The sequence below is a fragment of the Triticum aestivum genome, chromosome 1B, assembly GCF_018294505.1.
Source record: "Triticum aestivum cultivar Chinese Spring chromosome 1B, IWGSC CS RefSeq v2.1, whole genome shotgun sequence".
In the NCBI taxonomy this organism is placed as follows: domain Eukaryota; kingdom Viridiplantae; phylum Streptophyta; class Magnoliopsida; order Poales; family Poaceae; genus Triticum; species Triticum aestivum.
Genome location: NC_057795.1, coordinates 686,128,342 through 686,200,430, shown reverse-complemented (window position 1 = coordinate 686,200,430; position 72,089 = coordinate 686,128,342). Strand labels below are relative to the sequence as shown.

The 72,089-nt window shown below is 46.6% G+C and overlaps 1 protein-coding gene across 2 annotated transcripts; it reads right to left on the bottom strand.

The window, feature by feature from the left end:
- Window positions 1–40,487: 40,487 nt before the first annotated feature.
- LOC123149287 (uncharacterized) lies at window positions 40,488–58,609 on the bottom strand. 2 transcript variants are annotated; one of them, XM_044568927.1, is made up of 3 exons: window positions 58,197–58,609; window positions 41,189–44,775; window positions 40,488–41,034 (listed from the first exon to the last, which is right to left on the bottom strand). In XM_044568927.1, the coding sequence occupies exons 2-3, from the start codon at window positions 44,734–44,736 to the stop codon at window positions 40,746–40,748; spliced, it is 3,837 nt and encodes a 1,278-aa protein (XP_044424862.1). In that variant the 5' UTR covers window positions 44,737–44,775; window positions 58,197–58,609; the 3' UTR covers window positions 40,488–40,745. The 2 variants fall into 2 exon arrangements, with proteins under 2 accessions (XP_044424862.1, XP_044424864.1); XM_044568929.1 differs by lacking the exon at window positions 58,197–58,609 and adding an exon at window positions 51,322–51,426.
- Window positions 58,610–72,089: the final 13,480 nt, after the last annotated feature.

The window sequence follows — 72,089 nt, the reverse complement described above, 5'->3', positions numbered from 1 at the left end:
ATTTTCCATTTAATTCTTTTTTGTTTGCTGGTATTTCACGATACAACAAATTGTACACGTTATGCATATATATAATTAAATAGATTTTCTCGTACGTAGAACCGCATATATATATATATATATATATATATATATATATATATATATATATATATATATATATGGGACACCTAGGTGCCTGGGCACCTAGATGCCCGTTATAGTAAGTGATATTCATGGTGCATGATGTACAATCCACGACATATGACTTTCCAAATTTTGTTTGCATGCACTATCAGTTCTAATAGGCAATTATTGCTTTCCAAAAATAACATTCTAGTACTTTCCTAGCAATGATTCCTTTCCAAAATAAAAGGGTATGTATATACACTCTGGTTTTTTAAGGTATCAAATATGACAAAAAAATACGAAATATCGTCGCAAATGTTTGTATGTATAATTACGACGTATATTATGCATTCTTCTGGTGTTTTACTTTTCAAGGTATCTAGTATTAAAAAATTTAGGGCCGGGTCACACTTTTTGGCGACTAATATTTTTTTTCAAAAATAAAGTCACCAAATAATATTAAATGTAATCCTAATTATTTTTTACTTTTACAAATATATATGATGCATGCTAATACCCACACGTGATTTTTAGTACGTACATGGACCTAACATATCATACCCGCATACCCTTTTTCAATACATGCATGCTTTGAAGATACACGCAAAACTAATATACTTTGAACGATACATAACCCAAAAAATGATACACCATTTTTTAATACACGTAAAAGTATTTTGAGACATACTCGTAAATGATATTAGAGATATACCCAGAAATAGTACAATTTACATATACGGCAGATATTGATTAGGTATATGAAAAAGTTAGTACGTGACTAGGTATATGATTTTTATAGGTATATAAATTAGTACGTGACTAGGTATATGAATTAGTATGCGACTAGGTATATGATTTTTATAGGTATATAAATTAGTACGTGACTAGGTATATGATTTTTATAGATATATAAATTAGTACGTGATGAAGTATATGAGTTTTTATAAGTATATGAATTAGTACGTGAATTTTTATAGGTATTGAATTAGTCCGTGACAAGGTATGTAAAAAAAAGTATAACTATCAATTAAATATGCGTAGCATGCATGAACCATTAAATGCTGATTTTCTCTTTCTTGTTTAATGAAGGTATTAAGTGTCCAGATCAAGCAATAATTCTTTCCTAATTAGAGAGTCAAAGTTTAACCAATTTGTTCTAGTACTAATACAATTGCACACATCTTAATGTAATCCGACGGTTTCTAGGCAGGGTGCCTGGGCACCTAGGTGTCCCAAATGGCCATCCTATATATAATCATCGAAAGTCTCACAGCCAACACCATTAACTATTCACACATACACATGTATATACATATACAATTTCTCCTACATGTTGCCTTGGTGCCTTCGGAGCACGATGACAAGTGGTTCATGGGGGCGGTAGCGGGTAATAGTATTCTCCTTTGGGATCTATGACCTGGTCGAGCAAAAATCCGGCTATTTCCTCTTGAAGTGCTTGTATGCGGTCCAATGGTAGGAGCTTATCCCGCACCGATATGAACTGTTAAGAAGGAGATCAATATGCATGTGTGTTAGTTGTGTGACTAGATATCGATAATGGTGTGAATAGTGTTCTGACAAAAACGTACCCAGTCCTGTCTATCAGATCTGCTCCTTTCACACGTCATCATGCGAATGTTCTCGCAAACGTAGAATGCACATAGATTATTCCCCGCTGCCTGCCTCAGGGCCTTTACGAGAATGGAATTGAATCAGATAATGATTAATCAAGCATGATAATTAATTAATGATATTGAAACAAGACTTAAAGAGATGGTAGCTAGCTAGTACTACTTAATTACTTACCTTTGGTCGATGCCAAAACAACTTTTTTGGCCACGTGCCTGGAGTCACCTTGATGAACTTTGCCCATGCCCTGCCCGCCGGCAAAGAAAATTAATAAAGGGGTTATTAAATAGTTCATATCAGGAAATGACGAACTAATAATTAATAGGCCGAGATATAGTTAATAATGATTGAAATTACCTGTTGACTATCCCCATCACGATGGTGTAGTCTTTATCTTCTTTAGTTAGTGAGTCCAGTAATTCAACTTTTCCTTCCTCAACTTTAATGTCTAACAAGACCCAGTGCCAACTGCATACGCACACGTTTGCATGTCTTAATTAAGCGGGCATGTCTTAATTATTAACATCTAGCTAGCTAGTAAGCAAAAACAGAATTTGTAGTACAAGACAGTGTGACTCACGGGAAGTTGTAAGGAAGTAGTATATCTTCATTGCTATTGAGGCGCTTCAAGAACTCTAGCATGCTTTCCTCTACAGCAGCTTGACAATGTTCAATCTCCCATATGTCCTGATTAATGGTATTTGGGTCAATGAACCCAACGCCATAGCGTCCAGCTTTTTTCATTTCATACATCTTCATCCTCATATAATACCACAGAAAAAGAATATAGTGAGGATAATTACATGTACTGATTGATCAAAATTATCACTACATAACTAGCTTGAGACTTAAATTATAGAAAGAAATCACTTACAGACAATAGCAACTGACGATAGACTTGTCGAGTGCGTCTTGATTAAATAACTGAAATAGTTCTGGATACTCAATGGTCAGAGCTTTCTCATGGTAATAATGCTCATGCTTGACATTCACCATGAGGGACTCTCGATTGGAAATCTTGGTAATGTTCATGTACCATTGATGCAATTGATACATTCTCGTTGGGAGGTCCTTGACCTTGTCTGGATGGACCAAAGGTTTGCCCCGGACATATTGCCATGCTATTTCCGATTCTTTAAGCGTAGGCATCGACCGTTCCTTAGATATTTATGAATCCTTGAAGGTCACGAAATCGTCCCAGTGCTCTCTTTGCTTCTCGAGTGTTCCCGTGAAATCTGGAGTCTTCCTTTCATTAGCGACTTAGTTGGCCCATACAGTTTTCTTGTGGGTGTTGAATGCAATTGCCATCTTCTTAAGAGCAGCGGCCTTGACTTTCTCCACATCTGCTTTAGTGAAATGATCTGGTAGGGTGAAATGTTCCATCAGAGATTTCACAAGGTCTTTTTTGGATCTATCGTCGACCCAAGTAACACCTGGACATTTAGTCTTTGGCTCTTTCCATTCTTGAATTGAGATCGGGAGTTTGTCCTTCACAAGAACTCCGCACTGACGAGTCCACTTGTCCGCAATGTTCTTAGGCGTGAGGGGTTCGCCACTAAGTTTTGTGGATTCGATGTGGTACTTTACACCATCCTTCAACAATCTGCCCAGGCCTCGCTTTGTCTTGCTGTCTGTAGAAGCAGATTTGCTCGATCCGGAGGGCTGAAAGCAGAAAGATCGATTCGTTAATATATCTTCAATAAAAAAACATGTGATGATCACCATGATGCATGCTTAATTATATAAATATACCTCGCCGGTAGTCTTTGTTATTTGAAGATCAGCATTGTCTGTGTCATCACAAACATTGTCTGTGTCATAATCATAATCATAGTTCATGACTTCATCAGCCCGGTCGTCGAGATCGAATATCTTTTCATCACCCTCTCCGGTATTGTTCAGATATTGGGAGCCATCATCTGCTTCATTCAGATCATCTAGCCTGTGAGGGCTGCGTATGATGTCGAACAATTCCTCTTCTCTCTCTCTACCGGTATTGTCCGTTATAGCTTTTACTTTACTAATACAGAAGAAATATAAAACAATTTAGTATTCAAATTACAATGCATGGATGCAATTAATCAATAAGGAAAAACTGAATCTTGAATACATCGTCTCGAATATATAATCTCGAATACATCATCGATCGTCTTAATATATATAATCTCGAATACATCGTCTTGAATATTATATATCGAATACATCACTGGCTAGGTACCTAATAAAGATCGAGTACTACAGAAGAATCTAGGGCGCCACTCGCGGTTCCTGGGGCGCGGGCGGTGCACACCCAAAGAGAAGGAATCATCACAGGATCATATCTCCGGTCATCTGCCCAAAGAACCCGCCAAGTAGTGGAGAACCTGGCGTCATCCATAGCAGCCATGTAGCGATGGACGTGCTCATCTTCCTCCCTAATACGACGACGCACCACCTCCAGCAGGGTCGGCTGCCTCTGCATCGAATGTGGCCCACGCGAACGCCACCAAAGAAGATCAGGGTCGACGACGGGACCCGAGGTCGGGTTCCTCACCAAGCGGCGCGCCCCTCCAGGTAGCACCTCCCAGTGCCAGCCCGACGAAGCCCAGTCCCGGACATGGGTCCCCTCAAGCAGGACGTCATCGCGAACGGGTCGACGGCGAGGATGCGGGCTGGGCATATCGTCGAGAACAAATACTATATGCCCGCAAAAAGTAACTGAGAGCAGGCCAATCATTGATGGTCACGAACAGCAACACCTTTAGGTCAAATTCTTCCTGTCCGTGCTCATCCCACACACGTACACCTGTTCCATTCCACAGCTGTAAAAGTTCTTCAACTAATGGCCTTAGGTACACATCAATGTCGTTGCCGGGTTGCTTAGGGCCTTGGATGAGCACTAGCATCATAATGAACTTCCGCTTCATGCACAACCAAGGAGGAAGGTTATACAAACATAGAGTCGCAGGCCACGTGCTATGGTTGCTGCTCTGCTCCCCAAAAGGATTAATGCCATCTGCACTTAGACCAAACCATACGTTCCTTGGGTCACCTGCAAACTCCTCCCAGTACTTTCTCTCGATTTTTCTCCACTGTGAACCGTCAGCGGGTACTCTCAACTTTCTGTCTTTCTTACGGTCTTCTGCGTGCCACCGCGTCGCCTTCGCATGCTCTTTGTTTTGGAACAAACGTTTCAACCGTGGTATTATAGGAGCATACCACATCACCTTGGCAGGAATCTTCTTCCTGGGGCGCTCGCCCTCGACATCACCAGGGTCATCGCGACTGATCTTATAACGCAATGCATCGCATACCGGGCAAGCTATTAGGACCCCGACTCAATGCCACATCGATCTAGCATGTAACACCTCATATCACTTTGCAGCCTCACGCACGGTATTCCCATGGGTGTCGCCTTACCTTTGCCCGGGACCGTTTGCGCCTTTTGGCACACGTATATGATAGTGTCGCTAGCATCCATATGATAAGGAGCCCGGGCTGACATGGCTAGTCGTAAACCCAAAGTGGCACAAACTTACAGCGACAAGCATCCATGACCCAGCATCGAACGTGTCAGTCATAAGCGAGTGAATCCAGGCTGTAGCACTGGGCTAGCAGGACTCTGGTGAACCGGGCTGTAGCGGGCTAACAGGACTCCGGTATTCATCGTGTGACATTTCCCCAAAGGGACAGAACAGGAATGAAGAAGGACACATGCCGGCCAGCCTAAGTGTTCCGGAGCAGTAGCAAGCTACCATGGCTTAGTGGAAGCACTAGGAGACATTTCCCAGTAAGAGAGGCTACTAAGGATAAACAACTAGATAGTCAGATCCCACACATACCAAGCATTTCAATAACATACACACAATATGCTCGATATGTGCAAATACAACATGGCATCACAACATGACTCTACAACTCAAGTATTTTATTTAATAGGCTCCGAGGAGCGAGATATTACAAACATGGGTCTCTTGACCCAGCATTCAGAGCATACAAGTCAAAGCACAAGCGGAAGCTTAACATGTCTGAGTACAGACATCTACAAATGAAAATGGCTGAGAAGCCTGACTATCTACAAGATCCTGCCGAGGGCACAAGATCGTAGCTGAGGTAACAAGCTAAACGTCGAAGTCCACGTGGAACTACTAGTGAGACAGAAGTCTCTCTGCAAAAACATAAAATAGGCAAACGTGAGTACAAATGTACCCAGCAAGACTTACATCAGAACTAACTACATATGCATCATTATCAACAAAGGGGATGGTGGGGTTTAACTGCAGCAACCCAGCTTTGACTCAGTGGCTATCCTGAACAACGACTGCAATGTAACTCTTTGAGGTGGCGCACACGAGTCCACATATTCACCATGTCAATACACCACTATGGATCCGCTCCCGTCTCCCTACGAGAACGCCATCCATAGCACTCACGCTTATCTTGCACATTTTAGAGTATCCAATTTTACTTTTCTATGAACTGTACAGGCAACCCAGAAGTCCTTTTCCGCGGACACGGCTATTCGAATAGATCATATTAACCCTGCAGGGGTGTACTTCTTCACACACGCTCTCGCCACTTACCACCATGTACACGTCGTGTATCTCGGCAACCTTCAAGCGGAAGCCTGGCGAGGGAGTCGGCCACGACCTGACTAACCACACAAGTCTCTCGTCCAGGTTTATCACCTATTCGGGTTCCATCCGCAAGGAGATCCGGCCGGGGTGTTGCTCACGGCCCCAAACAATGTGTGCAGGGTTCCCAAGCCCACCTCGACGGGTGGATCTACGCTTGGTACATCGTGCCACGGTGCCTAGTCTGTCCCAAGCCCACCTGTACCGGGTACCACTTGGTAGACTACTAACACTACCTACAAACACCAGAAACTAGTTGCGACTCCTGGACAGAGATCGAGTTGATTAATAAGTCGAGAGGGGCACTTAAGCATTCCAATGTGTGGTAGTAGTTGTTCATGGATCACAAACACAGAACTCAGTTCCTGAGGACGGTTTCAATGAGACAACCCACCATGTACTCCTACATGGCCTCTCACCGCTACCTTTGCCAAATCGTGTTCACACACTTAGCCCACACACAGTAGGACATGTTCACACACCTCCAATTCATCCCTGATGAATCAGACCTGACACAACTCTAAGGAATAGCAGGCATGACAAATAAGCATGAATGTGTAGGCACAACAGGGCTCAAACAACTCCTACTCATGCTAGTGGGTTTCATCTATTTACTGTGGCAATGACAGGTCATGCAGAGGAAAGAAGTTCAACTACCGTAGCAAGTAACAGTTGAATCGTTGTTGTCCTAATGCAGTAAAAGAGAGCAGGAGCGAGAGAGTGGGATTGTATTGGAATGAACAAGGGGGTTTTGCTTGCCTGGCACTTCTGAAGATAATATAGTTCTTCATCGGTGTCATCGAACTCATCGTCGGTAAATCGTCTACTAAGAGGGGACAATCACCAGCAACACAGAAGGAAACACCATCAATGCAATGCACAATATGATGCATGATCATGACATGGCAATATGCTGTGGTTTGAGCTAATGCAACTAGCAGCAGGTTAAATGAAGTTGGTTTGAACACTAGGTTGAAATTCAAACTCCATATGTGAAGGTTTAAATGCCATTATAAGATTTGGCCTAAACAGCAACCCTAAGTTGCTCTATCAAGCATGAAATGGTACAGATGGATAGATTGGATTTTTCTGATCATTTTTCATATATAAATTATTTCATTTGGAGTTACGGTTGATTTTCTATGACTTTTAGAAGTTTGCAACATTTTCTGGAATTTCCTATATAAGAATAAATCCAGAAAATAAATTACTGTGTCAGCATGATGTAGGTGTGACGTCAGCAGGTCAACTGGGTCGGCCAGGTCAAACCTAACCTATGGGACCCATACGTCAGTGTCTCAGGCTGGTTTGGGTGTATGACAGGTGGGACCGGTCAACGTTGACTTGACCAAGGTCAAAGCTGACACGTGGGGTCCACACAGATTAGTACTAATCTTAACAAAAAATTAGACTAACCTAATTATGCTCGGGGACCCGCATGTCGGTGGCTCATCTAATTAATTAAGTTATTTTAGCACTAGTTAAATCTAATACTAGAATAAGCAGGGCCTGGAGAGGTCAAACCTCTAGTCAAAGGGTCAAACCTGCCGGCGGCTCGACACCGGCGATGCCAGAGATGGCGGAGGCATTCTGGTTTCGTCCCACGGCGACCAAATCGAAGGCCGAGGCCATCTACGGAACGAGGAGACTCGTCTGCATCGAATGGTGCAAGCGGGAGGAGCTAGGGTGGAGCAAGCTCGCCGGAGTCGAGCTCGTGGCGGCGCCGGCGTTCGGGTGTGACCCGAGTGAGAGCTAGGGGGCACGGGAAGGCGAGCTGGGGTGTGCTACAGGCTCGTGGGGAGGCACTCAGTGCAGTAGTGTGGTCTATTGCGAGCTTCAGCAGTCGTAGCCACGGCGGCGACATGACCGGCGGCGAAGAGCTCTCGGGCTCGTTGCGAACGGTGGCTAGAGAGGGAGGTAGGGCACGGGGAGCGGGGGAAACGATGGCGGAGCTCACAGTGGGTGCAGCGGTGGCCTCGGCGAGCTCGGGAAAGCTCGGGAGGTGGCGAATCATCGGAGGCCGTCCTCGGTGGCCGAGGAGGGGAACGGCGGAGTTGGCGGCGTTGCAGTGCGTCCGGGACCTCGTGGCTCGGTGGAGAGGAAGAGGGGGTCGAGGCGGAGCCTCTGGGCGCAACGACGAGGCGAGGCAGTGGATGTGGCCACGGCGGTGCTCCTCGGCGGCGACGGACAGGTTCGGTCCGGGTGAGAGAGAGGGAGCAGAGGAGAGAGGGCCGTGGGGAGAGTGAGCGAAGTGGTCAGCGGGATCGGGACAGCACGCGGGAGTCGTCCACGCGTCCAGGGGCTCATCGGCAAGCAGGAGGTGGCCGCGTGTGCGTAGGGCACACGCCCGCGTCCTCCTGGCGCGGTGGAGAAGACGACAGGAGGCGCCAGGTGGGCTGGGCCAGCGAACTGGGCCGGCTACAGGTAGGTGGGCCAGGTGGGCTGCACAATAGGTAAGTCCAGGTATCTTTCTCTCCCTTCTCTTTCTATTTAGTTTCCTGTTTTTCTATTTTGTTATTTTGTTTTGGGCTTTATTAAAAATACTTAGGCACACTCAAAAATCTCCAAACTGCTCATGGCCACTGTTTGGAATATATCCAGCATGGAACATTTCAGTTTAGAATTATTTGGACATTTTAAATATTTTATAGTATTTAAATGCCCAAATTCAAATAGAGTATGATTTAATTCAGAGCCCAAATATGTCATGGAAAAATGTGCGACACCTCTGGTTATTGTTTCCAGCATTATCCAGAAATGATGAACATTTTTGTAAGCCATTTGGACTTACTGAAAATATTTTAGGTGATCCTAGTGAATTCCTTTAATGCTAGGGTTTAGGCAATCCCCATTCCAACTTTCTGTAAAAAGTAAACATGATGCATCACCAAAGGCTAACACTAGTGCATTGCCAGAAGCTGGGGATGTGACAACTCACCCCCACTAAACAAAAATCTCGTCCCGAGATTCAAGACGTGAGGTAAGAGGACAAAGGGGACACAAACTAACACAATCTTCATGATCCAATTGCTCTTCTCGAAGATGTTGATTCATTGCTTCAAATTGATCTTGACGTCTTTCCTTTCTAAAACTTCATCCAACACGACGATGACAGAAAGAAACTATACAGGAATCGATCTTCTCGAAGATCGAGCAACTCACGATCAATTCATGGAATGAGGCATAGAACACCTCTTGAGCTGAGATGTTCAAACACACTTCGGGAGGGATGGAAGAATAGATGATGGGGGTTCAATTTGGTAGGCAACAATTCCACGCTTGAGGAGATGGTGGACGGTTGTCAACGTAGCGAGGAGTTGAGTTGCCATGGTACCATAACGGGGCACCTTAGGGAAGGTGACTCGTAGAATTATTCCCTTAAGTGGCAAAAGAATTACTTTTGATACAGAGATCATTGAAATTCTCTATACCAGCCTAGGGAAAATCACAATTGATCGTTCGAAGGAGTTCGAAGGAATGGCATTCTCAGATTAGAATGGATGATGTGTATTACCTTGTTGAAAACAACACAAGGGATGATTTTAGTAACTGGGGAAAAGCTCAACAGTAGAGAGTGAGTCCACTGTTTGAAAAGTTATAGCATAACCGAGGAAACTGAGAGCAATCCCAGTTAGTTCCGATGATAATATCTAGCGCTTGTGCGTCCTCTCAAGAACTTGAGCATTTCCATATTCATCAAGGTTTTACCAATGTCCGTGTCAAGGATCCTGGCAACACAACGTACTACCATGATGAACATCGATGGACGATGCAGATGCAAAGAATGATAACCTTCTCAGATTTCACCTTAGCGGGGCCAAGGGGAACAATATCTGGACGATCGACCGAGAGACATTTAGCGCTCCGCTTCTAATATTCTCCTTGATGTGCTAGTGCAACCCATTAATTAAAATGGTTTGGTACCCAGAACATCAAGTAAGAGGTCGGACTTCGGGAGCTCAAGAATCCATAAGGAATAACTACAGAGGTAAATCCTGCAAAATCCTTATGGGGATGTGGCCAACTTCTTCAATCAAGATACTACAATAACAGGTCTTCTGGCTGGGTGTGTCAGCCACGACATCCACTTTACCGGGTTACACATAGACCAATATTATAGTTCTTGGGAAATGTTCCATCCATCATATCTGCCTGAGATTCAGATCTGGTTGGTGTCAGGTTATTCCAGACTCATCAAGTCTAGAAGAAAAATGAAAGTTTGCAACACAAGTCGACGAGATGACGATGCGAGATTCTCGGGTAATGAACTATGATAGCAAACTCCAAAACATGAGCGGGTTTTGCTACAACATGTGAACACGTTGTTCCAGACAAGCATGACCACATAGTAGTCTTATAATAAAAATACTACCGAGTTCTGGTTGGGAACCATCATTGAGGATATCGAAGTCTTGTGCACTTAAATTAGACTTCTTTACCTAGAACAAGTCAATCAGTGGCTTCGTGTGCTACGGAATTCATATGGAGTGGAGGTAATTAATCTACCAAACCATAGTATACTTTGCACATGCATGACTAACTTGGGACGATTCCAAAGGAAGCAAAACTAACTTTCTCAAATTCACCTGCAGCAACTTGCATCGAATGCACATGAATGAGAGGAAGTCACTTCTTTCATCCAAACATATACTTCACGAACGGGGCATGAAGAAAATGCTTACAAAAGTTTCCAACACCAGCTGGATGTTCAACACGAATCATGGAGGAGACAAAATGTTGTTGTTGGGCTCAACAGCAACTCATCAGAATTTCCATATCACTGGACTTCCACCATTATGTGAAAAATGTGATAGTATTGGTCAGACCAAAAGATGTAATGGTGTATGCTCGAGGAATCAACCACGAGTAAGACAACATTACGAATATCGTTGGTTCTAACTTGATTTGACAATGGCCCACACACAAATCAAGGTTTGGGCAAGATGATAGGTTCAACAACTGATCACGGGGACCAATCGATGAAGAAATCATCTTTCTACAACAAACACACAAACACAAGATACCCCTTTGGAAATGAACTAAGTTAGGCAAGCTTTTATCTTCCAACTCTCCAAGTTGTTGTTCAGCTTAACCAACTAGCTCAGGGGTACCCAACACAGATTCTTGGAGAAAAGGTGGTCCATAGGGACAAACCAACTTGATCCTGAACTCAACATAGCAGTCAGGTGACAACCTGGTGATACCTCCGAGAAGACATTCGGAAAATCACGAACCACCAGTATGTTACTAAACTCGAGAACAATCTTGCTTTTCAGGGCAAGACGATATGATCAAAAGAGCGAGGGATTGACACAATCCTAACTCATTGATCGGAGAGTGCACCATAAATAAGGACTAGGTAGCACGATCAACCTTAGGGTGATGATTCAATAATCAACACGCTAAGGGTGAGATTATTGTCCATTTAACTACCAAGCAACAGAGTTGCTAGGAGTATAGATTTCACACATCACGATTCACTTGTCGGCACTCTGGTTGCGACAACACAGAACCGAGGAATGAATAATAATGGCGGGAAGTACCACTATGTCAATAATCCATAAGAGAAGGTGTAATCCTCATGACATTCTTGACATAAGATGGGTAATACTTCAGGGTAGAACAGAACAAAAGCTGGGTTGGCATTTTGATCTGCGAGGTACAGCTACTTTGACCCAATCCTGGATATGGATGAGGTACTGGAGTTTGTTTCTCCTAGTCATTCCAAAATAGAATGGCTTGACGGACCACAAGAGTAATAGGTATCGATGAAAGAATGCACGCATACTCTTGACTATCAATTGATAGACGAGGGTCGGAATACAACTAAAGAGGGATAACTCAAAGGAGCATATAACTTTCTGAGTTGTGGATGCATAGATTAGTATGTCAAACCAAGTTCAACATGTTTCTTCCAGATAACCCATGCAGAAAGGTTGAACTGGCAGAGTCACAATATAGAGAGAAGAACTCATTAAGAGCACTCTGGTTGAGATCTTTTGGTTCAACGAGGAACTGCTGCCATAAGTAGTTCATGGTATTTGGAAGAACGATATACCACGAACCTCGAGGCTATCACAAGGTTACTAATATCCTGAAGGGACTAGCAAACACTATCAACATGGAGTAGGTGGAGTGAATCTCGGGTTCAAAACCCAGGACTAGAATACCTACTAGCTAAATTGCATCACGGGATGCTTTCGAGAATGATGGCCAGAATCATTACACTGGGAACACAAAGCATGGCTAAATTACTAGGTGGTACTCTAAGACACCTAGGGTCATAATACTAGCTCCAACATATATACTGAGGCAATGAAGTACCTCAACACACTAGTTGGTGTGGTTAATCTGGCCAAAGGAACATCGGAACGGTAAAAAGGTATTTGCAAATGCATCGGACTATTTAGAAACCTGGGATGACTCGGACAGCATAACGGCTGTAAATGCTCAAAAGAATTTAGACATGCTACAAAAATGGTGGCATCGCCACTCAGAAGCACAATATCAAGGTTTCGAGATCAAGAATTAACATACGGAAGTAGTAGGAACTTAACTGAGGCTTGAAACCAACAATCCTATAAGTCTACAGATTAGTAACACGTGATCCTGATAGAAAGAAGAGAATTCCTAGTTCTTAACCCCGTAGAGAAGAAGAGGGTGACTCAGATCAGAAGGACATAAGGTAAAGGAGTAAAAGAGCCTTACGTTCCATCCCACAATCAATTCCCTTATATAACTAAAGAATTTCTAGACTCAACTTCGACCAGTTTGGCTTGGTAATCCTACAGGCAGTCAGGCTTTGATACCAAAGCTGTCAGGACCCCGACTCAATGCCACATCGATCTAGCATGTAACACCTCATATCACTTTGCAGCCTCACGCACGGTATTCCCACGGGTGTTGCCTTACCTTTGCCTGGGACCGTTTGCGCCTTTTGGCACACGTATATGATAGTGTTGCTAGCATCCATATGATAAGGAGCCCGGGCTGACATGGCTAGTCATAAACCCAAAGTGGCACAAAGTTACAGGGACAGGCATCCATGACCCAGCATCGAACGTGTCGGTCATCAGCGAGTGAATCCAGGCTGTAGCATTGGGCTAGCAGGACTCCGGTGAACCGGGCTGTAGCAGGCTAACAGGACTCCGGTATTCATCGCGTGATATTTCCCCAAAGGGACAGACACAGGAACGAAGAAGGACACATGCCGGCCAGCCTAAGTGTTCCGGAGCAGTAGCAAGCTACCATGGCTCAGTGGAAGCACTAGGAGACATTTCCCGATAAGAGAGACTACTAAGGATAAACAACTAGATAGTCAGATCCCACACATACCAAGCATTTCAATAACATACACACAATATGCTCGATATGTGCAAATACAACATGGCATCACAACATGACTCTACAACACAAGTATTTTATTCAATAGGCTCCGAGGAGCGAGATATTACAAACATGGGTCTCTCGACCCAGCATTCAGAGCATACAAGTCAAAGCACAAGCGGAAGCTTAACATGTCTGAGTACAGACATCTACAAATGAAAAAGGCTGAGAAGCCTGACTATCTACAAGATCCTGCCGAGGGCACAAGATCGTAGCTGAGGTAACAAGCTAAACGTCGAAGTCCACGTGGAACTACTAGTGAGACAGAAGTCTCTCTGCAAAATAATAAAATAGGCAAACGTGAGTACAAATGTACCCAGCAAGACTTACATCAGAACTAACTACGTATGCATCATTATCAACAAAGGGGATGGTGGGGTTTAACTGCAGCAAGCCAGCTTTGACTCAGTGGCTATCCTGAACTACGACTGCAATGTAACTCTTTGAGGTGGCGCACACGAGTCCACATATTCACCATGTCAATACACTCCCGTCTCCCTACGAGAACGCCATCCATAGCACTCACGCTTATCTTGCGCATTTTAGAGTATCCAATTTCACTTGTCTATGAACTGTACAGGCAACCCAGAAGTCCTTTTCCGCGGACACGGCTATTTGAATAGATCATATTAACCCTGCAGGGGTGTACTTCTTCACACATGCTCTCGCCACTTACCACCATGTACACGTCGTGTATCTCGGCAACTTTCAAGCGGAAGCCTGGCGAGGGAGTCGGCCACGACCTAACTAACCACACAAGTCTCTCGTCCAGGTTTATCGCCTATTCGGGTTCCAACCGCAAGGAGATCCAGCCGGGGTGTCGCTCACGGCCCCAAACGATGTGTGCAGGGTTCCCAAGCCCACCTCGACGGGTGTATCTATGCTTGGTACACCGTGCCACGGTGCCTAGTCTGTCCCAAGCCCACCTGTACCGGGTACCACTTGGTAGACTACTAACACTACCTACAAACACCAGAAACTAGTTGAGGCTCCTAGACAGAGATCGAGTTGATTAATAAGTCGAGTGGGGCACTTAAGCATTACAATGTGTGGTAGTAGCTGTTCATGGATCACAAACACAGAACTCAGTTCCTGAGGACGGTTTCAATGAGACAACCCACCATGTACTCCTACATAGCCTCTCACCGCTACCTTTGCCAAATCGTGTTCACACACTTAGCTCACACACAGTAGGACATGTTCACACACCGCAAATTCATCCCTGATGAATCAGACCTGACACAACTCTAAGCAATAGCAGGCATGACAAATAAGCAGGAATGAGTAGGCACAACAGGGCTCAAACAACTCCTACTCATGCTAGTGGGTTTCATCTATTTACTGTGGCAATGACAGGTCATGCAGAGGAAAGGGGTTCAACTACCGCAGCAAGTAACAGTTGAATCGTTGTTGTCCTAATGCAGTAAAAGAGAGCAGGAGCGAGAGAGTGGGATTGTATCGGAATGAACAAGGGGGTTTTGCTTGCCTGGCACTTCTGAAGATAATATAGTTCTTCATCGGTGTCATCGAACTCATCGTCGGTACGTCGTCTACTGAGAGAGGACAAACACCCGCAACACAGAAGGAAACACCATCAATGCAATGCACAATATGATGCATGATCATGACATGGAAATATGCTGTGGTTTGAGCTAATGCAACTAGCAGCAGGTTAAATGAAGTTGGTTTGAACCCTAGGTTCAAATTCAAACTCCATATGTGAAGGTTTAAATGCCATTATAAGATTTGTCCTAAAAAGCAGCCCTAAGTTGTTCTATCATGCATGAAAATAGTACAGACAGATAGATTGGATTTTTCTGATCATTTTTCATATGTAAATTATTTCATTTGGAGTTACGGTTGATTTTCTATGACTTTTAGAAGTTTGCAACATCTTCTGGAATTTCCTATATAAGAATAAATCCAGAAAATAAATTACTATGTCAGCATTCGTAGGTGTGACGTCAGCAGGTCAACTGGGTCGGCCAGGTCAAACATGACCTGTGGGACCCATACGTCAGTGTCTTAGGCTGGTTTGGGTGTATGACAGGTGGGACCGGTCAACGTTGACTTGACCAAGGTCAAAGCTGACACGTGGGGTCCACACAGATTAGTACTAATCTTAACAGAAAATTAGACTAACCTAATTATGCTCGGGGACCCGCATGTCGGTGGCTCATCTAATTAACTAAGTTAATTTAACACTAGTTAAATCTAATACTAGAATAAGTAGGGCCTGGGGAGGTCAAACCTCTGGTCAGCGGGTCAAACCTGCCGGCGGCTCGACGCCGGCGAGGCCAGAGACGATGGAGGCATTCAGGTTTGGTCCCACGGCGACCAAATTGAAGGCCGAGGCCATCTACAGAACAAGGAGACTCGTTCGCATCGAATGGTGCGAGCGGGAGGAGCTAGGGTGGAGCGAGCTCGCCGGAGTCGAGCTCGTGACGGCGCCAGCGTTCGTGTGTGACGCAAGCGAGAGCTAGGGTGCACGGGAAGGCGAGCTGGGGCGTGCTACGGGCTCGTGGGGAGGCACTCAGTGAAGTGGTGTGGTCTGCGAGCTTCAGCAGCCGTAGCCATGGCGGCGACATGGCCGGCGGCGAAGAGCTCTCGGGCTCGTTGCGAACGGCGGCTAGAGAGGGAGGTAGGGCACGGGGAGAGGGGGAAACAATGGCGGAGCTCACAGTGGGTGCAGCGGTGGCCTCGGCGAGCTCGGGGAAGCTCGGGAGGCGGCGAATCAACGGAGGTCGTCCTCGGTGGCCGAGGAGGGGAACGGCGAAGCTGGCGGTGTTGCAGCGCGTCCGGGACCTCGTGGCTCGGTGGAGAGGAAGAGGGGGTCGAGGCAGAGCCTCTGGGCGCAACGACGAGGCGAGGCAGTGGCTGTGGCCACGGTGGTGCTCGTCGGCGGCGACGGACACGTTCGGTCCGGGCGAGAGAGAGGGAGCAGAGGAGAGAGGGCCGTGGGGAGAGTGAGCGAAGCGGTCAGCGGGATCGGGACGGCACGCGGGAGTCGTCCACGCGTCTAGGGGCTCGTCAGCAAGCAGGAGGTGGCCGCGCGTGCGTCGGGCACACGCCCGCATCCTCCTGGAGCGGTGGAGAAGACGACAGGAGGCGCCAGGTGGACTGGGCCAGCGAACTGGGCCGGCTACAGGTAGGTGGGCCAGGTGGGCTGCACAGTAGGTAAGTCCAGGTATCTTTCTCTCCCTTCTCTTTCTATTTAGTTTCCTGTTTTTCTATTTTGTTATTTTGTTCTGGGCTTTATTAAAAATACTTAGGCACACTCAAAAATCTCCAAACTGCTCATGGCCACTGTTTGGAATATATCCAGCATGGAACATTTCAGTTTAGGATTATTTGGACATTTTAAATATTTTATAGTATTTAAATGCCCAAATTCAAATAGAGTATGATTTAATTCAGAGCCCAAATATGTCATGGAAAATGTGCGACACCTCTGGTTATTGTTTCCAGCATTATCCAAAAATGATGAACATTTTTGTAAGCCATTTGGACTTACTAAAAATATCTTAGGTGATCCTAGTGAATTCCTTTAATGCTAGGGTTTAGGCAATCCCCATTTCAACTTTCTGTAAAAAGTAAACATGATGCATCACCAAAGGCTAACACTAGTGCATTGCCAGAAGCTGGGGATGTGACACAAGCGTTCAAATCCTCGTACTCACCGCGGTAGAGGATGCAGTCATTAGGGCATGCATGTATATTTTGCACCTCTAACCCTAGAGGGCAAACAGCCTTCTTTGCTTCATACGTACTCTCGGGCAATTCGTTGTCCTTTGGAAGCATATTCTTTATCATTACCAGCAACTTTCCAAATCCCTTGTCAGATACACCATTCTCTGCCTTCCATTGCAGCAATTCAGGTGTGGTGCCCAACTTTTTTTTGTCAGCTTCGCAATTCGGGTACAACAATTTCTTGTGATCCTCTAACATGCGCGGCAACTTCGTCCTCTCTAGATCACTTGCGCAGTTTCTCTTTGCATCGGCAATGGCCCGACCTAGATCATCAGCCGGCTCATCTGATGCCTCTTCTTCAGCTTCTTCCCGCATTGCCGGCTCAGCTTCTTCCCCCATTGTTGTATCATCGTATTCAGGGAACCCATGGCCACGATAGCAGTCGTCGTCCTCTTCTTCTTCATTGTCTTCCATCATAACCCCTATTTCTCCGTGCTTGGTCCAAATATTATAGTGGGGCATGAAACCGGACTTAAATAGGTGGACGTGAATGATTTTTTCTGTAGAGTAACTGTGACCATTCTTACAGCCAGCACATGGACAAGGCATAAAACCATCCGCCCGCTTGTTTGCCTCAGCGGCCCGCAGAAAAGTATGCATGCCATTAATGAACTCGGGAGAGCATGGGTCATCATACATCCATTGTCGGCTCATCTTCATTACACAACACCAAATAGACCAAATTAATACAAGTTCATACGTAAAGTTCATATACAGCACTTAATTAAATGCAACATAGAAAGAACTCTCTAGCTAAAGAATTTAAATGCAACATCAAATGCGATGAAGATCGCAACTAAGGTAACAATTGATCCAACAGCATAATGATACCAAGCCACACTATCAATGGCATATTTTCTAATCTTTCTAATATTCAACCTCATTTTCTCCATCTTGATCTTGTGATCATCGACGACATCGGCAACATGCAACTTCAATTCCATCTTCTCCCCCTCAATTCTTTTCAATTTTTCTTTCAAATACTCGTTTTCTCTTTCAACTAAATTTAACCTCTCGACAATAGGGTCGGTTGGAATTTCCGGTTCACATACCTCCTAGATAAAAATATCTATGTCAACCTTATGGGCATAATTTGTCATAAACACGAAATGCAACAACTAGTTTTAAAAGAGAATATACCACATCCGAATCATAACAAGGACGAGTGCCGATGGGGACGGATATCAAAACCATGGCACTATGTATAACAAACAACGTACGGGTAAGATAATTATACGAGTAACTATATATCCAAATCACACAAACATCAATTTGGTAATGTAAAACATTCATGAACAAGAGCCTGACCACAAGGTGGTGCCGGCGACGGGACGGTGCGGGCGATCGACGGAGGTTACGACGGAGATTTAGAAGGCACTAAGTAAACCACACATACATATGCAAACTAAGTGTTATTTTTGACCTCAAATTGCATATAAATCAAATACTAGCAAATATAATTCCTCCCAAATTAATCACTATACAAAGCATTGCAAGAGCTAATCTAGCAATGAGAGTTGAAAGGACAAAGTTGCTAACCTTTGTGATCATTTGAATGGATGGGGGCCTTCAAATCTTGACAAATTTTGGGCAAAATTTTTGAGGAGCTCGAGAGGAAAGGGGAAAAACAGAGGAGAAGTGAGGGGAAAGGGGAAGAACAGAGTGGCTCGGGTGGACGAAGGGTTTATGTATGTCGACCTTTAGTACCGGTTCATACCACGAACCGATACTAAAGGTGCTGGACGGGCCCCAGACTGACAACACCCTGCCACCACCCTCTTTAGTACCGGTTCGTGGCACGAACCAGTACTAAAGGTTCGCCACGAACCGGTACTAATGAGAACGGCCGGCTAGCCGTTGGAACCGGCACTAATGGACACATTAGTGCCGGCTCAAAACCAAACCGGCACTAATGTGTCTCATATTAGGTCCGTTTTCTATTAGTGCATGCACTTTTTACTAGAAGATCTTTTGGTGTGCCATTGAGAATAATTAGCCATAATATTATCAAGAAGTTTTGTAGCATCTCCTAACGTGATTTCCATAAACGTGCCTCCCGCGGCCGAATCTAAAAGATTTCTAGAAGCAAAGTTCAAACGGGCATAAAATTTTTGTATGAGCATCCATAAATTCAAACCATGAGTAGGGCAATTGCGAATCATCAATTTCATTCATTCCCAAGATTGGGCAACATGCTCATGATCAAGTTGTTTAAAATTCATAATATCATTCCTAAGAGTGATAATCTTAGCGGGAGGAAAATACTTAGAGATAAAAGCATCTGTGCACTTGTTCCAAGAATCAATACTATTTTTAGGAAAAGATGAAAACCAAACTTTAGCACGATCTCTAAGTGAAAACGGAAATAACTTAAATTTAACAATATCATTATCTGTATCTTTCTTCTTTTGCATATCACACAAATTAACAAAGTTGTTTAGATGAGTAGCGGCATCTTCACTAGGAAGGCCGGTGAATTGATCTTTCATAACAAGATTTAGCAAAGCAGTATTGATTTCACAAGACTCAACATCATTAAGAGGAGCAATCGGAGTACTAAGGAAATCATTATTATTGGTATTGGAGAAATCACACAATTTGGTATTATCTTGCACCATGGCAACAAGTAATCCAACACACAAGCAAACAGAAAAAGGCAAGCGAAAAAGAGAGGAGAAGATTGGGAAAGAGAGGGCAAATAAAACGGCAAGGGTGAAGTGAGGGAGAGGAAAACGAGAGGCAAATGGCAAATAATGTAAATGCGAGGGAGATGAGTTTGTGATGGGTACTTGGTATGTCTTGACTTGAGCGAAGACCTCCCCAGCAACGGTGCCAGAAATCCTTCTTGCTACGTCTTGAGCTTGCGTTGGTTTTCCTTGAAGAGGAAAGGGTGATGCAGCAATAGTAGCGTAAGTATTTCCCTCAGTTTTTGAGAACCAAGGTATCAATCCAGTAGAAGGCTCCTCAAAAGTCCCACGCACCTACACAAACAAACAAAAAACTCGCAACCAATGCAGTAAAGGGGTTGTCAATCCCTTCACGGCCACTTGCGAAAGTGAGATCTGAAAGAGATAGTATGATAAGATAAATACATTTTTGGTATTTTATGATATAGATTGGAAAAGTAAAGATGAAAATAAAAGTAGATTGAAAGCTTATATGATAAAAGATAGACCCGGGGGCCATAGGTTTCACTAGTGGTTTCTCTCAAGATAGCATAAGTATTACGGTGGGTGAACAAATTACTGTCGAGCAATTTATAGAAAAGCGAATAATTATGAGATTATCTAGGCATGATCATGTATATAGGCATCACGTCCGCAACAAGTAGACCGACTCCTGTCTGCATCTACTACTATTACTCCACACATCGACCGACTCCTACCTGGATCTAGAGTATTAAGTTCATACGAACAGAGTACCGCATTAAGAAAGATGACATGATGTAGAGGGATAAACTCAAGCAATATGATATAAGCCCCATCTTTTTATCCTCGATGGCAACACTACAATACGTGCCTTGCTGCCCCTGCTGTCACTGGGTAAGGACACCGCAAGATTGAACCCAAAGCTAAGCACTTCTCCCATTGCAAGAAAGATCAATCTAGTAGGCCAAACCAAACTGATAATTCGAAGAGACTTGCAAAGATAACTCAATCATACATAAAAGAATTCAGAAAAGATTCAAATCTTTCTCATAGATAAACTTGATCATAAACCCACAATTCATCGAATCTCGACAAACACACCGCAAAAAGAGTTTACATCGAATAGATCTCCACAAGAGAGGGGGACAACATTGTATTGAGATCCAAAAAGAGAGAAGAAGCCATCTGGCTAATAACTATGGACCCGAAGGTCTGTGGTAAACTACTCACAAATCATCGGATGGGCTATGGTGTTGATGTAGAAGCCCTCCATGGTCGATTCCCCCTCCGGCAGAGCGCCGGCGAAGGCTCCAAGATGGGATCTCGTGGATACAGAAGGTTACGGTGGTGGAAATTGTGTTTCATTGGCTCCCTGGATGCTTTCGTGGTACGTAGGTATATATAGGAGGAAGAAGTACGTCGGTGGCCGCCTATGGGGCCCAGGAGATAGGGGCGCCCAGAGGGCACTCCAAGTTCTCCGGATCACGTTCGTTCCAAAAATCACGCTCCCGAAGGTTTCATTCCGTTTGGACTCCGTTTGATATTCCTTTTCTTCGAAATACTGAAATAGGCAAAAAGCAGCAATACGGGCTGGGCCTCCGGTTAGTAGGTTAGTCCCAAAAATGATATAATTGTGTAAAATAAAGCCCATAAACATCCAAAAGGGGTAATATAATAGCATGGAACAATCAAAAATTATAGATACATCGGAGACGTATCAAGCTATGATGTAAAACCACTCCCGTTGCCATAAGTCAGAAGTTTTTGTGAAGGAACCCTTTGGCCATGGGGCGTCGGTGCCCTTGCTTGTCATAGCGCCTCCGCACTCCGCGTGATGCCCGTCAATCACCTTCGGCCTCACATTGAAGGTCTTGAGCCATAGGCCGAAGTGGGTGGGTAATGCGGAGGAAGGCTTCACACACGACGATAAACGACGAGATGTGAAGGATGGAATCCGGAGCTAGATCATGGAAATCTAGACCGTACTAGAACATGAGCCCTCTCACGAAGGGATCAAGACTAAAACCTAGCCCCCGGAGGAAGTGGGAAATAAATACGACACTCTCGTTGGGTTCGGGAGTGGGGATGACCTTCGCTTGAGCAGGCAGCCTGTTCGGGATTTCGGCGGAGAGATACCTGGCATCCCTAAGCTTCTTGATGTCCTCCTATGTGACAGAGGAGGCCATCCACCGGCCTTGAAGGTTGGATCCGGACATGGTCGAGGGTCCGAAGTGCTTAAGCTTGAGCCTTGGGTGTTGGAACTCGAGGTACGGGAGGGGAAGGATCGAGCGTGGGAAGCAAAGGACGGGCCTTGGCCCCTTTATAAAGAGGACAAATATCAAGCGTCCCCCGCGTGACCATTTGGGACTTGCCTAAAATCGAGGAGTCATATTAACAAGCGCGGTTGGGTTACCCACACCTGTACTGATGAGAATCCCGTGGTAAGGGGAACACGATCTCTGCTTCGACAAGACGTGCCAATAAAACCACCTCGCGATACGTGCGATGGCAAGTTGTGAAAAACGGTTTGAATAATGACCAGGCCGTGGCGTGATGTCACGCCATAAAAAGTTGTCAACAGATTAGATTTTGGAATATTGTGCTCTCTACAGTGGTATGTGGAATTTGTTTTGCAGAGCCGGACACGATTCTTGTGTTCAAAATCTTCTATGGAGTATTCGGAGAAGGAACCCGCCTTGCAGTGCCGAAGACAATCTGCACGCCGGACTCATCATCATTGAAGCCTCGTTCAGGGGCTACTGAGGGAGTCCTGGATTACGGGGTCCTCGGACAGCTGGACTATATACTTTGGCCGGACTGTTGGACTATGAAGATACAAGATTGAAGACTTCGTCCCATGTCCGTATGGGACTCTCCTTTGCGTGGAAGGCAAGCTTGGCAATTCGGATATGTAGATTTCCTTCTCTATAACCGACTCTGTGTAACCCTAGCCCCCTTCGGTGTCTATATAAACCGGAGGGTTTAGTCCGTAGGACAACAACAATCATAATCATAGGCTAGCTTCTAGGGTTTAGCTTCTACGATCTCGTGGTAGATCAACTCTTGTAATACTCATACCATCAAGATCAATCAAGCAGGAAGTAGGGTATTACCTCCATCGAGAGGGCCCGAACCTGGGTAAAATATCATGTCCCTGCCTCCTGTTACCATTAGCCTTATACGCACAGTTCGGGACCCCCTACCCGAGATCCGCTGGTTTTGACACCGACAGCCACAAACTCATCCAACACTTCATTTGAGGTCAAAGAGTGAAAGTCCGGTCTTTGACGGATGAAGGAGGTCAAGGCTTATGGTAAGGCATCATTGCTTTGAGGAACTTGCGCTTGTTCCAATTGTCATCTGTGTCCTTGCTCCCATGATCTCGGAGTGAGACCGCAAGTTCGGTTACTCTCCAAAAGAGCTCATGAGGTTCTTCATCTTCTTTCATTGCAAACTCATCGGCTTCATCTTGCACCACTTCATAGTTGGAGCGTTGAATGCTTGCGCTTCCCTTATAGAGGGAAACAACACAATGCCATGCATCTTTGCCATGGCGAAGGGTCGAAGATGAGGGAGATCTTCGGGTAGAACTGCATCTTGAATGATGAAGAGAGCATTCTCATTGAATTGATTATCCATGGCTTCTCTACGGCTGAAGTTGCTTCCGTCATGTGGATGGAAACCTTCTTCAATGATTCTCCAAAGATTAGTATTCACATGATATAAATGACGCTTGAAGCGATAAACCCAAGAATCAAAGTCCTCATTTTTCACAATCTTAGGAGGAGGGCCGGCATGATTTAAATGAGTAGAAGGAATCGGTCCTCCATAAATTGGAGGTTCCACATGGGCAAAGATGCTGGTGCCATTTCTACCACTAGTAGAAGGACCCTTTTCACTAGTAGCTTCCCCCTTGTCGGATTTAGCATCCGTCACCTTGTCAGTGGGATCACCCACCTTCAACGGCGAGGTAGATAGTTTTAAGTACTTCTAAGAATTTCTTAAACATGCTTTCAACCTCGGTTGTCATGGAGGTTTTCAATGTGTCCAAAGCCACATTGAATTCCTCATGAGACACCGCAGTTCCCCCATCACCCATAGACGAGCTCGGATTCACACCGGAGTGCTCCTCCCTACCGTCTACGGTGTCAATCATACTCTTCGGACGGCGAAGTCCTTAATAAAGAGACGAGGCTCTGATACCAATTGAAAGGATCGATATAGTTGACTAGAGGGGGGTGAATAGGCAACTAACAATTTTTAGGTTTTCTTTACAAAAATAAACTTTGCATCAAAGTAGGTTGTCTAGATATGCAACTAGGAGAGCAACCTATATGATGCAACAACAACAAGTACACAAGCAAGCAAGGGATACAACACAAATAAGCTTGCACAAGTAAAGGCAAGAGATAACCAAGAGTGGAGCCGGTGAAGACGAGGATGTGTTACCGAAGTTCCTTCCTTTTGAGGGGAAGTACGTCTCTGTTAGAGCGGTGTGGAGGCACAATGCTCCCCAAGAAGCCACTAGGGCCACCGTATTCTCCTCACGCCCTCACACAATGCGAGATGCCGTGATTCCACTATTGGTGCCCTTGAACGCGGCGACCGAACCTTTACAAACAAGGTTGGGGCAATCTCCACAACTTAATTGGTGGCTCCCAACGACACCATGAAGCTTCACCACAATGGACTATGGCTCCGCGGTGACCTCAACCGTCTAGGGTGCTCAAACACCCAAGAGTAACAAGATCCGCTAGGGATTAGTGGGGGGAATCAAATTTCTCTTGGTAACAAGATCAGGGCCTTCTCAACCAATCCCGAGCAAATCAACAAGTTTGATTGGCTAGGGAGAGAGATCGGGCGAAAATGGAGCTTAGAGCAACAATGGAGCTTTTGGGGGAAGAGGTAGGTCAACTTTGGAGCCCCTTTTATAGTGGGGGGAACAATCCAACTGTTACCCCCAGAACAGCCCCGCAGAGGGCGGTACTACCGCAGGGGGCAGCGGTACTACCGCAGCCCCAGTGGTACTACTGCTCCCCCTCGCGGTACTGCCGTGCAGCCAGGGAGGGCAACCAGATGGGCAGAGGATGGACCCAGTGCGGTACTGCCGTGGTGGTAGGGCGGTACTACCGCTCTCCAGCGATACTACTGCTTCTACTGCCGCTGCTTAGTGCCGCACAATCCGACACAAGGGGCGACCCCCTCGAGTCGACGTGGTAGGACCCCGGTACCGGAGCGGTACTACGGCTGAGGACCCATGGGCGGTACTACCGCTACAGAGCGGTACTGCCGCCTGTGGCTCTTGAGCGGTACTACCGCTGGGCACCATGGTACTACCGCCGGGACCAAGCCACACCCATAGCAGGGGAAGAAAACCTCCATCGAAGCGGGAAGGCTCAGTGGGTGCAAAACGGATGTGTACGTGTTGATTCCACCCTAGCCTTGCCAAAAGCGGATCCCCTCTTGATAGTACAGTGACTCCTACAAAACATGTCCACCAAAACAGAAACGAAAGAGCTACACCGTCTTGATTAAAACTCCAAGGGGAAGGAATCATCTTGTGCCAAAGGATGAATCTCTGAAATGCTCAAAGCACACGATTAGTCCGCAAACATGTTGTCATCAATCGCCAAAACTACATCGAGAGAGATATGCCTTAACAACGACCATGTAGGATGCTACGTAAAGTGAAAGAACCCGAGGCTGGGCACAATGCTGACAGAATTGAGTCGTCTTTGAAGTACCTGGCTTTAAGGACTCTAGCACAAAGGAAGGAAGTCACTTGTAAAATACGCCAAGCTTGCTTAGCCACCAAAGCTTGGTTAAATGCCTCGGGGTCTCGAAATCCCATGCCTCCATCCCACGCTTTCACACATCTTCTGCCAAGCGATCCCATGAACCTTATGCTCACCATTCATTGCATCCCACCAGAATTTAGAGGAGATTGAAGTCAGGTTCCATCACATCTTCTTCGAGAGGTGAAAACAACTCATGGTGTAAGTTGGAGTCGCTTGCAAAACAGATTTAACAAGTACTTCTCTAGATGCTTTTGACAAAACATGGCCATTCCACCCACACACTTTGCCTTTAGAGAGTTCGGTGACGTGTTTGAAAGTGCCATCCTTTGACCTTCCAACTAGTGTTGGAAGGCCTATATACTGCTCACTAAGAGCTTCGGACTGAATCCCCATAGCTTGTTTCATTTGTTCCTTCATCCTAGGTTGGCTCCCCCTCCCAAAGAAAATGGAGGACTTCTATAAGTTAACCTTTTGTCCTGACGCTTTTTCATACTTGGTAAGGATCTCTTTGAGGGTCTTCATGTTCTCCATCGTGCCCTCCAAGAAGACAATGCTGTCATCGCCAAACAACAGGTGAGTTATGTGGGGGCCAGTGGTCCCAAACTTCACACCATTTATCTTTTTGTCATTTTGAGCCTTCTTAAGTAACGCAGAAAACCCCTCCATGCAGAAACGAAACAGATACGGTGACAACGGATCACCCTCGTAAACCCCGGGAGGGTAAAAAGCTCGTTGAATGCCCCCCCCCCCCATTAAGCTTTACAGAGAAACGAGCCAAGGTTACACACCGCATAATCATGGAAACCCACTGCAGGCAAACCCAAATTTTGCCATAATCTGCTCAAGACAGATCCACTTCACTCTATCATAGGCTTTCATCATATCCAGTTTGATAGCACACAAACTCTTCTTCCTTTTCCTCTTTCGAATAGCGTGGACACACTCGTATGCCACCAACACATTGTCGGTGATCAAGCGCCCGGGCACAAAAGGACTCTGTTCTTTGGAGATGAGAAAAGGAAGAATGCCCTTCAATCTGTTTGCCAAGACCTTAGTAGCTATCTTATACAAAACATTACATAAACTAATGGGACGGAATTGCGAAAGTAGCTCCGGTGAGTTAACTTTCAGGATCATTGTCGGTGTCAAAACCGGCGGATCTCGGGTAGGGGGTCCCGATCTGTGCGTCTTAGGCTGATGGTAACAGGAGGCAAGGGACACAATGTTTACACAGGTTCGGGCCCTCTTGATGGAGGTAAAACCCTACTTCCTGCTTGATTGATATTGATGATATGAGTAGTACAACAGTAGATCTACCACGAGATCATAGAGGCTAAACCCTAGAAGCTAGCCTATGATGATTATGATTGTGATCGTCCCTCTAAGGACCAACCTCTCTGGTTTATATAGACACCGGAGAGGGCTAGGGTTTACACGGAGTCGGTTACAAGGAAGGAAATATAATATCCGGATCGCCAAGCTTGTCTTCCACGCAAAGGAGAGTCCAACCCGGACATGGAACGGAGTCTTGAGTCTTGTATCTTCACGATCCAATAGTCCGGACAAAGTGTATAGTCCGGCTGTCCGGATAACCCCTAATCCAGGACTCCCTCAATCATTACAATGCTCGTATCATTGAATTCAGCGGGAGTCATTGCCCCATTCAGAAAATCATGAATTGACGTGCACACATCATTCTTTACCAACGACCGGTGTCACTGGTAGAAGAGGGCAGGTAAACCATCTGGTCCCGGTGCCTTCGTCGGCCCCATCTGAAACAACGCCGCTTCAATCTCATCATCTGAAATATGGGCTGTGAGCTTTCCATTCATATCATCCGAAACCATAAGATCAATATTGTCTAGTAACGCACGTGCATCAGCTGAGCCCTCTGATGTGAACAACATTTCATAGAACTTGGCTGCCATCTCGTCATCCACCCTGCATCTCGAGCCATCATCCCGATGTAGTTCTCGAATGGTGTTCTTTCACTTGCGGTGCGGCGCCCTGTTCTAGAAGTACTTCGTGTTCTGGTCACCGGCCCGCAGCCAATCAACAAGCAATCGTTGTCTGTACAGCAGTTCCTCCCTCGCGTATATCTCTCGCAACTATTTCTCGATATCCCGGATCTCCAGTGAGGATCCGGTAGCATTAGCCCTGCTGCGTGCTTCCGTCAGCTGTGTCTTGAGCTTCGCAATCTGCCTCCTAATGGACCCAAAAACCTCCCTTGCCCACCGTTGCATGCTTCCCGTCAGCTTGCTCAACTTTTCCCACAACGCAGCCACCGTATGTTCGTCTGTCCCAGCATCTGCCCATGCTTGCACGACCATGTATCATACTGTTCGTACCACTTCCATGCTTCTTCAAAATGGAAGGGTCGCGGTCCTCTATCCTTCATGCCTGGAGCTGTCTCCAGCGCTCTTACCAAGATAGCTTGGTGGTCAGATTCCTCAGTCACGAGATGTTCAACGTACGTCTCCAAGAACAGGTCCAAAAAGTTGTCCGTGCAAGTAGCTCTATCAAATATGACCTTAACATTATCCGCCCCATCGCGCTTATTATCCCATGTGTATGGATATCCTGAGAAGCCCAGGTCCGCAAGTCCACACTCCGCCAAGAAGTCCCTAAAATCCTCCATCTGCGAAAAAGGTCTTGGATTACCACCTAGTTGATCTGTTTGGAAAAGAGCCTCGTTGTAGTCTCCAACACATATCCATGGGAGGTCGTCTTGTGCTTTTAGACACCGTATAGCATCCCACGACTTCTTGTGCATGTCAGTCTTAGGCTCCCCATAGAAACCGGTGAATCTATATGTTTTGCCCTCCCACACCATTTGTGCATCAATGAAATATTGGCTCCATGGCTTTACTGTGACCTGCACATTTTCTCTCCGCCACAGCACTAGACCCCCGCTCAACCCTTGACAATCCACCGCAACACCACTCCTGAATCCCAAACTCCACTTAAGTTTCTCCATCACTCACGCCTTCTTCTTTGTTTCCGATAGAAACACCACCGCTGGGTTGTATGACCGTATCAGGTCACGTAGTTCGCCAACTGCCGAGTCCAACCCCAACCCTCGACAGTTCCAGGCCAGGAAATTCATGGAGACCGGCGGCCCCCCACTTCGGGGTCCGCCAATGATTCATTGTTTTCAGATAAGCGATCGAACACCGTGGATGTCTTCCTTCTTGTATCATGAACGAACACATCATTTGCCATTTGTTTATCCGGGTCATTCTTCGCCACCCAATACTGTCTAGGCCCTCTCTTCCTTCCTTCATGTTCAAACCTTGATTGGTAGTTGCTGTGTTGCACCGGCCTGTACTCCTGTCTGGGCCTCCGGACAAAGTAACCCCTCTTCCTTTCCTCTATCCCACTGTACCTCTCTCTGTCATACTCCACTCCACTCCTTATATCGCCTCTACTCTCAAAATCATCACATCCACCCTCCCTTCCTGTCCATCCCTCCTCTCTGACGCGGGAGCCGCTGGCAAAGCGTTGTTGCTCATGAAGTTTGTATCGCAGCCCCTCTCCCTCTTTTGTTCCAGGTCCTGCCTAAGATCATGCTCCTCTCTATGACTAACCTTGTGCTTGTCCTTCAAGGGGCTAGTCACTTCACCTCTGTCAACTTTAGCATCACCGCCAGTGCGTGTGCCTTCAGATTGGGTAAAATCAACCTGCAAGTTACGTTTTGTTGGAGCACCAGGATTATCTGTGTTAGGATGGCGCCTCGGGTCGCTGTCGCGCGTACGCCTACTGCCCCAACTATTGCTGCTGCCAGTTGGTCCTTGTGAGCCTCCTTTTGCACTTCCATGCCTACCTGGTGACGCACGCAGCCATCCTCCCCATTGAGATGTCGAGTCTTTAGGCGGAACACAAGTCCCCCAGCGTGAACCATCCACTACTAGGAAAAGGGCTATAGATGGAATTGACACTAATGGTGCACCAGACATGTGGTGCGCCATTAGTATATACTAATGGCGCACCACCTTCTGATGCGCCATTAGTGTTGAAACTACTAATGGCGCACCCTGCCCACGGTGCGCCATTAGTACCAATTTTTTTTTGAACTAGTGCGCCTGTCCAAACATACTAATGGCGCATCCACTGGTGGTGCGCCATTACTAGTTGTAACTAGTAATGGCGCACCAGCCAGAAGGTGTGCCACTAATGTTATTTTTTTTATTATTGTTTTTATTCCTTTTTTTGCAAAAGTACTAATGGCGCACTCGCAGGCGGTGCGCCATTACTAGTTCAAACTAGTAATGGCGCACCGTGGCAGTGTGCACCATTAGTGTTTTTTTTTTGCAAAACTACTAATGGCGCACCACCAGGGGGTGCGCCATTAGTAACCTGGATTACTAATGGCGCATTTGTTGCTGGTGCGCCATTAGTAAGTGGGCAGCAACAAGATATTTTGGACAGCCTCTCCTCCCACACTCACTTTCTCCCCACTTCATTCTCTCCACCGCCTCCTCCTTGTCTCGGGTGCCTCCTCTTTTTCACCTCATTTCCACCATAGATTCATTCAAATTAAGTGGTTAAGTTACCTTGTTTTGCTAGGTAAGTAAGGGGGTAAGCTATATTTATGTTGTTCTCCCTACAACAATGTGCACATGCACTTTTTATGGCCTAGCTAGATCTATGTATGTTCGTGGTGTTGCATATGTTTGTGGTGTTGCATATGTGTTTGTGTTTGGAGGTGTACCGGTATTTGAAATGCGATAGTTGCCAATATTTTGCCGGAATGTTGATTCATTTCCGTTTCGGCGAGAATTTTGGCATTAAGCATTCTTTTTGGTCCTATTTTTAGGGAAAGTCATGCCAAATTTTTTCTTGGTTCTAAAATATCGTTTTGCTCTACCCCGCAGGCGACCATGGTCCGCACGATGACCGAAGGCATCGTGAATAGGTTTTTGAGGTCCGCGAAGGCCGAGATGCTTCAAAAGAACGAGACGGAGATAAGATGTCCGTGTCGAAGATGCAAGCTGAATAGCCTTATTGCGGACCAGGATTCCGGGCAGGTGCGGGACCACCTGCTCTTGCGTGGTTTCATGGATGGCTATCGGTGGCAAGGTGATGAAGATGACTACGAAGTCATCCATGGGGGCCGGGAAAGAAATGAGGAAGGGCAACAAGACAACCACCGCGGCTCGGGGGGGCGAGAAGACGAAGAATCCCCAGGAGATGATCACGACGGTGATGTTGTACACAGTCATCATGTAGAAGATGCAGGACATGATGATGATGCCGGCGGAGCAGACGACGCTGGACCATCGATGGGCTGGGTGCAGGACCCTCATATTCAAGAGCTGCTTCTCAAGCAGACGGATAACGCAAGAGCTGCCGCCCGAGAGAAAGCCAAGATGGATCAACTTGAGTTAGACGCGGTTACTCCATTGTATGAAGGATGCAGGCCCGAGGATACCCGCCTGAAAGTAACGCTCATGGCTCTGAAGATGAAGGTAAAACACAAAATGACCGACGCATGCTTCGACGAGAACATGCCATTCTGGCACGAACGTCTTCCCAAGGGGAACAAGTGCCCGACCAGTTTGGAGGAGGCGAAGAAAATCGTGTGTCCTCTGGATTTACCGCACGTGAAATACCATGTGTGCATGAACAATTGCATCATTTATCGGGACGAGCACGCGGAGTCTACCATATGTCCGGTGTGCGGTGTCACTCGATACAAGAAGAGGAAGAAAGCTCCTCGAAAAGTGGTGTGGTACTTTCCGATCACTCCTCGTCTGCAGCGGTATTTCGCGGATCCTAAGGTAGCAAAGCTCCTGCGTTGGCACGCGGATAGGGAGGAGAAGAAGCGAGAAGATGACGCAAATGATCCGGAGATAGATAAAAAAGACAAGATGCTGAGTCACCCTAAGGATGCGAGCCAGTGGCAAGCGTTGAACTTCGAATACCCAGAATTTGGGAACGATCCAAGGAACATCGTGCTGGGCGCGAGCACCGATGGAGTCAATCCGTTTGGCAGCTAGAGAAGCACACATAGCACCTGGCCTGTGTTTGTGTGGATGTACAACCTTCCCCCCTGGTTGTGCATGAAGAGGAAGTACATTCACATGAGTATGCTAATTGAAGGGCCGAAACAACCAGGGAACGACATCAATCTGTATCTGGGGCTGCTGAAAGAGGAGCTTGACACGCTGTGGAAAACGCCAGCCAATACGTGGGACGCCGCAGAGAAAGAATATTTCCCTATGAGAGCCGCACTGCTCACGATAGTGCACGACTATCTCGGCTACGGATATCTTGCGGGGCAGGTAGTCCACGGATTTTCTGGATGCGTAAGGTGCATGGATGATACAACGTATCGCCAGCTAGATAGAGATCCTGGGTCTTCGAAAACCATGTTCATGGGACATCGAAGGTGGCTTCGCGACGATGACCCGTGGAGGAAACGCAAGGATCTGTTCGATGGTGAAACCGAACCCCGAAAACGCCCGTGTACGAGGAGCGGCGAGGAAATAGACAAGCTTTTGAAAAATTGGAAAGACTGCCCACTACCAGGAAAGAAGCAAAAGGCGCCAGAGCCGGGAAAGAAGCGAAAGGCGCCAGAGCCGCTGCTGAAGGTATGGAAAATGAGGTCTGTTTTCTGGGACTTGCCGTACTGTAAGATCCACCGTGTGCCTCACAGCCTTGATGTCATGCATATCACGAAGAACGTGTGCGAGAGTCTGCTTGGTACCCTGCTCAACATGCCAGAGAGGACCAAAGATGGGCCGAAAGCAAGGGCAGACTTGAAATCAATGGGCATCAGGCAGGAGCTTCATGCTATATATGATGATGATGATGATGATGATGATGATGATGATGATGATGATGATGATGATGATGATGAGGCGAAGCAAGACACAGAAAGTCGTCGCAAAGGCAAAAAGGCCAAGAAGACCGGAAATGACTACCCTCCCGCGTGCTTCACTCTAAGTCAGGAGGAGATCGAGCAGTTTTTCACCTGCCTCCTAGGAGTAAACTTCCTTACGGTTACGCGGGGAAGATAAGCAGATACCTAGACCCAGCGAAGCAGAAGTTCAGCGGGATGAAGTCTCACGACTGTCACGTGCTGATGACGCAGATACTTCCAGTTGCAATCCGTGGGATCATGGACGCGCATGTCCGTGAAACGCTATTTGGCCTATGCAACTTCTTCGACGTCATCTCTCGGAAGTCGATTGGCGTGAGGCAACTCAGAAGGCTACAGGAAGAGATCGTGGTGATACTATGCGAGCTTGAGATGTACTTCCCGCCCGCATTCTTTGACGTTATGGTGCATCTGCTGGTCCATATAGTGGAGGATATCATCCAACTCGGGCCGACGTTCCTGCACAGCATGATGCCGTTCGAAAGGATGAATGGTGTCATCAAAGGATACGTTCGCAACATGTCACGTCTAGAAGGAAGCATAGCCAGGGGCTTTCTGACCGAAGAGTGCATCTCGTACTGCACGAATTATCTAGGCATCGAGAACCCCGTTGGTCTGCTCGTCAACAGGCACCTCGGCAGGCTCGCTGGATGGGGTCACCGTGAGGGTCGCCGCGAAATGCATGTCGACTTCGAGGGTCGACTCGCCGACTTTGAAAGAGCAAACCTAGTCGCGCTACAACACATAGACGTGGTCGATCCTTGGGTGGTAGAGCACAAAACCTTTATTAAGAAGACGTACAATGACCGAGGCCAACAGAGGACGGACGGAGATATACTCAAAGAGCACAACTCATGTTTCACGCGTTGGTTCAAGCAGAAGCTTCTGTCGTACCCTTTACATGAGGATTCTTCCGCGGAAGAACAACTCATATTTGCCTTGTCACAGGGCGCCGAGCACAACCTGATGACCTATGAGGCGTACGATATCAACGGCTACACATTCTACACCGAGGCCAAGGACATGAAGAGCGATGGTTATCAGAACTCCGAGGTAACAATGGAATCCTACACCGGTAACGACAAGGACAGATTCTACGGAAAGATCGAGGAGATCTGGGGGCTGAGCTACGCTGGAGAGAAGGTACCGATGTTCCGTGTCAGATGGGCCAAGAACGTCATAAAAGAAGACCGGTATTTCACCACCATGGTTATACCCGAAGCCAAATCCAAGACCGCGGGCGCAAACGTCACCGGGAAAAATGAGCCATGGGTACTGGCTTCCCAAGTGGACCAATGCTTCTTCATTACCGACCCGCCAAAGCCCAGTCGTGTTGTTGTGAGGAGAGGCAAAAGGAAGATCATCGGAATGGATGGAGTAGCCAATGAGCAAGACTTCGACAAGTACGGCGACCCGAGGATCGAACATGACGACGATGATGAAGTAGCAGCATACACCACAAGAAGAAGCAGGACCACCCTACCTAAAGGACGTCCGTTCCACAGAAGAACTCCATTTGCGAAAAAGAAGGGCAAGAAGATTGTGAACAGATAGCTAGCTAAGATCGATTGTATTTAAATCGTAGCCTTCATTTCTCGATTGTATTTCATGGACACTTTTTGAACTATCATGAATATTTTCAAATTTCATGGACACTCGATCTCGATCCCCCTCCATCTCGATCGCTATCCCACCTCGCCAGATCCGGTCCCCCTCGCCGCCGAGCACCCCCCGGTCCACCTTTTTTCCCAATTTATGAAAAACAGACGTCAAATTTTTTGCACGTTGACGTGAACTTCCTCTGCATCGTCCGTTCCCCTACACGAATCTCAAGGCAGAGGGGGAAGTCACGCGTTTGTTTTATAATGGGCGTGGACGCTCTCCTCAGGGAACCCACGCACACCCATCACATTAGCTAGTGCATCTAGCTGCCACCCGGGAGTCAATAGGGGGGTGAGGGATTATGCAAATACGAGTATTAGTTTTAGATACATGGCAAGTTTGCAATAAAAACCTTTTTTTCTTTTTTCACAGACGGCAGACTATGTAAAAAAATAGTTTTAGATACATGGCCGCTTTTTTCTTGTTTTCAATTCGTCCATGGCAATTTTATTAATTCTTATTTGTACCGTACCATGGCAATTTTTTAACCATTTGTATAACTTTTATTTTCTGTTCATAAATAAGTATTTTAAATGAAAAAAAATTGTGGAGCCTGGGAATCGAACCCAGGACCTCCTGGTGTGAGAACTGGCTGCTGACCAGTCGAGCTAGTAGAGGGCGCTTGATGTGGAGCAGGTCAGGTGGAATATAACCTGTTGGCTCGAGCAGAAAAAAAATTACTAATGGCGCACCAGGGTGAGGTGCGCCATTAGTGTGGATGTACTTATGGCGCACCGAGGGGTGGTGCGCCATTAGTATTGTGCCTCCATCCATCCATAGTCCTTCCCGGCGGCCCACCTCTCTCCCTCGCCCTCGATCCCCTCTCTCTCCCTCGCCCTCGCCCTCGATCTCCTTCCTTGATTCCTAGCTTCACGGGCAGCAACTCGCATAATGCGATGGCGGGGCCATTGGTGCCTCCGGCGGAGGCGGCATTGGTGTCTCCGACGCCGGCACGGGAGCTTAATGCACCCGGGTGTACGCCGGCCGGCACCTCTTCAGCAAGCGACCCCTCCGTCAACTGCACGCCCGCCGTTGGCGGTGCGTCGACATTAGCCGAGCTCGACGCCATCATCACGGTAACTAATTAAGCCTCTCTCGGCCGAGGACTTCATCTCCTTGCCTTTGACTGGGCATCCCTAACGCCCTACATGTTTTCGCAGGGCGCCGCCGACGTTCCATGCACTCTCCTCCACTTCGTGAACAACGAGTTGGTCGATGTCGCCAAGGGCAAAATCGTTCAACCGGGCAACCCCTTGTTCCACGGTACCCAGATGCCACCCAACTTGTTTAGGGTTCAACTGGTTCGGGTGCTGCCAGGCTGCGACGACTTGTTACCTCCGATTCGACCCGTCGGGGCCGACGATGAAGACGTGATGACCCTCAGCGCCTGCCTGAGCTAGCCCCTGCTTTGGCCGAAGAGCCAGATTCATTTGGGGGCAGGGGACACCACCCCAAAGACAACACCGCCAGTCGTGCCGGCGCCAAGTCGGCCCCATGGCAAGACCGCCGTAACGGTGCCGGACATCCCTATGCCACTGGATCCAAACATGCATATGGCACAGGATCAGAACGACGACGACGACAATGATGATACATTTGGCAACGTCGATCAGTACTTTGCCGATCATGGGTACGATGGTGACTTCATGGGGCCTCCTTCTCAAGAACCAAACCCAACAAAAGACGTGTGCGATCTAGCTGGTACCACGGAGAAGCCAAGTTGCAACAGGCGTCGTCTGGCGTTCAGCTCTCAGGAGACGCCTCCAGCTGCCGACTTCACCGAGCCTCAGATAGGCGAGGTGCGAAATATTATCAGCCCCAACACACTCAAGAAGGCGGTCTGTGAGCAGAACTCGGTCCCATTACAGGAGAAGAAGAAGGCACGCAAAAGAAAGACTAAGAAGGGTGCGAGCCAGCCGGCACCGAGTACGATCCGTGCTCAGGACGGGCCACCTTCACCGCAGGATATCTCGAGGAGGGTGCATGTGGCGGGTAGGGAGATGCTACCGACAAATATGCTCAATGCTGCAACCGGTGCTATGCGGAGTCTGCATGACAGTGTTCTTTCTTTGGAGAAGCGGCGTCTCAGGGAGAAGGATGTGGCATGCCGGCCAAGGTGCCAGAGGGCAAGGGCTTTGTGGATAACTCCATCGGGTGTACGATCGTCCTGCGTTTTGATGACATCCACGCTATGTTGAACCTTCATCCGCTGCACTACACCTTCGTTCGGCTATTTTCGCTGAGTATGGAGATGCGGATCATTCGCGACAAGACCCCGGACATCGTGATAGTCGACCCCTTCTACATGCGTGCCAAGATCTTGGGCAGCGCTGGGGACCGGCAAGTCGCGAGTTCTTACCTCGAAGGCGTCATTCTGGCAAACCAAGATAAGGATAACTTCCTCGTGCCTTACTTTCCCGAGTAAGTCCTCCCCTCAACCGGCCCGTAACATATGAATTCTTACATTTCGATCGTTTTTCTTTTAACATTCCGTGTTTTCTGCAGTGACACACGTTGCACGCTCATCCTCCTAAGCCCCAAATATTCCATGGCCACGTATTTCGACCCGGACCGTCAGTCGAACGTAGACTACACAAATGTCAAGAAGGTTCTTGATGATGTTCTCCCCGGCTACGCCAAATCTGGAGGCACCTTCACCAGGCCTATTCGTAAGTACGGCAAGCACGTGTTCTCCCACAATACGACGTTCTGCTGCGTCAAGCAGCCGCCTGGCGGTCAAAAGGGTGTCTACTACGCCATCCATCACATGCGGGCGATCGTACGGGACCATCATCAACTTCTGCTACCGAGTAAACTCAAAGATTGGGCCGCGAGCGTGTCGGCAATCCAGGACGCGGACCTCCGACAAGAATTCTTTCGCATCCAGTCGGAGTTTGCGGAAATCATCCATCAAGATGTCCTTCGTACCTCGGGGCAGTTCTACCTCAGAAATCAACCGTCCAACAGTGACATCGACACAATGCTACAAATGCAGGCTGACAACGACCGTTATTTCATGACTCCCATGATAGACGGCGGCTTCATCCACGCTCCGGTCCCTTGAGTCGAGTCGAAAGCAGTGATGCTGTGTCTAGTTCTGAAACATCGATTGGCTCATGTTGTAATTAAACTTTAATGAACTTGTAGTATGTCTCTTTGGTTTCGAGAGTCATTCAACTTAGATGTAATCGATGCTATTAATGTCTTGCTTTTCTCTTCCGATCGTTCTGTTGCATACTTATATATTGCTTATGTATTGTCTGTGAATTGGTACTAACGTTTCGTTTGGCTAGTGCATAGCGATGTCGACGTATGTCGTGTACAAGGGTAAGGTTCCCGGAGTCTACGATGACTGGGAGGAGTGTCGGAGACAGGTTCACCGATTCAGCGGTAACAGTTACAAAGGGTACACCACTAGGGCCGAGGCCGAATCTAGATACGTCCGCTATCTAGCGGGAGAGGGGAGGGAGCGTTATAGGAACCGGATGAAGACGAGTTTCATCGTGATGATGCTCATCGTGATGACCGCAGCTCTCTTCTATGTGATGGTAGTTTAGATGATCGATATCGACTTGTAATGTGAAGACAAACTCGCTACTCGCGGTCTCGAGACTTGTAATATAATGTTCTATCTTTGTTCGGTCTTTTCAATTCGGAGACTAATATGATGAATTGTATTCGGAGACTAATATGATGAATTGTATTCAAAGACTAATCTTCTATTGCATTCGATGAATCTGTTGTTGATGTGTGCTGTCTATATTTTGTCAAATTATACATTTTGTAACATGTGCAAAAAACAGAAAATAAAAAAATAAAAAAAAACTAATATTCATACTAATGGCGCATCACATGACAGTGCGCCATTAGTATGACAGTGCATACTAATGGCGCATCACTGGGTAGTGCGCCATTAGTATGCCGCGGTTACTAATGGCGCATCCAGAGGTGGTGCGCCATTAGTATGCCAAAGCACCTGGGTATACATGGCCCCTGGGAGGCATACTAATGGCGCACCCTGGCCTATACTAATGGCGCACCCGCGGTGCGCCAGATACTAATGGCGCACCAGGTGGTGCGCCATTAGTAAAAATTACTAATGGCGTGCTATTAATGGCGCACCACAGATGCGCCATTAATAGCCATACTAGGTGCGCCATTAGTAGGGGTTTTTCTAGTAGTGATCCGGCCACACTCGAAACAGAAGTGTGGCACCTTCTCATAGTAGAAGTCAAACCAAGTGCCAAATTTGTCCTCCTTAGATGTTTTGAGATAAAAGCCCCTCACCAGAGGTTCGAACACAGAAATTTTGGCCCTGACTCTGAGGTATTGTCCCCTGGCTACTCCATCCTTATCAGTATCTACCCGCGCAATCTCACCCAGCCAATTCCCAAGAGCTCTCCCGAATGATTCAGTCTTTCTGTCCGGTGGAAGATCGTCCACCCGGACTCAAATGTCCGTCTTGTCGAAGACCATCTCTGACGGCCTAGTCTTGCCTTCATACTCCTTCAAGATCAACACACTGAAATCATGCTGCCATGGTCCGTTATTCATTGTATGCTTCCAATCACCCTCGCTGCCAAAGTGAACCTCAAAAGTGTTAGACCAAGGTCAGCAAACTTAGCTACTTTGTGCAGGCCCCAGGCTCGTTGCATAGCTCGGCACTCATAATCATCGGCCTTGGCGAGCAAACTTTGCCCACCGCCGACCAGCGAGAGTTTTTTGGAGTACCCTTCTCTGGATCGTCAAACACAAAACCCTCCGCCTCCTTATCCAGCAACACCATGCCGCCTAATCTCGCCGATAGGCTTGACGTGGGATCCGGGGTTTTGCTTTCAACCGGAGACTTCGAAGAATCCCGGCTTGCCGTGTCAGTCATCTTGCATGCCGGCGTAGACATCACCCCCCCCCCCCCCTGCCTTGACCAGGGTGTTCTTCCTGTGCGAGGCCAGTGCCTCTGTATCTCCATGCATGGCATCTGCTTTCTTGAGATTTGCCGTTCCCGAGCCCGATGCATGGCTAGATCTTCTTGAGTGCTTCTTCTGGTTCGCCTCGTCGATCACCGTCGATGTCTTGTTTTGATGCCTCGGTGAAGCCGCCGCCACCGCCGCCGCCGATGAAGATCCCATCTGCCCCGAAACCCTAATTGACTTTCCCCTGCCTTCTCCGCCTCTAACAAAGGAGGAAGATCGCCGGTCAGTCCCACGGGTTGCGCCGTCGCCACCCTTGTGACCACCATGCCCTCTCTCACCCCCGCAGTTCGAACCCTAACCCTAGCAGCGGTAGGCAATCGCCATGCAATCGCCTCCCGTCGCCTTAGAGTTTTCGTGCGTGGTGGACCCACCCCGTGGGACGTTACCACTCCGACGGTAACATAAAATGTGAAGGAAGGGAAAATATTTACATGACTGATTCACTGGTCCGGCGTCTCAACCGTTATTAGATCAAGTTCCAAAGTCACAGAAGAATGCACCTACTGAAAACTGGACTGGGGTTTGGGGTTTGGAAAGGTCACCTTTACGTTTTCGTTCCACAGAAACGGAGACAAGAAATGCGCGACTGAGGGCGGAGTCGCGGGTGGGAGGGAGTGTGACCGCCTCTGCCTGCCGATGAGCGAGAGCGTCGTTGGCGGCAGGGCAATCCCAGCGCGGCTTCCATGGGCAGGCTGAGGAGTTGCTGGGTTCCAGGACGAAGGCGACCCGCTCGGTTCAGCTTCAGCAGCTCCGCTGGGATGTGATGTAGGTACGCATCAGCACCTCGGTTTATCCCCCCCATCTATCCGCGCATCCCGCTCGTCGATTTCACCAACAACTTGAATCCAAACCTATCTGGGATGCAGGGTTCGGTTTTGCTTGCGACTGTAGGTGATGAAACAATGAACATGTACACATGCGGTCAGTATTCAGTAGTGAACGACACCCCATCTCACGAAGCAACCACATTACTACATGTCAATTGAATTTTCTGAACTATGCTTCTCAGAGAAGACAGAAAAAGGAGAACCTGAATCTGGATTTAGGACATTGAACCTCGATCTGGATTTTGTGTGCGGTTGCAGGTCAGGAAAAGCGTAGAAAAAAAGAATAAATATGAACACAGTTTGCAAGTGGATCAAGTTACTTCTTTACAACCAAATTGAATTGCGAAAATCAAAATAAAAGCAACAGTATTCGAGCTTTCAGTCCAAACTTCGTGCCTTCCACAGAGGGATCTCTCCACTATCATAATAAATCACACTGTCTTCCCCCACTGTTCATCTTGCTCTCAATCAGTGGTCGGTCGGCAGATGCTCTTCTAGAACTGACATGTCCTTTGCCTGTTCAACTCTTTCGTAGAAAAGAATGTATGCCTGACACTCCAGCACCTCTTCCAATGATACTTCTGTGATGCTCTCATCGCTTGCACGGAACCATGTGGGAGTGCCACGGCTCTCCTGCTGCTGGCATGCAATCTGGCTTGCTCTCACATAAGCAAAATTGTGTCCTTCATGCAGGGTTGGTCCACTGTGTACAATGACAGCAACTAGACGGTATTTGTACCCGTCGTCCGCCTGATGCCTAAAAATTAGAGACAAACTATTTGTTAGCTTTTTTTCTTAAATTGAAACCATCAACGATGTCATGCCCACTTAGAGATAATCTGATCTCTGATATTTGAAGAGGACAATATATTAGCTATATTTAACTGAGTAAAAGTGTTAAGTGTCAATACCCAGGGTCCATGAACTTTGTTATATCTAGTGTATCCTGAAAGCGCACATGTTCTTCAAGCTTGTCTGGCCTATCAGGGTGTGAATAGTCGAATCTCTTGAGTTGAATGGTTAATAAAGGTGCCGCCTTGCTAATGCGATATTGTACTATTGCAACTCTGCATATCTTCTCTTCGTCCTTGTGTTTTCTATGACTTTGTTCTATTTGATTTGCATTGCCATTAAACACAGGTAGCTTTCCATTGTTCTGATTTGTTATTCTTGCTTCTCTGTCAGCTATATGGCTAGATTCCTCCTTCCCGTATGGTTTATTCTCCGACTGTTCAGGTTGGCCATCACTGGTTGTTGTATCATCTTGTTTCAAAGAGCCATTTCCACCATCACGACCACCAGCACCAGCAGCTGAACAGCCGATACAGTGCCAATCCTCGATCACCCCAGTGGCATATAAATCCAAGCAGTCCTCGAGTGATGTGGTCTTTTTTGATGGTATTGCCAGACTGAGATCAAGATTCTCCGTGGTAACTGATGTGTGATCACACTCTTTGCTGGAGACAAGTTTAACAATCTGGCCACGGAAAAGTGACTCAACCATTGTAGGTTCCTCATTGTTCAAACCATCTAGCAAGGAACCAAGCATGTTATTGCTGTCTTCCATCACGCCAGATTTGAAATCTGAATTCCTTAAGCACATATGTAAGAAGAGCTTCTCTGGCTTCAACATACCGTTTGCGTCATTGGTATTTGTTGTCATTATGAAAAGCTTCTGCAGTTCCTGGCCCAGGTTCCCTTTTAGAGCATCCGATCCTAACATCCTTGCACGCAGCTTATCAAGTGCAAGGAGACTCTGCAGCACTGCATTGAAGTAACATGTGTTCCCGCCATTCCGCATCCCTCTAACCCCCATACTGCCACCTTGCCCATTCTGATGATCAGCCGTATCTGCGCTTGGCGTTTCGGTCCACCCATTCCTCTCCTCTGCATCAACTTGCTGTATCTCTGATCTCTGTATGACAGCTTCCTCTCTTTCTTTCTTTGGTCCTGCTGCACAAGTCTGTTGTGCATGCTGAGTGCTATTAGTTTGAACACTGCTATCCTGAGGTGGTGTTCCAGGGGCACCATTTTCATGCAAATCTTCCTCAGGCCATAATTTGCTCTTCTCGATTCCACAATGCCATAGCAATGCCCAGATATAGGTTATGAATTCCCCGCCTGACTCGAGGCACTCCTTGTGCGCCTCTGCGTTCCAAGTGGGGGCAATGTGCACTAGTAACTCTGCCCATACCCCAGACAGGATCTCCCAGCAGCCTTCTTCACTCTCTTGATCAATCAGTAACTTTCCCAGCTTTGCACCTTGTCGTACGACATCATCCTTCATGATGTTGTTAGCATCTTGGATGGCCTCGACTCCTACTTGCAACAGTTTTTCATACCTATTCTGTAATGAGTCACAGTCCTTAAGAATACCATCACGAGCTTGTGTTACAGTTTCTTGGAAGACCATTTTGGGAACATAGAAGCTATCAGGGATCAGGTCGGGCTTTGAAACTAGCAGATATGCACAGTACCGAGACAAGCTATTGGCAGTGATATACATTTCCTGGATCTTATCGGGCAACTTCTCATTCACTTTCTTCTTTTCTTTCGTCTTCTCGTCCACATCCACAAGATATGGTTTTGATGAGCAGAAACTTGTCATGTACGACAAGAGGGATACCAGGAACCCATGTTTGCTTAAATCGACGCCATGTGCCCGAGCAAGCTTCATCTCACAGAGGCTTGTTGCAATGTGCCACACCAGAATTACATGAGAGCACGTGGGCAGGCCATAGCAGGCCCAATCATACTTCTCCCTTCGGTTTCCAACAGCTTCGGGCAGTGATGTGATGACCTTGGGTAGAAAACGACTACCCCAAATGATGGGCTCCTCATGATTTATGTTAGGACTGTCTGGCTGATAATGTACGGTGTCAGGAGAGTTGGGCTTCTCTAGGCTTGCACAGAGCTTCTTCAGTATTGTAGGCCTGACACATTCCGGCACATCGATGGCATCACGGAGTGTTGCTCCATCATCCTTCTTTGGTGCCATTCCTGTGGTTATCTTGTGAAGCAGATTCCAAAATCTTGGTCTATCATCATATGACTCTAAGAAGACATACTGGTCAATAAGTCCATGCCACTGCTTAGTAGTTACCCTAGATCTGAAAAGGGATGACATTGTTCTCTCCATACATCTATTTCTAGTGGGCTCTTCCTTAAGCCGTGCATAGCTGCACACAAGGAGTAACCTTGTCCAGTCTGAGATTATATAGCTGACCATCTCCCAGATCTCTTTGAACACCATAAAGAAAATGAATACAAATGTGATGAACATGTCAACGTTGAACCCATGCACCACATTAGCCCTGTGATTCTTCGGGGGATTGTACTGGTGATTTTGCGGGGGATCATTGTTATAGTTTTTGCAGATGTCCACAACAAGCCAGCAGACAAGAGCCAAATTCACCACAGAGAGAAGCAGATTTGAGAAGAGAGAATTGAACCCTTCCCAAAAGACCATAGGGTAACGGCTGTTGAAGTACTCATTTATGAAGGATAGTTGCAACTCCATGATTTTGAAGGCACGATCAGCATTCTGGTCGTCAAGAATCTTAGTCTTCACTAGCTTTCGGTTAATGCAGAAGATTTCTTGTTGCAGTGTTACATCCTCGAGCCTGCACCGGAGCAGTCTGGACAAGGCGAAGGCCAAAGAGAGATCCTTTGGATCATTTCCCTTATTGTTTTCTGGGAGTAACTGGTGCCTACGACATCCCCAAATCATGTCTAGGGTGATCACTGACGAAAAATCACGCCCAGCTGCAGTATCGATGTCCAAGACATAGCGAGGCTTCTTGAATTTTATTCTCCGACGGGTTTCTCCATGTACCAAGTATTTGTATCCTTCCAGATCATTCTCTGGACTGCACTCATTTGGTTTCCAGTTGCTACTATGAGGGCCTGCACGCATGTACTCTGTGACCACCTCTGAACTCTTGCCATGCCAGACAGAACGGAGCGCCAAACTATATGCTTTCAATCTGTACCAGCTCCTCAGCATCAGCAGAGCCAAAAGCGACCAAAGTGGAAGTGTGAACCTTGAGCCTCCGATCATCAAGAAGGCTGTTCCCAGAAGTTTCACCACGTTACTCCACTCCCTGAACCGTCGCCCATGGCGGTCATAAACACCATAGCCAGAGATGAAGTCAATGTTGTAACGGATACTAACAAGCACGAGGGCCCAGACAGGGAACAACTGATTTGTGAAGCTTGCTTTTGTCATGGCCCCCAGCAGGTAGAAGACAATAGAGTCAGAGACCGTACCCAAGATGTTGAAGAAGACTGTCACTGCTGTGTTGCGGATGTGGCGACGAAAGATGTCCACGATGAACATGACAAGGAACATGACTGTGACCAGGACCACAAGAAACTCAATCCGAAACAGGATGTATGTCTCTTTGTTTAGCATGATGAACAGGGATGACACAACATCGCGGATTTCTTGGACACCCATCGTTTTCCTAGCTTGCTTGTCCTATTGGGCAAGTGGGACCTGCAAGATCAATTTGTCAAAGATATTCACAAGCAAAGACTAAGAAAAAGGACTTTGAACAAATGTGGTGGAGAAAGAGTGGATTAGTTTATTTAGAACCCCGTCTTTGGAAGCAAAAAAACAAATTTATGGTTATACGGGTGTACGTCTAGAGACTAGAGTGCCCGTTGAGCATCAGGTACCTCCTACAATATAGTTCTGCACTTCTCAGTTGTCAAGACTGTTCAACCTCTTTCACTTGTAACTGCATAGGGTTTCGCTTGAGGTAAAACCACTACCAAAGAGCAATGCGCTTGTGCAGAAGACCACGTTGATGCAGCAGTCCAGCAGCATTTTCTCATAGATGAACCTTCTTTAATTTCATTGCAGAGCAAATTATTTTTCTCCAATGCAACCTTGTTCAATGCAATGCTGGAAGAGTAATAACTGGACTGCAAGGAGCATGTTGGTTCCCGTAAACTTGGTGTTATCTAGCATTATAAACGTTCACATATTTTGTTTTTCAAACCCACCGAAAGAAGTACGTAAATGATTGCATTATTTCTCGTCTTGATTACGCCAGATAAATAGATTAGTAGATGTGGGCCCAGAAATCAAGGGGTTCTAGGTATTCAGAACCTTCAACAAACAGAAGAAAAAACGTACGCAGATTAAGGGAGTCTAGGACTCTAGGTATGTTACGAGGCGGGAGCATGTAACAATGGCACAACTCAACCCCGAGTCATACTATGGACCAAGATCAACGCGCTTTTCACCGACAACAAACTTCGGCGCCTTGTTTTCTTGCAGCAGGAGTTCTTCGGCTGTCACCAGAACAACTCCACCATCAATGAGTATTGCATGAGGCTCAAGATGCTCGCCGATGAACTCCGCGACATCGGCGCCAAGGTCTCCGACGACTTCATGCTGAGCACCCTCATCGCCAGACTCAACGAGGACTTCGGCAACGCGGCATCCAATCTCACCTTGCTGCCGCAGCCCACCTTCCAACGCGTCGTCGCGTACCTCAAGCTTGAGGAGCGCCGGATGACGAAGGTGAAGCAGCGGGTCCAGCACACCGACCCCCCCCCCCCGCGCCCGTCGCAGCTCCACCGGTCGCCCCCCCCCCCCCCCCCCCACCGCGCCCGTCAGGTACTACCCGGTGCCACCCGCGCCCCCCGCGCCTCCTCAGCAGCAGCAAGGTGGCGGGGGCCGGCGCAACCAGCGGGGCGGCGCGGGCCGCCGTCAGCAACAGCCGGCCCAGGGCGCCGTGCTACCAGCAGCCCCCTCCACCATGGGCAACCGGGCAGAACACGTGGACGGGCGTTGTGCATGCCTATCATATGCCCGTCCCACGGGCTCCTGCGCCGGGTCGCCTCGGTCCTCGTCCCGCGGGCCACCAGGCGTTCCTCGGCGCGTCGTACCAGCCGACTGGCCCCCCCTCGCACCGCCTCCTCTCGGTGGTTACGGCTCGCCCGCCCAGGCGCCGCCCTACGGAGCTCCACTGTTGACGCCGGTACCTGCACCGTAGGATCCCGCCCTCCTGGCCGCCCTGGACTCTGCGCCGTCACCGAGTAGCTATGGCGGTGGAGGCGACTGGTACATGGACTCGGGTGCTACTGCGCACATGACAGCTCATCCGGGTAACCTATCCTCTTCTACTCCCGTTAACACACCCACTCGCATCACCGTTGGCAACGGTTCTTCTTTACCTACACTCATATTGGTAGCACTAGTTTTCCTTCTAGTTCCACACCTAACACGATGTCTAATGTTCTTGTTTCACCTGACTCAGTCACTAGCTTAGTTTCCGTTCGTCGTCCTACTCATGAGAATCCACTTACTGTTGAATTTGACGGTGTTGGTTTTTCTGTGAAGGACACCCGTACCCGGATGGTACTTCACCGATGTGATAGCCCTGACGAGCTCTATTCCATGCACGCTGGCGCCTCCACCTCCACACCCGTCGCCCTTGCCGCCAGCGTCTATCTTTGGCATGCTCACTTGGGCCACCCAACCCCGCCCTTTTGCGTCAAATTCTTAGGAGTTTTTCTTTCTCATGTAATAAGCTCGACAAGCATACTTGTGAGGCTTGTCGTTTGGGCAAGCACGTTCATCTTTCCTTTAGTGTGTCTACCACAGTTTCCACATTTCCGTTTTAATTACTTCATAGTGATGTATGGACGTCTCCCGTTGCCAGTAACACGGGCTATCTATACTATTTGGTGATTTTAGATGATTATTCTCATTATGTGGGGACTTTTTCTCTTCGTCGTAAATCCGAAACTTTAGCCACACTCACCTCATTTTATTCCTATGTCACCACACAGTTCGGTCGCCCCATTCTTGCACTCAGACCGATAACGGAAAAGAGTTTGACAACCTCGCTCTCCGCACCCTTCTCGCCTCTCACGGCACCACCTTCCGTCTAACTTGCCCATACACCTCACAGCAAAACAGCCGTGCCGAGCGCATCCTCCGCACTCTTAATGACTGCATTCGCACGTTACTCTTTCACTCTAACGTGTTCGCTCGGTTTTGGCCTGATGCTCTTGCCACCGCCACTCTTTTAGTTAACATTCGTCCGTGCCACCCTCGATGGAACTATGTCCCTCATCACCTTCTCTTCGTTACTCCGCCGTCCTATGACGGTCCTCGCATCTTTGGGTGTCTCTTCTATCCTAGCACCGCGTCCACCACCTCACATAAACTCGCACCACGTTCTGCCCCATGCGTCTTTCTTGGCTATCCCTCTAACACCAAAGGTTACCGGTGCTATGATCATGTCACTCATCGTGTGTACACCTCGAGGCACGTGTATTTTGTCGAGACGGTGTTCCCTTTTTTTGGCCCACCTCCTAGTTGTGTAAAGTTGAGGTTGAGGCCTTCCTGTACTTATATATACGTGCACCAGCACCCAATCAATACAACGAATATTCCATTGCCGAACTATCTCTCTACATCCGCTGATATGCCATTGACCTTCTCATATACCTTGACCATTGTGCGCCATTCAGTGTCATGGACTTCATATTTGAGACAAGCAAGAGGACACACGTGGATCTCAAGCACTCATGCTTCTATGCTCGATTCATTCAAAGACACATCAACTCCAAAGTTAGTACTTCTGATCTCGATCTTAAGCATGTGGTATTCACTCCCGCTCTTTAGATGTATGAGACTACTTGTGCCGCTCATGAAGAACCTTGACCTAAAGTGAAGATGGAAAAGAAGAATGTGCCCTGTAGTTCCACAATTTCTCCAGGAGTCTCTTCCAGCTCGACCACCTTCAGCTCCTAAGGAAACTGCCCCTACTCTAGTCCCGAAGACTACTTTTGGACAACTTTCCTACACCGTTGCTTCTCTTGGCCGCACTGATTTGACCTTGGCTACATCCCTTGACTGCCAGGAAGCATTCCAGAAGAATGTGACTGCCAAGTTTGCATCTTTGGATAAGAGAGTTTCTTCCATTGCACACGACATTAAGGCTATCATGGATGGCAAGGAAGAAAACGGAGATGATGGCCTGGATTTTGACTTCGATGGCTCTTCTTGCCAACTATGATAGCGATGAAAGGTGGATATTTGACGATGTGATGACAATATACCAGTTTCTAGCTTACATGTGTGAATTACGCCCGAGTCGAAGAGCCAACCGGTGTGGGCATTCATGGCATGACGAAAAGCAGCATGGTCCCGTGTTGGAGTCGGCATAGTCGGTGATGCATCAGGATCACAAAGCCATAGTAAGAGTTAGTTAGTGAAGAGGTGGCATGACCGATTTGATTGACGTGAATCAGATGGGTAGGACGGTGGGGTGACATCAATGGCATGGACAGAATGGCGTGTGCTGATGAAAAGCCGTCGCCGGTCAACAGATGGAGAGGCGTAACGTATGTGCAGGCTTGAGGTGGAAGACAAGTGCTAAGAAGGCATGGCCCGTCCACTGGACACATAGAGACCGATGCATGTTGCCACGAGGCGCCATAAGAAACATCGGAGGTGCATGGGACGGGCCAAACTTGGATGAACAGGGTCCATGGATCAGATTGAGGACACAAGTTCTGATCGAAGTGGAAGTCTATGTAGCAGCTCCGACGTTGGTCGAATGTCATGACTGAGAACCTGGGGTTGCATCCCCCCAATAATTGAGGCCGGCACCCGGTGGCCGCAATTACCGGTTTGGACTTAGTGCAACTTGATTTGGTGGATGGGCGCTTGTAAAGGAGTCGCTACCACCGCCCAGGGGGGCGGTGTAGGAGTAGAAGGCATGTGATACTCCATTTTGTAACTCAAATTGAGCTCTTCAAGTTCGAGCATGGATTGTACCTCAAAAGAACTTCAACGCTGGATAGAGTAGAGGGATGAGTGAGGACGCCGTGTCGAATTTGTCGCTAATGCCTGCCATCAGCGCCCTGACGAGAGTGCGGTCGTTGTCTCCAGGTGCTGGCAATACCGCCCCACAGTTTGTCGCCTTGACGGGTTGTGTGCATACCCATCTCCAGATGGTGTATGTGGGCGTCATGGTTCTCCTGGAGCATCCGCTGCAACCGCACAAACAATGATTGTAGTACGTCGAAGAGTTCCAATGAGATCCTTGTGTAGACCCATTGTAGGATCACGAACTCGTCCTTGACCCACATGATATCGCTGAGCACCATAACAGACATGTCCTCAATCGATGTGGCTGCGGAGGACCGCAGTGCCTGAGAAGGACCAAGAATAGGTGACACTATTGGTAGTAACTAAAATTGTGGGATCGGAGATCTAGAACATTGGAGATGGGTTATTGTTGGTTATATATAGCAAGATTTGTAGATTGTCGATCACGCTTCTGCGTGATGGCTATTGTCGCTTATGGTGCCGTTGAGAGATGTTGGGGCAAGAAGAGTGGTGCAGGTGGAGGAAAAAGAAGAGCGGGAGAGATGGTATAGGCTGGGAGTGCCTACGTCGCTGATGGTGAGGACTATTGAGCCATCTTGAGGAGACAGACAGACTATTTCCCCTCGTCACATCACTAAAATTCTTGCAGGTTATCTGCAGGGTGTCTGCTTGGATCCTTACGTGATCGTTAGTCAGCCATACGGGCCACAGGAAGCTTATGGATATTGGGTGCAACCGCTAGCAGACGGTCGCACGAGATAATTACAGCCGATCTGGATGACGGTCCAATAATAGGATAGGTGTCATCTTTTCTATTTTTGCCGGTTGTGGCAACTTTTTTATGATCTTTATCAGTTTATTTGAGACCTTGTTCTGAACGCGAACGTATATTAATAATATGGTTGTGTGCATTCAGAGAGGCAGAGGCCCAGTGTATTCCTCCTTTTCGAAAAAAAAACATCACTAAAGTTCTTACCTGCGCTGATTGTATACAACTGTATGCATGCCCTAAAGGGAATCCGGTACCATGATAAAGTGAGTAAAGGTTACAAACTGAACTCGTATTCATTTGAGTAATTGAGTTTACACAATACAACAATACACAGCACGTTCTTCTAAGAACTCATGTACGTGCATGTGGGCTAAGGCTCTTCCTAGTGCTCCATGGTGGATAGGTGCTAAGCATATGCCACATAAGCGAAGAAATGACATTAAATAAGTAAACCAGGAAGAACCAATGCCAAGCGCGTGAACCTAGGCAAACCACTTAAATGAAAGAAGCTGACCAATGCATGGATGAGTTTATGTGCTAAATCATTAAATAAAGTGAGTTTAGCAACAAGTTAATGACCTGTGCATCGGGGAGTTGAATTGCTAAGCTATTTGATGCACTTAGCACCTTTGCGTTGGAAGAGGTCTAAACCAACTGTCCTCGATACTGAGTCAAAGACTAACTGACAAATGAATGAGGCGCCACAGTAAACAATGTAGGAGTATGTACCCTTCAACACATAAAGGATGGGCCGAGAGCCAGCCAGAATGACTAAAATACTCTTCCTAAGAAAAGGCTAATTAACGGGCAAGTGGTCTTAATCGCAGCTGCGGCTAATTGAGGCACTTTGCAATCATTTGCAATCATTTAGTGCGGCTTTTATTTGGAAAGCATAGAAGCACTTTGCAATAATTTGCCCATGATTTTCCACACGAAGATTCATGTGGCATACATCAAATCCTATATGGATTGTTTTATAAAAAATAATAAAACTGACAAACAAAGAGGCTGCCGCCGGCGGCTAAGGGAGAAGAAGCAGCTCAGACTTGCCCACCACATCGAGGCTCCACGCCCGTCGGCCAGATTGGCGGGAGAACTCAGATCAGATTCTCGCCGGCATGAATCGTGTGGAGGAGAAGTCTGAGGGGGAGAGAAGTGACTCGCATCGAGATGAATGAATGCAAGAGAGAAACGATGAGGTGGGTTTTCTTCCGTTTTATGAAATCCGACGAGGCTAACTATTAGTAGTATCGTGTTGGTCTACAGTTGGTATTCCAGTAACTTATATATATAGTTTGCTCACAATCGGGGGTGAACGTTACAGCTGATTGTTACGAGTAACATAGCAGCTTGTCTAAATTAATCCATTTTGCAAATTTGAGATAAAAGGGTAGATGATGAGCAGTTCGTACCTGGGATCAGTAAGTACCTAGCTGCTCCCGGGCGATGCGTCGACGTAATACTGGTTTGTGTTCTGTCTTATGGAGTTGTAGTTGTGTCTGTCCTCGGGATGAACGGACAGGCAGTGTCTAATGGAGATGATGACTATCTATATATATAGTACTAAGCGTGTAGTATATGTTATTTGTGTGAGTGCACCTGACTTTAAGAGGTGCACTGCATATGGAAGAAATGTTGGTGATGCCAAGAACAGTCTTATCTTAATCATGTAGAGGTCTGGCATGCGATGTTTCGATTCTCTTTATCAAAAAAGAGAAATTATATGTCAAATACAGTAGTCTGTATGTAAAGCCTGTCTGTTTTTAGTTATTACTATATGTGAGTACAAACTACATGATACATCATCTTTTCAAGAATATTTCTTCTATTATTACAAGATATATTGGGAGAGGCAGCATGGTCGATTGAAAACTTAGTAATCAAGTCATAACTCAATGCGCTTAAGACACAAATATTTGAAACATAATTACCTAGACATCATGGCCACTAACAAAGTGGTTGTGATGGGCTGCTGATTGAGTATTAGCGCGTATGTTTGTAGCGTGTGCGCATGTGGTCAGAGTTAGGGTGCGGTATACAATGCTGGTAGGTAGGGCAGTTGCACGGTTGGTAGCTAAATTAGCTATTTCCTCTTTGACGTGCTCAAAATTTTAGACAAAGGTTGTTTCAATGCTAGAGCAAAATGCTAAGTAGTGCATTTTTATCCCATAAGATTTGAATGAAAGGGGTATTCCACTACATTGTTTCTACCATTTTCTTCTTCTTTTCGAACTTTCCCGATTTTCATTGCAGAAAACCGATAATACAACCCAGGTTCAAGATGGTTACTACATCATGCACAGAGTAAATTGCTCAAAGCCACCACATTTGTGGCTAGGATACTCCAAAACTATCATTTTTGTCAAAAATCACAAAAAACCACCACTTCTGTGTCAAGTGGATAACAAATGTGATTTTTTTTTTATTTTTTGTCATGACGCACATAAGTGATGGTTTTTTGTGATTTTTGACAAAAATGGTAGTTTTGAAATGCCCTAGCCACAAATGTGGTGACTTTGAGCAATTTACTCTCACGCACGCGAAAACAAACATCTACAGTCCAACTACTAGCTCCCAGGAACACTTCCCAGCCAGCAAAAGAACTACTCCCTCCGTCCCATAATATAAAACAAAACGTTCTTATATGGGTGTACCTTTTGACAGTAAAACCAATTACCCAGCATGCAGCACAAACATTGAAACGACCATTACAAAGGGCAACCTTTTGATCACAGCCATGAAGACATAGGGAGACAGATGTTTAAGAGGAAGCCCGTGGGAACGTCATCAGCAAAATTGTTTCTACGGTATCACAAGCTTTTACTGTCCTGGTTGGAGTGAATTGCAAAAAACATCGACACTTCAGGCAAGGTTTGCAGAAACCACACATTTACGAAATTGTGCCAAAAAGCACTAATTTTTTTCATAATTTTTTGCAAATAACACTAGTTGGCGGCTTTGGCCGTTTTGATGACAATTATGACAGATGGGTCCCATAAATGATGATGTGGCGTAACTGTTGATAGTTGACGGTGTTAGACGGGAGATTTTTACAGATTTACAAAACAGTCCCTGTTCAAAATTGAAAAAAGCAATCAGCCCCACCCGGCCACCCCCACCCCGTCGCCTGTCTCCTCGTCAGGTGGCTGCGTGCTCGCGGCCAGCGCCGACGGCCGGCGCACTCACCGCAGCTCAAGCCGACCTCCCCCATGAGCGCACCTTCCTCTCCTCCGGCCCCAACCACCTCCCGCCGCCCCATTCCCACCGTAGAGCTGTTGCTGCTCATGGCCCGGCGCAGAGGAGGCGCGGTGGCCGGGGATGGCCTGGCCGGCCGAGATGCGGGGCGTGGCCGCCACGACGGCTCGACCTCGACCCCCGCTCTTCGGCGCACTACTCGAGTAGGTCCAAGGCGAGGCACGCAAGGCGCGGTGGCCGGGGATGGCCTGGCCGGCCGAGATGCGGGGCGTGGCCGCCACGACGGCTCGACCTCGACCCCCGCTCTTCGGCGCACTACTCGAGCAGGTCCAAGGCGAGGCACGCATGAGTGGAGGAGCTCCTGCACGGCTGCACCGTTCCAGCAACCTCCTCAAATCCTCCAACATGGCCGCCTCCAAGATGTCCTGCACGGCGAACAGCCAAGATGCCAGGTCGGCCCGCCCGAGCCCGACGCCGCCGCCGCCCAACCGCCGCGCTCACCGATGGCCGCCACCTCGCTGAGAGGGTCCGTCCTCGCGTGTGCTGACCTGCTGCACCGGGCCTCGCCGAGCCTCTCGTGCGCTGCTCCTACCGGCCGCGGGCGTCCGCTGGAGGGAGTGTCAGCCGGCGTCCCCCACCGGACCGGTGGAACTGAAGAAACGGCGGCGGCGGCGGGGGCACCGCCGGTGCCCATGGTACGTCCGCCTCCGCCTCCGGAGAGGAGAGACGAGGAGGGCAGGGGCTTGATTGCTTTTTAATTTTTCTGAAAAGGGTGTCGGTGTAAAATCCTCTGCCTAACGGAGTTGCCTGCGAACCGTTAGGCCACGTCGGCAAAAACGGGACCCATCTGTCATAATCGTCATCAAAACGACCAAAGCCGCCAACTAGTGTTTTTTGCAAAAAAATTAGAGAAAAAATTAGTGGTTTTGGGCACAATTCCGTAAATGTGTGGTTCCTGCAAACCTTGCCTGAAGTGTCGATGTTTTTTGCAATTCACTCGTCCTGGTTGTTGTCTACTGCACTTTTGGTTGTTGTGTACTAGTGTCTACTGCACTTCTTTCTAGTGCAATTAATTTTATCTGCTGCGCGCACCTTTTCATCTGTTCAATGCAAGTAGGTTACAACTAATGCACCAGTTGCTCGGTCGTGGTCTCCTACTCCAAGGCATGGACATGTATGCGCTATGGGGGTGGTTCATATTTAGACAAAGCACTTTAGCACCTACTCCGGTTGCTGCATCAGAAAGAAAGAGGAAACACAAATGGGTTTGGTCATTGTGGTCTCGTGCGTCGTCGGAATCTGCGTTTGCATGGGCGCAGCCCTAATTAAGGTGGTGTTTATCACGTTTTTTCATGGTCAACAACTAATAAAGCGCTACCTAAAAAAAACCTAATAAAGCACATGAACGAATGAGGAAATACTCGACGCGCTATCATCTCTCCAGCTACTGCTAATTAATTTCAAAGTCAATGGATTGCGATGCATATAGGTCTTCTGAATCCGTGTAACTAGTTGTCCTTCGAAGCTTGTGTTCGATTGAACCTTGCAGGCAACAACATACACACACAGAATCACACACTCACGATGCCATCCCCAAACACGGTTGCATCTTCAATCTTGGCTACCTTGAAACAGCTCTTCAAGTCTGACAATGTCACTGGCTTTGCTAGCGCGGAGCTCTGGGTGTTGGTGACCACGGCGGGCCTGGTGTTGAGGTTCCTGCTGGACTGCTTCGGGCCGTGGCCCACAGACAGGAGCATGGCGGGCTTCGTCCAAGTCATTGACATACTGAACTACTCCACAATGCAGTACACCTTGGGGCTGATGCAGCTCTCGGCGAAGAAGGTGAACGACTACTTTCAGGTCTGGGCAGTGCTGCTGGTAACCCTGCAGTACAGCGTCAAGACTGGACGCCTGTATCGGAGGTCCAAGCAGCAGCCAGTGCTCGACCTCATGTCGTCCTTCTGGGCAGCCAGTCTCCTCCGAGTGCAGACCTTCTTCCTCCTCAAGATACTTCTCTGGCTCATCTGGACCCTCAATGCGGTTCGCATAATTTCGTACTTTGTCTCATCCGACAGGGCTGCGACCATCAACCAAGAGAACACAAGGCTGGTTAGTGACTATATGCGATACGAGCACTCACTGGGTCCTTCGGGTGATAAGGCCGAGTCTGACAATGGGATCAGGATGCAGTCGTACAAGTACTTGGTCAGTGGGGAAGATCTGGTGCTGCATGACATCCAACGGGAGAGGAAAACTGCATCAGCACAATACCGGATTCGGTTGGATCCGGATAATAAGAAGCTTGTCACCATGGAGAAGTTATGGAATGTTGATGCTGGCAGTAGTGGGTTGCTGGGTGCTTCCAAAGACACTGGCAACCGATTGAAGGATGTCTGCCTCTCATTCGCGTTGTACAAGCTGCTGCGTCGTCGGTTCTATAATCTCCCGATACATGAGGCTAGCCAAGAGAAGACGAGGCGGCTCGTCTTCGACTACATCCTGCAGGAGAACACTGACAACTACAAGAGGGCATTCCGCATCACAGAAGTGGAATTGTCCTTCCTCCAAGACTTGTTCTATAGCAAACATGCTGCCATGTTTGCGGCCGGATTTCCAGTCTTTGGTATGCTGATATCTTTGTTTCTTGTTGCGGCTACCGGCTACCTTGCATACCCTGTCCACTATATACCAGAGAGGATGGATCAAGCCGACAAAAATAGCATCACTCATGGAGTGATTGTCAGTTACATCATAATTGGCCTTATCTTCGCCAAGGAGCTGTCGGAGGTCTATCTATATGTATTCTCCAAGTGGACCAAGGTTCTGATGATCTGCATGTACGTCAAGCATCGGTTCTTGAGGACTCTGGTGGTGGAGGCTGCAATGAGGATGGTTTTCTCGTTCATCGGGGGTAAATGGAATCAAAGGATCTCTCAGTGTAACCTTCTGATTTCTTATTCGTGCAATAAGAAGAAATTAACCAGAAGCATCAAGTTGGAGTCAGAAGTAAAGACGATGATATTTCAGTTGTTTAAGGGCCTGCAGGAGGATCCAGAGAGGTTGGAATCCTACTTATTACATGCCTTTCCACCAAAGGAATCACCTATGAAGAACCTAGAAGAGGTAGTTGATCTGGAGGCTGATACCCACAGGATACTGGTCTGGCACATCGCCACATGCTTATGCGAGATACACATCTCTGCTGAAGTGAAAAAAGTGGAGGCTGTACGGCGTCAACATAGTGGGCTCTTGGCCAGAAAATCAACAACTCCAAAAGATGTGTGGCCGCATTACTTAACTGCTATCAGATTATCCAATTACTGTGCATACCTGCTTACCAGAGCATTGGTGCCGGACAATGGTATTGTTGTTACAAAGGTATTGGCCGCGGTACGTAAGGAAACCTATCGTGCTACTGATCGTTCTGCATCCCAGTCATTGCAAGATGTGTACAACAAACTTATGCATATTGCCACGAAGACCTCTGAAGAGTCGGGGGAGAAGGTGGCCAATGGAATGGGTTATTTGGGGGGACAATTAGCCCCTGGCAGTTCGGTGTTCATTGATGAAGCGTTCTGGGCCAGTACAGCCAATGATGAGGAAGATCCTAACAGAACGGGAGCTGATGCCACTAACAGTTCCATACCAGCTACCAACAGAGAAGATAGTTTCGCCGGTGATGACGACATCGATAATTCAATAACCCAAATGGGTGCAAAGCTTGGGAAGAAGTTGATAGAGGCTTACGGAGAAGACACATTAGGCCTATGGAGGGATCTAGCAGTGTTCTGGACAGGTTTCCTCCTCCACTTGGCAGCATCAACCAGAGCAGCCAAGCATAAGACACGACTGGCTGGAAAGGCGGAGCTTATAACACACCTGTGGGTTTTGCTGTCTCACGCTGGGTTTCTCGGAAATACCAGGCACGGGCAAACACTGTTAGATCCACATGACCTTGATCATACCGACCCGCTCAGGTGATGGATTTAATGAGCTCAATCCATCATTGCACGGTCTACACCCACAGGTTCTCATGCCGACTTCGCTGTTGTTTTTCTGCAATCAGGTTTCCTCTTACTGTACCATGCCCAGCAAGTTTTATTTGTATTGCAACGATTTCGATCTGGTTTCCTTCCGTGTACCACTCCTGGCAATGTAGTTGTATTGCTTAAATTTCAGATTTTCTTTCAGTGTACCATGCCCAACAGTTCAATTCTGTAATTGTAGTGCATCTTTGCACCATGCACATGTTGTATTTTCATTTGGCTGTTGTGTCTTTGGCAGAGCAGGCATTACCTTCCAGTGTATATGCACAGTCATTTAAATTGTACTCCAGGATTTCGTGTGCCATAGCTGCAGTATACTACACTATTAAAACTTGGGTGCCAAAAATCTGTTGTTTAGTCTATCAAGTGAGGACCATAAACTAATTTACTGCACTGCAGAAAAATTGTTTAGCCGTCTTGCTCCAACAAGCAAGTGTTGACCACACGACATTCATTTTTGCAACTGGATCTGGCTTTGCACTGACAATGACACAAGTCAGTGAGCCAACTGAGCCAGAACTGCTGTAGAGTGAAATGGATTGTAAACCGGAACCACTCGATAAATAGATCTTGTAGTGGAAGCTCGGTTCAGTGATGCGGATTGTGACGCAGTGCAATCGTGAATAGAACATAGAATTTGGTGCCTGATGCATGTCATCGCCGGTGCTATAGCTGCGTGAGCCAGCAATGGCGTCCATAGTTGGATAGATTACTGGATGCTGAGAAGCAATTTGTGTCTGGATTTATAGGTCCTTCTAAGCAATTCTGTTTGACCAGACTAAACCCCAAGTAATTGTGTTACGCGTAGGGTTCAGTTTAATATGCAGGGCTCGTAAGTTTCAGACTTGGAACCTAAGCACTCTGCCGACTTGGAACCTAATCTGCAGGGCTCGTAAGTTTCAGTTATAATATCTGACCATGGGCATAAACACACTGAGGACTCTAGGTAATTCAGTCGATCTACCGAGGATTCTACTGTATTAACCATGGAACGTTAGAGAAGTAGAATTAAGATAAGTGCTGAGGATAGAATCCACCCAAACCTGGGAGCCATCCGAGGAAATCAGCGGTGGTAGCGACTTCTCTCCTGGATCCGCGCCCCGGAATCGCTCCGAACTCCGTGCCACCTGCGCCTCGTCTTCTCGGAGCCAAGCCTCCCCGCGCGCCCGCCGGCGGCGGACCGGGGCGGACACCATTGGCTCGTGCCGCAAGCCCTCCCCCGCGCGCCCGCCAACGGCGAACCGGGGCCGTGGGCAGACACCATTGCCTCGTACCGCAAGCTCAGTCGGCGTACGGACCTAAAAGGGGATCCCAGAATCACTCTGTCATAGTGTCATGGCGGATTTGCAGCGGCGCCGCCTGAGGAAGAAGCAGAGAAGAGCAGAGCAAGTCGGCGTGGAATCCTGATCAGCTGCCGAGTATCTGAGGAAGAAGCAGAGAAGCAGAGGACATGAGACACGTCAGATCCGGAGGCCGTTCGATAAACAATGACATCTACGACTAGCTGCAAACAACGAGCGTACCTCAACACCACATCCGGCTATCCTCCGAACAGCCACACACAACAACACAACTACAACACGGAAAAATCTGCCCAAGACTGAAACACCTCGCCGCGTCTTGATCGACACTGAACACCTCCAAAGAACAGCAACTCCAGCTTCCTTTGAATTCATCCGTGACGACCATACATAGCGCCGGAGGAAAGCGGTCAGGGCCACGACGAACATCGGAGGAGCGCCAACAGGAAACTCAGTCTCCTCACACGATGCTCCCAACAGAGAAACGACGTCGCAGACGCCGCCATCATGCCACCCCAGAGGACCAAGGCTTTCGCCCGGAGACAGCTGCCAATACCAAGCACGAGGGAGATGGCGACACACTCAACGTCGCCTCCGAGGAGGGAAACGACACCCACGGGTGCCATCGATGCCGGCCGGCCAAAACCGGACGGGATTTTCATCCGTAATGTTGCGCATCTCCACTCCGACGAGGTGCAGGGCAACACCGTCCCTGAAGCCTCACACCGCCGTCACCGCAGCAAATCCGCTAAAGCCGCGTAGCCGTGGTCCAGCACCACCCACACTGCCGAGAGAGCACGAACCATACCTCCACCAACATCACCGACGAGAAGCAACCACATCCTCCAAGCGGAGCAAAAGCCAGATCCGCTCCATCGGCCTTCATCAACACCGAGAGACTGCCGCCAAATTGGATCTGGCCCGCCCCTCCAACCTCACTTCGGCGCCATCTCCACCGGGGCATCGCCGCGATCCCCTCACACGGAGGCGGCCGGAAGCCCGCTGCACGCCAGGACACCTTCCTGGCAGGGCCATCTCGGCACCGCCGCCCCCATGGCTGATCCAACGCCGCCGCCGCCGCCGCCGTTGCTGGCGCTCCACCTGCAGGCACCTACCAGTAGTGCTCCTCGCTAGGATCCGGCGAACGCCCCCGCCGTGCCCCCGCAGTGCCTAGAATCGCGACCCAACCAACACCTCCAACCTAGTTGAAGAACAGCAGCCACTCCGCACCTCCAGCAAGGGCCAAGACCGCCCACGATGGCCGTCACCCGCTCCAAGGGACGGCCTTGCGACGTCCCCAGCACCAAGGGCCCGGAACGGACCCAAACAGGTTCAGATCTGACCCGCCTCGCCGCGGGCAGCACCCATGCCAGCGCCACCGCGAGAGCGCCGTCGCTCGCCACACGGATCGCAGGTGACCGGCGCTCGTTGCTCGCCAGGAACGCCCTCCTAGCCGAGCCATCACAACGCCGCCACCGAACCTGGCCGGTAGCTCACGCCGTCGCCTCTAACACGCCGTCGCGCCCTTCCGCCACCAACACACCGCTGCCCATCTTCGCTAGGACCACCTCGCCGGGGACACCGCTTCCGCCTGCACCACCATGGCGCCCAGCGGCAAGCAGGGCCACGGCAACACCACGCTTAACAGTGGCCACAGCCCGAATCCCGCCGCCCAGATCCAGCAAGGGGGATCCCGAGCCGGCGAGCCCCAGGCTGCACCGACCGTCCAGGCAGCACCACCGGACGCAGGCGCCCCAACCCCACCGGCGCCGAGCAGGGACGCCGCCGAGCCTTCGCCGCGCTGCGCCGCCAAGGCCACCAGCAGCAGATCCGGGTCGTCGTCGGGGAAAGGGAGAGGAGCTGCGCCGGGGAGAAGCCCCGCCGCCGCCGTCACTGCCAGGGCTTTGCCCCGCAGTGGTCCACGGCAGCGGCGAGGGAGGGAGGCGAGGAAGGAGGCCGGCGGCGGGGATGTTGGGTTCCCCCCGTGTCGCCTCAGAGAGGGACGCGGGGGTCGGGGCGATGTCTTTTTGCTTCCGCTGATTAATGATAATCACGCATGGGTTATTGGCCAGCACTAACAACTGGATGAACAGGCTCGACCTTATATTCCAACCGAGAATACTAATTTGCCACCCCTAAAAATTATAAAATATTGCCATGAAATAAATGCATCTTAAATTTTCCATTGTGCTATAAGATGAGATGCCATGATCTAGGACTAAAACTAGTGAGTTATTAAAAATTTCAAACATGCCAAAATGGCACCAGTGACCATTGCACATTTTGAAAAAAAGTTGCCATGCATGATGGAACAAAACATCCTAAATTTGCCATGTCAAAATGGATTTCCATGGTTTGTATGAATTACTAGCAAAAGGGCCCGTGCATTGCAACGGAACAAAAAGAAAATCATAATATCCAGAGGCCATGACAACATGTCGCTGCATTACCGATAACATTTTGGCGAACATTCTGTTCAATGTTCAATTTCATTAACATTTTTTAATACATTTGTTTTTCAAAATATCATGAACATTTTTTGCTTTTCTAAACTTTTGTTTTCAAAATTACAAACATTTTTTAGAAAATTATGAATACTTTTTGAATCCACAAACTTTTTATTATTTATTAAACAATTTATTTAAACATTCTGGTTTTTTTAATTTTTTAGAACTTTTTTTAAGTACCAAAATATTTAAAATAGAAAAAATAAAATAAAAAAGGTAATTTAAAAACAGGCCGCCCGCCACATGTGCCGGTCAAAACGGGCGTGCTGCATTATAGGAGGTCCGTACTCCGTGGGCTGGCCCAAGCAGGGATTCCCTTCCGTGAAACATTTTTTTATCACTTATAGGCGTGGCATCGGTCGGTAATATTTTGCAACTTTGGGGCAATTTATGTGAAGTACCGCCAGAAGCACTAATGACTTTATTATTAGGTACTAGCAAACATGCCTGTGTGTTGCAACTGGGGAAAATTCACCCCCTTATACACACTGGACGATATCAGCAAATCTCTTGAAATCTCCACACAACAAACAACATGATAAGTGATGTCGTGTGAAATGTAATGATTGGATGATTTTTGAAGTGTACTCAAGGTGTTTTTAAAAACTTTATGGGCATAATTTCAAAAAATACGAAGATCAACATTAAGCCCAATATAGAAAATGTATTAATTAAGGTTACAACATAAACTTTATTCTAGACATGAGTAACATGCAAGATAATAGCATATTTGAAATATAAGTATTTTCCTAAGCGATTTTCATGTATATAATATGTTAGATTTGGAGTTAGGGTTTGAATGTGAATATTTTATAAAGCATTTGAATTTGCAAAAAAAAAGTGGAAAACGGATGGCATTGGAGGTCGAACTCAGGTCTACTCGCTGGGGGAGTCAAGCTTTGGCCAGTGGGGTAGCAATATTGTTGTGTTCATTAAAGGGCATAGTGGGTAATTCATGTCAACTTCGGAGGTAATTTTAATGAATAGCCCCTTTATTATTACTAGCAAAAGAGCCCATGCGTTGCAACGGGAGAAAAAACACAAGACACACTCTTAATAGAACAACCATCACTCAAAACCACAATAGGTCCATCTCCTTTATTTTAGCGACGCATCATATTTGTGTTGCCGCTTATCCTTCTTCCCACCCTCGCCGGCGGTGGCCTTAGTGTTCACACAAACAAAAACGTGTTAGAATGTGGTTAATCCTAAGACGTCTCTCTCTTCCTCTGTCCTCCCTCTCCCTCTCTATCGCTTTCTCTCACACTCGCGATGAGAAATCTGTTGTTTTCCCCTGCGACGTATTCAGAGGTATGCATGTGTAGTTCTTGATGTTTTCTTTTCCCTATATGATTATAGTGTGTGTTTATTTGCAATCCAGATCGCCGCCTATATGAAAGAAAAATGGATCGTGCGCTATAGTTATAAGTTTCCTTTCAAAACAATATTTAAAAAATATTTTACAGGTAAAATTAACATCACATACAGATTTCACACATTTTTCTAATCAAATTTAATATATAACATATTAAAATCGGAGTTACGTTTTAAAAGATACGTATAGTTTAGAAAACCATTTGTTTGAATTAAATATCTTTTAAAATAATATTTATAAATACTTAACAGGTTAAAATAATCTTATATTTATATTCTACATATTTTCTAATCAAAATTCATATATAACATGTTTAAATCAGAGTTACGGTTTAAAAGATATGGATGGTTTAGAAAAGCATTTGTTTGAATTAAATATGATCCGCGAATGGAATACCTAAAAAGTTAGGGGGGGTTTTGAAAAAATGTAAAATAACGGTTCGGTGTGACTTAAATCTGGACTGCGGGTTGATTTCATGAAAACGCAACGGCTTTTTTGCAAATTGGCGCGACGAACGGACAGAAAACCCTACGTCCTTTATTATTACTAGCACAAATGCCCGTGCGTTGCAACGGGAGAGCATCAGTTCCTATGAAGCACAGTTGGCCAAGTCGAGAAGCTGTGTCATTGAACAAATAGTCCCTCATGAGAAAAAAAAAGGATGGATCATTTGAGAATCATCACGTGAGCTCAGGGCAATGGGTGATCGAGTAAATTTACCTGACGAAAAAATAGCAATATCAATAGCAGTAGGAAGCAAGCCAACCTAGAATAACAATTGCAGTAGCAGCAAGCAAACCAACTTAGGTAGGTATTACTTAAAAAAATCCTATAATTAAACATATCTTATTTGTTAAATGCAAGCCCACCAAGCAAACCTAAATAATTTCATAGATAATCAGTCTTTCACTTCACATGGAATCGAACTGCATATGTACGTGAATTGTACTTCTGGTGAATATAATTGCAGTGTTACTTAAATAGAAGGGGCGGCCATTCACTGAATCATGTATATATTTTTCTCTTTTGAAGAGAACTGCTTACAGACAGCTGAATTACTCAATGTTTCGGCAATGCCGGACAACATTCCATCTGCTCAGGTTGTCAAAGCTAGTGCAACTTCCTAACATAACTATTTGTTTTTGGCAAGCAAAGGCATCCAGATAAACAATCCTTCCACTACACAATGATAAAAGCAAATAACTTAGTGCGCAAATGGCTCGAGGAAGTTTATTAGGAACTTCTTAATATTAACCAACTCTTCACGTCCAGCAACAACCATCATCTCAAATATGCCCAGGCTTGTCTATAAAGGCAAGAACAAAATCAAGTTTAGAAACATCAAAAATTAATGAGAATCGGAAGAGTAGTATGTTGATGGCATGTGGTAAGCATAGAATACTCAGTCTCATTCTTGTACAAAACAATCAAATGCAGCAACGTGACCACCTTCTGTTTACCAGCCATACAGAGGGCATATGTGTCATCAAGTACACCTGTATTGATCAACAGTAATAATGTGAGAATTGTTTAATAGGAAAAGACTTGTACAATTGTAAGAAACCATGCAAGAGTTTTACCATATCTGTCTGTTGCACTCAAGTGTGTTGGTCTCAATTGCATGCCTAAGTCGTGATGCAAGTTCCTCATCATAACTCACTCTACACAAACCAGTCTGATCGATATCAAGTTTAATCCAAAAATCATCTTTCTTGTGACATTCTATGAGCTCTAACAGATTGAAATCCTCCTGTTTTCCACAGGAAAATAACTTTTGCTGAACAACAAATTAGAGCGTTATTTTTGAATAGTATTGGGTGTCCATAATCTGCGTGAACCATATAAGTATGGAAAGAGCAAAAACATTGTACATAAATCCCAATATTGCAGGCACCCTAACTGAAAGTAACTGAACTGGATATTCTCTTCACATGCTACCAGCTTGCGACGTATCGCAAGAAAACACCTTGCGAAGAGAACGTAATGAATTCGTACACTTGTGTTGATAGGTCAAAGGGACATATAGTAAATAGGATAAGCATCTTTAGAGAAAAGGGAAATTACAATAATCTTACTCACCTTTATGACTAACTTTTGTGGGATTAAAAGAGCTACATCTGTAGACATTCAACAGTTACAGGCTTCATTCTTGCCCTAATTCTTAGGACATATTTATGGTTACAACAACATTCAGGTTAGTTAACAAAGACTAACTCCCATGGTTACATGCTTGAGGTGCTGCTATCATTCTATCAGTATAATAGCAGAAATCCTCATATCCTCTCGCAATGAGCAGAAATATAATTTGTATGCGCATGTTTATGTTTTCTGGACCAAGAGAAAACCATTATGGACATGAACCATAATCAAATCAGTTGTATTCTATTTCTATTTAATTGGTTTACATAATAGAAACAGGCATAGCGTCTTGCCTCAGATCTGTAGTAGTACTACACTACTACTGTACCGTATCTCATTAGTTCAAAGAACAAATTGTCGTGGGGTGCGCCGTAATACTTTCCTTAAGGAACTAACTTTGCATGTATGTATCTACCACAAACACATCTTCAGAGACACGCAATAGCTAAGACGACTTCAATCTACACCCCAACAGTACCATACAGGAAAACCAAGTTGACTAAACCACACAAAAAGAGAGGATTTCAATCTGATGAACCCGGTGATGTGGAATACCTTTTCGTCCCTGCAGCAAAACCGGATGCCACGCGTGAGGTGGCTAGCATGACAATGTTCCATAGAGGGTATGAGGATGCCACGCCCAAGAAGCCAAGCAGGGTCACACAAAGATTCTTCGTCAAGTGCATCACGTCGATTGCGGAGCGGACCTCTAGGTCTTTCCAATATGGCAGGTCTCAAAATATAGATTTCTTCTTCCACATGGGTGCACGTCCGTCAGCGTCCTTCGGAACAGGTTGTCCGCCAGGACCCTTTCCAAATATCACCTTCAAATCCTTGACCATATCATGTACATCAGCACCAGTACGGTGGCGAGGCTTCGTCCGGTGATCCGCCTCACCTTTGAAATGCTTGCCTTTCTTTCTTACGGGATGCCTGCTCGGAAGAAATCGACGATGTCTCAGGTACACATTCTTCTTACAACTATTCAAATATATACTGTCGGTATCATCCAAACAGTGCGTGCATCCGCGGTATCCCTTGTTTGTCTGTCCTGAAAGGTTACTGAGAGCAGGCCAATCATTGATGGTCACGAACAGCAATGCCTTTAGGTCAAATTCTTCCCCCATGTGCTCATCCCACGCACGTACACCTGTTCCATTCCACAGTTGTAAGAGTTCTTCAACTAATGGCCTTAGATACACGTCAATGTCGTTGCCGGGTTGCTTAGGGTCTTGGATGAGCACTGGCATCATAATGAACTTCCGCTTCATGCACAACCAAGGAGGAAGGTTATACAAACATAGAGTCACAGGCCAGGTGCTATGGTTGCTGCTCTGCTCCCCAAAAGGATTAATGCCATCTGCGCTTAGACCAAACCATACGCTCCTTGCGTCATCTGCAAACTCCTTCCCGTACTTTCTTTCGATTTTTCTCCACTGCGACCCGTCAGCGGGTACTCTCAACTTCATGTCTTTCTTACGGTCTTCTTTGTGCCATCGCATCGCCTTGGCATGCTCTTTGTTTTAGAACAAACGTTTCAACCGTGGTATTATAGGAGAATACCACATCACCTTGGCAGGAATCTTCTTCCTGGGGCGCTCGCCCTTGACATCAGGCTCATCGCGGCTGATCTTATAGCGCAATGCACCACATACCGGACAAGCGTTCAAATCCTTGTACTCACCGCGGTAGAGAATGCAATCATTAGGGCATGCATGTATCTTCTGCACCTCTAACCCTAGAGGGCAGACAGCCTTCTTTGCTTCGTACGTACTCTCGGACAATTCGTTGTCCTTTGGAAGCATATCCTTTATCATTACCAGCAACTTTCCAAATCCCTTATCAGATACACCATTCTCTGCCTTCCATTGCAGCAATTCCAGTGTGGTGTCCAGCTTTTTCTTGTCACCTACGCAATTCGGGTACAACAATTTTTTGTGATCCTCTAACATGCGCTGCAACTTCTTCTTCTTCAAATCACTTGCGCAGTTTCTCTTTGCATCGGCAATGGCCCGACCTAGATCATCAATGGGCTCATCTGATGCCTCTTCTTCAGCTTCTTCCCGCATTGCCGGCTCAGCTTCTTCCCGCATTACCGGCTCAACTTCTTCCCCCATTGTTGTATCATCATATTCAAGGAACCCGTGGCCAGGATAGCTGTCGTCGTCCTCTTCTTCTTCATTGTCTTCCATCATAACCCCTCTTTCTCCGTGTTTGGTCCAAACATTATAGTGGGGCATGAAACCGGACTCAAACAGGTGGACGTGAATGGTTCTTGACGTAGAGTAATTGCGATCATTCTTACAGCCAGCACATGGACAAGGCATAAAACCATCCGCCCGCTTGTTTGCCTCAGCCGCAAGCAGAAAAGTATGCACGCCCTCAACGAACTGGGGAGAGCATCGGTCATTGTACATCCATTGCCGTCTCATCTTCATTACACAACACCGAATAGACCAAATTAATACAAGTTCATACATAAAGTTCATACAACACTTAAATGCAACAAACAAATAACTCTCTAGCTAAAGCATTTAAATGCAACAACAAATGCGATCAAGATCGCAACTAAGGTAACAATTGATCCAACAACATAATGATACCAAACCTCACTATCGATGGCATATTTTCTAATCTTTCTAATCTTCAAGCGCATTTTCTCCATCTTAATCTTGTGATCATCGACGACATCGGCAACATGCAACTCCAATTCCATCATCTCCCCCTCAATTCTTTTCAATTTTTCTTTCAAGTACTCGTTTTCTTTTTCAACTAAATTTAACCTCTCGACAATAGGGTCGGTTGGAATTTCTGGTTCACATACCTCCTAGATAAAAATATCTATGTCAACTTGATGGACATAATTTGTCATAAACACGAAATGCAACAAATAGTTTTAAAAGAGAATATACCACATCCGAATCATAACAAGGACGAGGGCCGACGGGGACGGATATCAAAACCATGGCATTATGTATAACAAACAACGTACGGGTAAGATAATTATACGAGTAACTATATATCCAAATCACACAAACATCAATTTTTTATATAAAATTTCATGAACAAGAGGCTCACCACAAGGTGGCGGCGGCGACGGGACGGTGCGGGCGATCGACGGTGGTTACGACGAAGATTTAGAAGGAACTAAATAAACCACACCTACATATGCAAACTAAGTGTTATTTTTGACCTCAAATTGCATATAAATCAAATACTAGCACATATATATATATATATATATATATATATATATATATATATATATATATATATATTTCCACCCAAATTACTAAACTCACAAATTAATAACTATATAAAGCATTGCAAGAGCTAATCTAGCAATGAGAGATTAAAGGACAAAGTTGCTAACCTTTGTGATCATTTGAATGGATGGGGGCCTTCAAATCTTGACAAATTTTGGACAAAATGTGTGATGAGCTCGAGAGGAAGAGGGGAAGAACAGAGAGGAGAGGGGAAAGGGGAAGAACAGAGCGAGCTCGGGTGGACGAAGGGTTTATGTAGGACGACCTTTAGTACCGGTTCGTGCCAAGAACCGATACTAAAGGTGCTGGAGGGGGCCCAGACTGACAACATCCTGCCACCACTCTCATTAGTACCGGTTCGTGGCACGAACCGGTGCTAAAGGTTAGCCACGAACCGGTACTAATGAGAGCGGTCCGGCTAGCCGTTGGAACCGGCACTAATGTATACATTTGTGCCGGCTCAAATACAAACCGGCACTAATGTGCTTCACGTTTGACCCTTTTTCTACTAGTGTAAATTTAACCAACGAGACCGACTGCGGCGGGAGAAATATAATTGAAAACTTATTTTGAATACGAATTCATTGGTATAACTTTTGCTCCCGCCGCAGTCTGTCTTGTTGGTTAAATTTATGGTCAAAGTTGAAGCACAGAAGTCAAGGGCTACTCACTGCCCATGTCTGTATACGCTAGCAAGTAGTACATGTTCTGAACTTGTGCGGTCAAGCCAATTACTCCCTCCATTCTCAAATGTAAGACTGTTCAGAGATTTTAATATGAAGTACATACGGAGCAAAATAAGTGAATCTACACTCTAAAATATGTCTATATATATCCGTATGTTGTCCGTATTGAAATATCTCAAATGGCCTATATTTAGAAACGGAGGGAGTATAAGTTAATGAAAGTACACAACAAGATTCAAGACACCGCTAACGAAATGTAGCTAAATGATATATGTTCCAGGATAAAAACGTGTGCCTAACAAGCCACGGGGTAATCAGGTCATGTGCGGAAGAGTTTGGACTCGTAGCTTGCTTGATGCTAGCATTCTGCATTGATCATTTAGCTCGTCGCTGCAAAACCAGGTCTCCAACTTTTCCAGAGAAGGCGGGAGGCCCTTTTCTGGAAGCCTCGAGATTCTCGGACATCTGCTGATCACCAACCTCTTGAGGGAAGGATGGCTGTGGAGCCCCGCAGGAAGATCTTCGAGATATGGTAGAATAGAGAAATCAAGATGTCCCAAGGAACTGAGGAGCAGAAGTTCACTTTCTTGCTCTTCCGTCAGTCTCTCCACTTCACTTAGTTTTTGGAGTGATGCACGTAGTTTGCGGAAGAACGATGTGGTAAGGGCATTGAAGTCGTCGATTTGAAGGCTTTCCAGTCGAGGGCATTGTTCATAACCCTGCTGCCCTGACAAAAGCTCCAATGCATTGCATATTGTCAATCGCCTCAGGCTGCTGAGGGATTCAAGGCCCTCTAGCACCTTGAGCGAATAACAGGTCCAAGTACTCAACTCTTGCAGTGCCGTGCAGGAATGCAGCTCTAGAGATTTCAAAAATTCGCTGTTAGATAGATCGAAATTTCTGAGGGATTGCAACTTATGCAAGCCCTTGACTTCCCCGATCAAACAACAGTCAACAACCTCCACCCTTTCCAGTGCCGTGCAGTAATGCAGATCTAAAGATTCCAAGCAGCCGCAGGATAATAAATCCAATTCCCTTAGGGCCGGCGCACCTTGCAGCATCAGAGACAGAGACTCCCATGCTATTCCACATGAATATATATAGAGATATTCCAGAGATGGGAAGACATTGTAATTTGCAGCTGTCAAATCTTCATGGCCATTCTCTTGTGGAACATCTAACATGCAAAGCCGAGGGCAGTCACTTATTTTCAGCTTCTTTAAGGACACAAGTTGCCTTAATCCATTGAATGGAATAGACGTCAGATTCCGACAATAACTTACTGTCAAGTGTGTCAATAACCTTAGGTTATGGAATGCCAAAATCCCATCATCTAACACGAACAGCTCATCAGAAATCTCGTTATAAAAACCTTGGTTATAACTATGCTTATCAAAATAACCCTCATCAGGATCCTTGCCGATGGTCAATGTTTGGCACGACAATGCTTGTATATTTCGAAATTTCAGAACTCCACGCATGGAAATTCTAGAAACAGAACTGGAAGGTGGTACAGGATGTGGTAGACGCAAATGAGGACAATCACAGATAGTTAGTTCACACAGATAGGGCAACCAAGATTCCTGGTCAATTTCAAATTTATCACCGTTTCCAAACAGATCAAACACCTTCAGTGCAGGGCACTCCTTAATCTTCAGAACCCTTAAACGGGAGTTCAAACCTCTCATCGAAATGCAGGAGCATGACTCCAACTTTGGCATTTTAACTAACACAAGCTGCTTCAATGAAGGAACAGATACTTCTATTACTTCTGGCATGTCGCTTAACGTCAACTTTGCAAGAAACGGAAGCCTTTCCAGTGATGGGAGTATCCGCCATTCTCCACAGTCCTCCAAGTGAAGAGCTTTCAAGGAGGTAACTGACATATTGCTGGCAAACCAACTTGGAGAGGCAGCGCCGTCGTACCCAGATATCCGTAGATTCTTTAGGTTATTGTGTAGTTCAAGAAACTCAAGCGCCTCTGTTGGCAAACTCTTCTCCATTTCTCTTCTGCTAGAAGGTTCAGAGCCTGGATAAGCTGAGAAACCTTTCCAGGACAAGTGCAGATTTCCCATCGATTGTTTGTCTCCCAGTGCAGCCCCAGTTGCAGTAACATCAGCTATGCTGCTACAAGGAAAACAACGGTGGACTGGTTATCAGAACCAGAATAGGATTACAAAGCAGATGTATTGAAACGGTTATTAAGAATAAAAAATATGCATGGTTAGAGAACCAAGTAAAAATCCTGCATTCATGAAACAAACTATGTCCTAAAGCAATTCTAAATTGAGACCTTGTTCTATTTGGATGAGAAGAGAGTTGTTTATAAAAATTCAAAAGAACTCAACTGAACAATATAAACCTACACAAGAAGTGTGGTGACATTTTGGTCATTAAATACAGTAAGCCAGTAATTTTTCTACACAGCTAATAAAAATGGATCTGCAAAAATGCACCAGTACAAAGGGGTAAAAAGACATATGTGCTGGGGTAGCTCAGAAAGAAATGTATGCTGTTTTGGGATTTATATCGTACTTTGAAGGGTTTGCCAGCATCTGATGACTTGAACTCTTCATATGATTGCTCAAGACTCCCGTCGTCATGTTCGTAGTGCTGCATCGAATTATCTCGTGACTGGACTTACTTTCTGCCTCCAGTACATCAGCATCATCCCTTGATGTCTCTCCAAATCGTGCTGCCTTATGTATGCCTTCAGACTCATGTGAAGTAACTGTGCCAAAAGAAGAGAGGCGTTACCATTGTCCTACACTCCTAAACTACAAAAGTATGCTGATCTGCATATGTGAATGATTAAGCATACTACATGCTGGGAAATTTTACTATGAACATTGAATTTGTTGAGGGACGATAAACACCATCGGTAGAATTATAAGTTTTGGGGAAACTAGTCACTAAATTGAACTTCCAAATATAAAAACTGGTGACTAAAGTGCTGTAAACAAATTCATCCTAAAACCAATTGGGATATTTCCTCAAAAAGCCTATGGTAGGAACTTTTTTGAACAAATATTTGTAATTTTAACCATGGTTGAACCACTTAGACCATGCTTGGACTGACAAAATGGTGATCCACATTGACTGGTTCACTGACTGGTCCAATTAGAACCATGATGGGAAGACCAAGTACAATGTTTCTTGTAAAAAAAATCTAAACATGTCTTCTATGTTCTAGACAAGATTGTACATGTTTAGGTAAAAAGAAATCATGCCCCGGTTAAAAATAAAATATTTGAGTGCATTTGTTTTGACTGATGCAGAAATCTAGTAATATATCGTCTACTTTTTAGATCTCAAAGTGTTATCATACAATTCGAAAGAACTAAAATGAAGGATAATTAATTGTTCCAACATTAGCCAAAGAAGCGCTGGAGCGTCAAAAGGCATAAACCTGTAATACATGTAGGGGTTTGACATCAAAGAGATGCATAGTTTAGTTTGTTAACAACATCCAGGTAAAGATAACATTTGTAATAGCGCTAACCTGAACAAGGCCCGAAGGTCAGGCTTCTCTTGGCAGGAAGGACGTGTTCTCCATCGTTATAAGACTGCCAAGAAAAAAATGTATCATTACATATAAAACTGTCGAGGAGACTAAATGACATATCGTGATAATAAAGCATTTTGGCTTCAACCACACAGAC

Bases quoted from the DNA above. Each gene is read 5' to 3' on its own strand.
- LOC123149287 (XM_044568927.1), bottom strand. From the start codon at position 44,736: ATGGGTGTCCAAGAAATCCGCGATGTTGTGTCATCCCTGTTCATCATG. The intron at 41,035-41,188 runs GTATTGACACTT...TCTAATTTTTAG, and splicing joins ACAAAGTTCATGGACCCTGG to GCATCAGGCGGACGACGGGT.